We start from the raw sequence: 72,089 nt of genomic DNA on the forward strand, positions 1-72,089 counted from the left end.
TAATGTTACAAGTATCCATATTTTCCTATATTTTTACCGATCATATTACCCTAAATTTAGTTGACATTTTAGCCTTATTAAACCTTCTTTGACCATCTCAGTGTTTAACTTTATTTTAGTTTAGTTTTTACTTTAAATGTTCACTTATTAATTTATTATCAATATAAATGTTCACTTATTAATTTATTATCAAAATATTACAACTGAACGTATCACTTCACCGTAATTGTATTAGATTAATCTATAGTTTTAATGCACGTAACACATTAAGTATTTGGCAATCTTAACCTTATACTCACAAAGTCAAGTAGATTTACACACATCACAATTCAAGCCCATATGGCTAGGAGAGACATAAGGCCTGCACCAAGGAAAAGAGAAACATTGGAAGCAAGTAAAAGGATCTTATTATTTTGCATTCTAGGATTCTTAAAGTCTGTTGAAAGGAGGTTGACAAGCGCCATATAAATCAAGATCCCGGCTGCTGCAGCATCTAACACACCTTCCATGATAAGCGCTTTTGAACTGTTCTCGTCATATGTGTTGCTCATTAATATTCCAACAACAATCCCGCTTGGAGTGGTGAGCGCGAAACAAGCTCCCATCACCATTGTAGTCACTGACTTGATTTTTGCCTACAATATATGCATTTGCATCATATCATTTAGGTTTCATAATTATTATCATTGCTTGATAACATTTAGAATTAGGATTACCGAAGTTGTTCTAAAGAAATGTATTAAATAACAAATTGTGATTCAGATATTAAGTTATAAACTAAACATGTTATTTTTAAAGTTATTATTTTATTTTTATTATTGTTTATGGTTTTTATTAGAACATACTTATTGACCGTTACATGTTATTCGTTGTCTTTTGACCGAGCTGTTTTAGCCTAACTGGTTTTTGCTCCTATGTATACAAGAATTTGTGGATCCATTACTGGTTAAAATCTGTACGCACCTGAAAGATGTTTCCTCCAAGACCTAATCCTTCGAACATTTGATGGAAGGATAATGCTGCAATAAGCGGTTTTATTGTTTTGGGGCTTTTAGAAGCGCCCAACGACAATCCTATGATCACTGAGTGAATGACGATCCCCAGTTCCAGCACCTAAAAGTTAAAAACATAACGTGGTTATGAAACCTTTAGCAGTTGTGGTGGTTTTTCTTCTATTAATTGTCTAGTTGTTTGACATGTTGCAGATAGTCATTACTATAATTATGTTATTGATGTCTTTCTTACAAAATGTTTAATTGTTCGGTCTCAATCAATTGTCAGATACATAAGTAATACATATTATATTATTATATAATAATTAACACAAATTTTACTCCCTTACCATAAAACATACTCCGTATTTTTGAGTTTTGGCCCATTTATTTCATTGGTCTCTTGTAATATTTGGTGTTTTCAAGTTACTAGCGTCTTATTAATATCTGTTAGTGAAAGTTGCCATTAAAACAAAAATGAAATAGTTGTTAGTATATATACAATGATGTGATATGTTGTTATAAATATTAAGTATAAGTTAAATAATTAATTTCAGTGATTTAAAGATTAAGATGCTGTTATGTAATTTGATTTTTTGTTACTTGTTAATGCTATTCGTTGCCCAAAAGTTTCTAAGTAGTTAAGGGACAGATTATATACACAATAATTGGCAAAGGTAATCACACTCACAAAATTATACTATTCATAAAAATGAATTTTTTTACAAATGTTTTTGTTTTTAGCTAAACTTTAATTGTTATTCATATTTTGGTGCGATGGTAAGATGATTATAATGTGAAATAAGATTTAAAATGTTTAATCCCTATAGAATGCAACATTTAACCGTTCAATAATATTTTTTTACATATTTATTTACTTTCTCTAAAGTCTAAACTTTAATAAAGTTTTCATAGATTCCTCAAATTTGTATAAAGTAACTTTTTGTATCCTTCTTTCCTTGATCATTAAACGAAATGCTTGTATTGTACATAAAATTCCTAGTTAGATTACTAATAAAAAATTACAAGAAAATAGAATATCAATATATATAACATAAACTTTATGTGTTTAGTAATCAATAACATATAATAATAGAATTAATATAACTGCAATGGAATTATTATAACTACAAAACAGAATTAATTCTATTATTTAAATAATTAATGATTATTATAACTACGAAAAAAAGTTCAAATCATATCATGTCTCCTAACAACAATGAAGATATAATAGTAACCACCAAGTATTTATCAGTCAAGAGGAAAAAATCGAACATTAGACTTGAATAAGAGACATAAAAAATTATATAAGAGGGTGTGATTTTCAATCCACGTGACAACACCATCTTATTTTATGTAAGTAAGGTGCATGACTTTTTTTTTATGACAAAGGTTTGTCACATAAAATCTTTTCATTGTTAACCATTGAAGAGTTAATATAAATTAATAAAGTTCTAGAGTACTTGTGGGTAGGTGTTGTCGGTAATTTTGTGATTTATGAGTAAGTAATGGTAGAAATGAGGTGACATCACATGATTGACCGGCGCATTGATGATACTCATTAGTGCACTTCCCTTTAGGCTACGGGGTATACACCAGTGAGCAACATCCATTGGTCCTACGTGACAGCCACATGACAACTCACCATCACCGGCCTAACTGGAACACCCCCCCCCCCCCTTTTATATATTGGTCACGCGTAACCTGAGCCCACTGAGGGTGGTCACTCGTGTCAGTGAGGTTTCATGTGGGGCCCTTAGCATTTCTATTTATTAAAGACACAATTATATAAATATTATATGAATCTGAAAAAATAAAAATGAAGAATGGTGAAGAATGATTGAGAGTAGTGTATTTCCTTGGTTGAAGGGTGTTAAAGGGTGATGCTGAATAATAAGAGGAAAACTGACGTGACGAATAAGAGAAATGGTATTAAGGTTGTAGTCATCCTTTAGCCTAAGAAATAATGCAATCTCGAAAATTAGAATGAGGGGGAAGAAGGCCAACGCCTAACCAAGATTTGGTGGCAAAAAGGAAGATAAACACAGAGAGACCATGGATGGTTATAAATTAAGAGGAATGTTTGTGTACAAAATGATCTTAATATGAAAACGTAGGAAACAATACCAATCTACTGAAAATAAGAGCGTATAAAACAATATCGACTACAATATTAATCTACATAAACAACGTTTTATAATAACAAAGAAAAAACCCTAATAATAAACAAAATTAACAACAATATAATGGCAGCAAATACTTATAACGACCTAAGAAAAAAATCATAATAATAATAAAATGTAAATAAGCAAATACTTATAACGTCTCATAATCGAAAATAAGTAAATACGAACAAAAACTAACAGCAAACACTTATGAAAACTAACCTGAAGAAACGTGGATCTACTCACTGGTAGCAGATCTACTTTCCTCGGGTGTGATTATACTATTTCACCGATGGTTCTTCTGGATCAGTGTTCTTCCACCTACAAAATGAACAGTGCCGTTACTTACCCCTCAGAAAGGGACAGAGGGGTCCTCTTTGGGGTAACCCTCCGACGTGAGAATAAGTATATGTAGGAGAAGATAATAATGTGAGAGTCAGGGAATTTGGAGAGTATTGCTTAATAGCTGAATACTGTATGTTACTCTGTATGATTATGTGATTGTGTTTCTGTATGTAACTGACTGTGAGTGAATGTAATTCAATATGATTGAATGTGATATCACTGCCTGTAACTGTCAATGATTGAGTATGAATGTGTCCATCAAAGTGGAGTTGATGCTGTATTTATAGTGCTAGGGTTTCCACTGATTGGGCTCAGCCTCGTTGGCCTCCTCCAATCGCACTGTGCCACGTGTCCTCTGGGACACCTGGCGCTTTCTCGTTGGTTGTAATCACGTGGTAGCACATGTGTCATGCTGAGTTGTCGACCTTTCATTTGGCAGCTGTCAACATCAGCATATTCTTACTCCTTAAAAAGATACCTTCTAGAAGGTTGTCTGACGTGCACAATCAAGGTTGCCCTAATCCTGATTTGGATAAGGACGAGGTCGATTATGTGCATGTGTGATATGCGCCAATCCTGAGGATGCGCGAGGTCTTCTGTTTATTCTCACGCGCAGATGTTATATGCGCAGATGTGATATGCACGAGCATGTGATATGCGCCGCGCGCTGATGCGCCGCGGGCACATGTGATGCGCGAGCATATGTGTGCCTGGGCATATGATGCCTGAGCATGTGTGGTGCCTGGGCATATGATGCCTGAGCATGTTTTGTATGCGCCATGCGCATAGGTTTTGGCTTTGTGCCTTCATAATGTCTTTATCTTGTGGTTTGACCCGCCTTGCTCGTTGTTGAGGCGGGTACATACCTCTTCAAGCCCCCCCCAGTCTAATGTGTGTCTTATCTCGCGCTAGCGCGGTAAGATAGATATTAGACTTACTGATTTGGTCTTTTTAATGGGGTTTTGTCGTTTTCTTGGTTGTTTCCATCGTTGCGCGAAGTTCTATCCATTTGGTTGAAACGAAGGGTCCAAACACGTGGTTAGTTGGTGGTGACGTGCGCCGTAAACGTGTCAGACGTTTCGTGTGCTCGAGGTGCTATAGTTGCCTTTCATGTCCCCTCGCACAGCTGTCTGGAACACGTGTCGCGCTCGCATTGGTTTGCACCTGCGAGTGGGGGCGCGTCTCTGCTCCGTAGCAGTTCCGTTACGTTTTTATGTCCCCTCAAACAGTGTCAAGGACACGTGCCGCGGCCACGTTGGCTTACAGCTGCGAGTGGGGGCGCGTGAAATCCGATCAGTTGTCAAATTTCTCTCTCCTGGGCCTATAAAAGCAGGCCCTTAGGAAATTTTTTATCTTCATCTTCATTGTTGCTAATTTTCGAATTTCTGCATTTCATATTCTGATTTGAGTGTATTCATCGTTTCGAATCTTCGATTATCTGCTGCTGCAGTTTTATGTCTGATAGTTCAGACTCCTCTAACCCCTCAATCACCTCTATTGCCTCTCGAAGATGCCGTGTGAAATCTGTGGTGATGTCGACATTGAAGCAAAAGGGCAAGGGGAAGAGGGTTGTTGAAACCACATCGGAGGAAGTAGGGAGGACCAAGGCCACGAAAAGGTGGAATGAAATCCCCTGCAAATTGAGGCAGGCCGATCTCGACAGCCTCATCTCGTCACAGGGTTTTCTCCCTGTGTTTGGCTGCATGTTGCCTGTGGCCGGGCAAACGGCGGCGGACCCGCCTCCCAGCTATATTTCACTGTACACCCATTTTTTCACCCACTGCAACCTTCGTCTTCCGATGACAAGGTTTGTAGGCGCGGTGTTATGGTTTTTTGGGATACATATATCCCAAGTCCATCCGTTTGGACTTGTGCGCATGACTCATTTCGAGTTCATGTGCAAATCACAGCGCGAGGAGCCCACCCCTCGTCGCTTTCAATTTTTTTACAAGCCCAAGATCCAAGATTCTTGGATCTCCTTTATTCCTCGCAGTCAGAAGGTTAAGTGCAGCACCGTGTCATTCAAGAGCCTTCATGACTGGTCTGAGAGGTTCTTCTACATCAGGGCTGGTGTAATCCCCATCCGCATGACGATGCGCGCGATCGATTCTGCGCCCGCGGATGCGGATGTTATTAAGAACCCAACCGGCGCCTGGGTTAAGAAACTGACCGCCGAACCATCCCCCGCCAAGAAAATTCGCGAGGAGGCGCTGGTGGGGGTCGGTATGAGTAAGCTGTGGGCCGACCGCGCGGCGGAGCCTGTCATCCAAGTGGACGGCTTGCGTAAGTTATCGCATTGCTTTATTTCCGCGCTAATAAAATTTGCCTTTGCTGATATTATTTGTCTTGTTTTTGCGCAGTAACCAAGGAGTTTTTCCACGCCGCCTACGACGATCAAGTGGAGGGTGGCTCCGTCCCGCTGGGGGCTGGGGAGGTGTGCTTCCCAGATCGCTTCGATGACATGTTCATCCCTGTGGATCTGGAATTTGACTTTGATAGCGACGCGCCTGGTAAGCCTTCGCCCTTATGCTTATTCCTTTAGAATACCAAAGTTTATTAACAGTTGTGTTGCTTGTATTTGCAGATGCGCTCGAAAACTACGAGCTGGAGCTCGCGGAAGAGGAGGAGGAGGAAGAGGAGGCGCCCCTACTAAAGCGCAAAAGCTAAGGGGAAATCTGGCGCAGGGGGCAGTAAGAGACAAAAGAAAGATGACACCCCTGTCGCTCATCCCCATTCTCAAACGAAGGGACCTGAGGAAACCCAGGTGTTTACCACCAAGGTTTCTTTAGCTTCCCTGCCTGTGAAAGTGGGCAGACCTCCTGTCCACTTGAGGTATGGTGGCGTGACCTCCTCCCTTCGCGCGGCTGAAGAGAGTAGCAGTGTCGCGCCTGCGAAAGGTATACTCTGCTTACCCCTAATGGTTCAATGAGGGCGATTCTGATTGAATTATTTTAAATCTTTTCGCATTTGAATGTTTGCAGGACCGGCGACGGTAGCAGATCAGCCGCAGGCGCGACAATGTGCTGAGGCTGCGCCGGGGGCTGCTTCGAAGTCCCCTGTTCTACCCTCAGAAAAGGGTAGAATGAACTTTATGGCGATGTTCGCCGCGCGAACAGAATTGCGCGAAGGTATGTTTTGCGCCATTGTCTTCTGAATTTTTTGTTTTGATCAAATCATAAACCCTTTTTTGTTGTTGATTTGTTCATAGGAGTTGTAGCTGGCGTAGAAGCTGCTGGTGACACTCCTGGCGCCGTTGCCGGCGCCGCTGGTTCTGCTCCTGCTCCTGCTAATGCTGAGTCTCCCCTTATTGGGATTACAAAGGAGCAGGAAGCCGTGTTGCGCGCCGAACTGGCGGCGTCGAGACCTCCCTCGCCTCCTCCTACGCGCAGCCCTCTCCGCGAGGCTGGTTTGGAGCCCTCCAGGTCGCAGGAGATTTGGCCGATTGAAGAAGATGAGGGAGCTCAAGCTGAAGACTCCTTCGGAGTCCGTGCCAGCCCTGCGATGCCACAAGACTTCGCAGCGCATACTTCTGGTGGGGCTGGCGCTGACTTTTCTGCTTCATCCCCGCAGGTATGTTTTTAATTTGTTGCTCTGCTGCGCGTACTTCCATATAAGTATGTTTTTATGACTTAGAACATTTCTTGTGTTTTGCAGGAAGGTGACCACGTTTACCGCCCGAGATGGAATATTAACGAACACAGTTCCTTCCAATCCATGGGTGTATGCGAGGACTTCTGGGCTCATGCCGTGCCTCCTACTGAAAGGAGGTATCAGGAGGGGCGCACCCGCGCTGACTTGCTCAACGATCACATTTTCGCTGGGTCAGCTTTCTTTGCTGCCTCCCAAGAGCTTCATCGTGATTATATTAAAGTACGCGATGCTCTTGTGGCAGCCCAGCAAGAGGCTAAGGTGGCTGCCTGGAACCTTTCTGATGCTCGCGCACGAGCTGAGAAACTCCAGGCGGAGCTCAGCGAAAATCGAGCAAGTGCCAACACCGCCTTTATTAAGCGCGGGCATGAGCTCCAAGCTGCGCGGGAGAAGCAGCAGGTGGCGGAGGCCGAAGTTACCAAGTACGCGCGGAGAGTGCGTGTCTTGGAACAGCAGGCGGAGGCGCGTGACCAAGCTATCGTCCAGAGTATCACTGAGAAATCATCACTGGAGAGTGAGGTTGCGCGCCTGAAGAAGGAGTTGGCGGCCGCGCAGGCCGATAGAGATGAGGCCTTGGCGACGGCAGCGTCTAGCCAGGAAGCACTTGATGCTGCGCAGGCGGAGAAAGGAAAAATTTTGGCGGCAGCAGCGTCTGATAAAGAGGAGCTAAAAAAGACCAAGGAAACTGTTGAGTTATTAAACTCCCAGGTTCCTGCCCTCGAGACGTCTGTTGCTGGCCTCGCGCAGGATCGCCAATGGCTGGTGTCACAGGGCATGACTCGTTGCGCTTTGGCGATGAAATATTCTGCCGAGTTTCAGGCCCTTGTGATGGACTGCAATGCTGCCGCGCGCTTGGTGGGTCGAGCTGAAGGGTTTACGGATGGCTATGAATATGGCATGTTGAAGAAGAACCCATCCGAGTACCCTTACAAGAGCGACGCGGCCTGCGCGGACATGGCCGCGGTGGGGGAGAAGTATATGAATACTCCCATCCCCATACTTGTGCAGGTACCTTGACCTTAATGAGTTTTTCTTGATTAATTTTCCAAGTGTTTTGTACTCAATACTTTTCTAATGATTTGCAGATTGCTGCGCTTTCTGACCAGCCCGACCTCGGCGCGCTAAAGAAGTTACTCGATGAATGCGAGAGGGCTGGTGGCGATGATGGTGGCGCGGGGGATGTTGCCCCTGCCAGCGGCTCTGGCGCGGCGAAAGAATCTGCTCCTGACACCGTCGTGATAGAAGACTCCATTGAGGAGGAAGAACTTGACTATGGTCAGTTCGGAGATGAGGAGCGGGCCGCGCCAGATGCTGCGGGAGATGATGAGGGTGATGAAGTGGCTGACGTCGACGTGGAGACTTGAGAAGCCCTTCATCTTTCTAAATTTTTTTTTTTTGTTTTTTGTTATACTTGTAATTTGTAACTCATCACACTTGTAAATTTCAATGCTATGGAATGAAATTTTTTTTCCCTTTTTCACATCTTGCGCATTTCCATTCATCTCTTCATGTTTGCTTGTATAGATATAAGATATGCTTGCACGTTAAAATAAGAACAAGGTTGTAAGGAAATTATTTACTTAACCATAGTCCTATTTTGTAAGTGGTTTCGCAGTATCTTGTTTATGCTGACACGCGCGATGACTTTTCACTATTCCTTTTTTGCGCGTCGTTGTCGCGCGTTTTTTATATGGAATTATGAGTTTTAGCCATTACATGTCAGCATGTGTTACTCAGATATCCACTATGATTCCGCGCGCGACCTCGACCTGAGACCTTAACAACTATGATTTGGCATGTACTTTGCCTTAGTTGTGTTTAGGGATTTTTATGATCAGGCTGCGCGGGAAGTAAGATGGATGTTTGTGAGTGTTTTGTGCTAAGGCTCTTTGTTTTGGGCTAAGGCCCTGACGTTTTTAGAGTTAAGACTCGTTAACGTGTTTGAGCTAAGGCTCGTAGGTTTGGGCTAAGGCCCTGACGTTTTAGAGTTAAGACTCGTTAACGCGTTTGAGCTAAGGCTCGCGCATGTATGTTTTACTTCGTTTTATTTTGTTTTGAAGTCAATATAGTGTTGTCATATTGCTCCAAATTAATAAAGGAAGTGTGAAACATGTATGCAAAGGTAATAGAACAAATATTGAAAGATAGCGCGAATCATCATTCATGATGGCTTAAAAGCCTTGATTACATATTTGAATTTTTACATGAAGAATTTTCTAAGCTGTGCCGCGTTCCACGCGCGCGGTATCTTTTTTCCATTCAAATCTTTTAAAGTGTACGCGCCTTTCCCCAATTCTTCTGAGATTTGATAAGGTCCTTCCCAATTGGGGGACATTTTTCCTGGGGGTATTGCGCGGCTAGCTTCATTGTTTCGAAGGACAAAATCATTTTTCTTGGAGTGGCACTCTTTAACGCGCTGATTATAATATTTTTCCAGCTTTTTCTTGTATTTGGCTTCATTGATGATAGCCGCTTCTCTGCGCCCTTCAAGCAAGTTGAGGTCCAATCTTCTTTCGCGCTCGTTATCAGTCTTGCTCATCATGAGTACCCTATGGGATGGGCATCCAATTTCTGCTGGGATCATAGCCTCTGTCCCATAGGTTAGGCTGAACGGGGATTCGCCATTGCTAGTTTTGCTTAATGTCCTGTGCGCCCACAGGACATTAGGTAACTCTTCGACCCAAGAATGGGATTCTCCCTCCAACCTTTTCTTCAGCCCATTTAACAAACTTTGATTCGCGCGCTCCACTTGGCCATTCCCCTGAGGGTGGTAGACCGAAGTGAAGATTTGGTTGATGTGCAATTCTTTGAGCCAGCTAGATATCTTCCTGTCAGTGAATTGTTTGCGATTGTCGCTCACAATTTCCATAGGAAGGCCAAAACGGCAAATGATGTGGCTCCAGATAAATTGTTTCATCGCCTCAGCTGTGATTTTTGCTAGTGGCTTGGTCTCAACCCATTTTGTGAAATAGTCTACCGCCACTACCAAAAATTTCACTCGTCCTTGCGCTTGCGGCAGGGGCCCCACAATATCAATGGCCCATTTGTGGAAAGGCCATGCGGAGGTCACTGGAATCAAGTTGTTCTTTGGCCGCATGGTGTTTGGCGCGTAGCTCTGACATGCCTTGCATTTTTGGATTTCTTTTAGCGCATCCAAGTACATGCCTGACCAATAGTAGCCTGAGCTCATTGCCTTGGCAACCACCATGCGCGGGCCAGCGTGTATTCCGCAGATTCCTTCGTGAATCTCCCTAATCACATAGCTTGCTTCTTCAGCATCCAGGCATTTCATGAGCGGTCCAAGATAAGAGCGTCGATATAATGTACCATCAAGTAGGTCATAGTTCTGCGCCTTGTGTCTTATCTTTCTCGCCTGTGCGCGATCGTCCGGTAACTTCCCCTCCTTCAGGAATTCCATTATTGGAGTTATCCAGGATGAAGGGGTTGTATGAATTACAAGGACAGATTGCGTTTGCACTGACGGGTTGCTCATCACTTCCACCCTGACATCTTTGCCAAAGTGATCAAAATTAGTTGATGCCATCTTACTCAACGCGTCAGCGGTCTTGTTTTCGCTGCGCGAGATGTGTATGATTTTGAAGAAGTCAAACTGCTCAACGAGCTTTTTTGCCTGCTCTAGATATAGAGGCATGGTGTTCTCCTTGGCATCATAAAGGCCATTGACCTGTGCAGCTACCAAGTAAGAATCAACATGGACCTCTAGCCTTTTAACTCCAAACTTGCGCGCAATGCGCAGACCAGCCAGCAGGGCTTCATACTCAGCCTCATTGTTGGTACTCTTGAAGTCCAACCTAATAGCATAAGTATATTCATGATTATCAGGGTCCACCAGTTTGAGGCCTGCGCCGGACCCTTCGCTGTTGGAGGCTCCATCAGTGAATAGCCTCCAAACATCTTCTTCATCATTTGCTCGCGGAGGCTCTACCTCGCGCTGAGCTTCTTCAATCTTTCCCTCTGGGATTTCCGTGATGAAATCCGCTAAAACTTGACCCTTTATTGCTGGACGGGGCTTATAGGTGATCGTGTGTTCACCTAATTCCAGCGCCCACTTTGTCAGCCTTCCGGATAGCGCGGGGCGTCGCAAGACTTGCTGGATGTTGTAACCTGTCAGAACTTCAATAAGATGACCATTGAAGTATCTATGAAGCTTGCGCGACGCGTGTGTTAGTGACAAAACTAACTTTTCCATGATGGAATAGCGCGTCTCAGGGTCTGTCAGCACCCGACTCACATAGTATATTGGCGTTTAGATCCCCTTGCGATCCACCAATAATACTGCGCCGATGGCGCGGTCTCCAGCTGACAAGTACAATGTAAGGGTTTCGCCAGGAAGTGGAGCTGTGAGCGCGGGCAGCTTTATGAGACATTCTTTTATTTCATTGAAAGCTTGCTCAGCCTCAGGCGTCCACTTGAATTGGCTCTTCTTCAAGCAGTTCCTCAAAGTGTTAACAAATGGAGTAGATTTGCTGGCGTGGTTCGCTAGGAACCTGTTGATTGACACCAATCTACCATTCAGCTTCTGAACCTCTTTCATGGTGGATGGTGAAGGCATGTCAAGGATGGCTTCCACCTTTTCAGGGTTCACATTGAAACCATCCTTAGTGACCATTACACCAAGAAATTTCCCCTCTTCCGCGCCGAAAGTACATTTGCTCGGGTTGAGCTTCATGTTGACTTCCGTTAAGCGCTGAAGAGTTTCCTCGATGTCTTTGAGCATTTGTCTCTCCTCCCTGCTCTTGATCACCAAATCATCAACGTAGACTTCTAGATTTCTTCCGATTTGTTCACTGAAAACCGAATCCATAAGTCTCTGATAAGTGGCGCCCGCATTCTTTAAACCAAAGGGCATTTTTGTGTAACAAAAAACACCCTTGTCGGTTCTGAAGGCAGTCTTGTCTTCGTCTTGTGGTGCCATTTGAATCTGGTGATAGCCTTTGTAGGCATCCAGGAAACATTTGAGCTTGAATGGCGCCACGGAGTCCACCTTTGCGTCGATGTTTGGGAGGGGGTAACAGTCTTTCGGACATGCTTTGTTGAGGTCCTTGAAGTCAATACACATCCTCCATGACCCGTTGCTTTTCTTTACCATCACAGGATTGGCTACCCACGTCTGGTATCGGATCGGGCGGATGATGTTTGCGCGCAACAGGTCCTCAACTTGCTCATTCATGGCCTTCGCCTTTTCATCCCCCATGATTCTCTTTTTCTGAGCAATTGGCTCTACCGACTTGAACGTGTTAAGAGAATGTTGCGCCAAGTCTCGCGGGACCCCAGTCATATCGGAGTGTTGCCACGCGAAGACCGACGTGTATTTTGTGAGCAACCTTTTCATTCTCAATCTCGTTTCGTCTGAAATGGTAGCGCCAATTGTGACCGTTTGCTCTGGGAATTTTGGGTTTAAAATCCACTTCTCTGGCGCATTGTCCGCCATTGGAAGTTTCATTCTCCCTTCCCGCGGCGTACTTGTCACTGCGCACAAATGATCGCGGTAAACAAATGTTACGCCCGTTGGTGTAGGGAACCCTAATGCGCCGTGCGCTGGCGACGGTATAGCATTAAATTTTGCAATCGTTCCCCTACCCAGGATCATATTGTGGCATGACGTGGTGGGCAAGACCAAGAAGTTGACAACTTCGGCTCGCTTGTGCTCATCATCCCCCATAGTTAGTTCAAACTGAATTTGACCTAGGGGATGAATGATTTCATTTGAAACACCACAGATTGGTGCGTTCACCATCTCGAGCCGCGCTTGGTCTGCCGGGTCTAACTTTCTGAAACATTGCTCATACATAATGTCAGATTCGCTTCCAGTGTCCACCAGGACCTTTGACACTTCGTAATGAGCAATGTGTGTGGTGATGACGAGAGGGCTGCTGATTGAAGGGCCTCCCCTGATTCTTGGGAAGATAACTTGCTGCTCGCGCCAATCTCCGTGGATTTGCGCGCTTCTCTTTTTTGACGTCTGCCCTTGTCGTCCCCCCTCAGCCACACAGATTCTTTTGTATTTCTTGCTGGCAGAGGCTCCTTCCGGTTGCTCATCTTCTATTCTTGTGTTTTTCACCAAGTGAGCCAGCCTGCCTGATTTTACATCCTTCTCGATCGCATCCTTTAAATGATGGCATGCGTCGGTGTTGTGGCCCGGGGACCTGTGAAATTCACAATATTTGCCACTGTTTTGCGGTCCCTTGTAGTGTAGTTGCTTGGGGGGCTTGAATTGGACATTCTCAGTACTTAACACCTGTGAAGGTGTTTTAGTGAGGGGAGTCCATATTCTTGGCAGAGGTCTGCTAGGATCTCTGCCGCCCTCCCTCTTGTCACCCTCCCCGCGATTACGAACATCTTTTTGGGGCTGGGGTGAGCTTGGTTGCGTTTGCTTTTCTGCGGAAGAAAAACTTGTTGGTTGCAACCTGGACCATACAGAGTTCTGTTTGGCCCTCTTCTCTTTGCTGCGCGGTGATTCAGCCTGATGCGCTCTTTCTCTTGCCCTATCTTTGGCAATCTGTTTTTCATTTCCTCGCGAAGACTCGCGATGCTTCCATTAGTTTTTGCCCAAGTGGTGGGCATACCATCTCTGCTTACGAGAGCTCGGTGGAGTTGATCACTGCGCGCAGCCTTGTATAAAAGCCACGCGCAGGAGTTGCTCAGTTATACCCCCGATTGCCAAAGACTCCTGATTGAAACGAGTGATGTAGTCCTCAATCGTTTCATCATTCCTGCGTACGCAGTGCATGATGTCATCAGGATCGCGCGTGTGTCTGCGCTGCTGTACGAAGTGGGCTTGAACTTTTCCAATAGTTCCTCGAACCCATCAATTTGCCCAGTCGGCAAGCTCTCGAACCAGACCCGCGCCGCGCCCGTAAGGCAGCGGGCAAACATGTGACACCATGTTGGCATCGTCCAGCTCTCTAGGTTTCCCGTGTTATAGAAACCTTGCAAAAAGTCATCTGGATCTGTTGTACCATCATATTTGCCCAGACCACTTGGCATCTTGGTCTTGTGCTGGATGGGGGCCTTAGCGATGCGCTCAGTAAATTTTGAGTGCTTCACTAAGATGGCCGGCCTGTACGGCGTGGTTACGTCCACTTGCCCCCTCACTGGCGGGCTGTACGGCATGTGCAGATCCAGATCTGCTCTGGCTCCAGGCGCCATGTTCACAGGCGCGCGGAGTTGTGAGCCTCCTGCATGAGTATCTCGCGTCTTCCTCATGCTATGCACTTCTTCATCACTGAACTCAGTGTGTGCAGTGTGAACAGAATGTCCTTCTTCCGGCGCGCGCGGCCTTTTTGTAGTCTGCTTATCAAACGCTTGCCTTTGTGTTTGGTCGGCTAGCTTTTTCTGTTTGACCATTTCATTGTACTTTTCCATTAAACGCCGCTGCTCGTTTATGAGCCATTCATTCGGATCATTTGTTTCTTCTTCTGGACCCATTGGTCCTTTCAGTTTCGCGCCGGCAAGATTTTGTAACGTGAGATCGTCTGGAGGAGTTTCAGTCTGGCCGTGAGGGGTTGTGATGAAGGGACGGTTACTGGTGGTGCGCGTAGAATCACGCGGCACCCTCAGAAACTGTTGTCCCTCATTGACACCCTCACGTTCAATATCCTCCAGAGCTTGATCAGCGTTACGAACGCCAGAAACCATGGTGATTGATTTTTTTTTATGTAGATCTGATGAGATTTGATTGCCGTTTGTAACAGTGGATGGCGCCAATGAAGAAACGTGGATCTTCTCACTGGTAGCAGATCTACTTTCCTCGGGTGTGATTATACTATTTCACCGATGGTTCTTCTGGATCAGTGTTCTTCCACATACAAAATGAACAGCGCCGTTACTTACCCCTCAGAAAGGGACAGAGGGGTCCTCTTTGGGGTAACCCTCCGACGTGAGAATAAGTATATGTAGGAGAAGATAATAATGTGAGAGTCAGGGAATTTGGAGAGTATTGCTTAATAGCTGAATACTGTATGTTACTCTGTATGATTATGTGATTGTGTTTCTGTATGTAACTGACTGTGAGTGAATGTAATTCAATATGATTGAATGTGATATCACTGCCTGTAACTGTCAATGATTGAGTATGAATGTGTCCATCAAAGTGGAGTTGATGCTGTATTTATAGTGCTAGGGTTTCCACTGATTGGGCTCAGCCTCGTTGGCCTCCTCCAATCGCACTGTGCCACGTGTCCTCTGGGACACCTGGCGCTTTCTCGTTGGTTGTAATCACGTGGTAGCACATGTGTCATGCTGAGTTGTCGACCTTTCATTTGGCAGCTGTCAACATCAGCATATTCTTACTCCTTAAAAAGATACCTTCTAGAAGGTTGTCTGACGTGCACAATCAAGGTTGCCCTAATCCTGATTTGGATAAGGACGAGGTCGATTATGTGCATGTGTGATATGCGCCAATCCTGAGGATGCGCGAGGTCTTCTGTTTATTCTCACGCGCAGATGTTATATGCGCAGATGTGATATGCACGAGCATGTGATATGCGCCGCGCGCTGATGCGCCGCGCGCACATGTGATGCGCGAGCATATGTGTGCCTGGGCATATGATGCCTGAGCATGTGTGGTGCCTGGGCATATGATGCCTAAGCATGTTTTGTATGCGCCATGCGCATAGGTTTTGGCTTTGTGCCTTCATAATGTCTTTATCTTGTGGTTTGACCCGCCTTGCTCGTTGTTGAGGCGGGTACATACCTCTTCATAACCTAATAATAACAACAAATTGATTCTCACTGTTTTCATGTTAAGAGTGATTTGTATTTGATCCCAAAACTATAGATTAATATACACGAATACAACAGGAATTACTGATCGGGAAAAACAAGATGGATGAATACTTTTAAAGAACGTGTTTTCATTAAAGAATGACATATTATTAGAAATGAGTAATGAACGTTTGCTTGTCGTGAAAACATTATTTTACAAAACTACTTAATACATGGCTCCCACGTAGGTAGAGACGATAGTGTCTCTTCATGACAGATGCCCCAAACAAGAAAAAAATAATATCTCCAATGGATTGGCTTGTCCAAGGAGAAAAGAAAAGACTGAAATACTCATATTCATATTAGATGATTTTCTATTAAGATTTAAGAATACTATTAAACCAATTTTTGTAATAAATAATATATAGTCTAAGCTAAAACCATGATTTGAATAATAGTCTACATTGTAATAACTATTTAGTTAAAAATACTATTTAGACTCACGACCAAACTCCATGTTTATCATTGTAATAACTTGATTACGTTTAGTGATAGAAACCATCATCACATTGTCCAAATGGACAGGATGAACGCCGTTGTAATGATGCCTGAATAGAGAAGACGGGCGCCCCAATAGACAGGATGGACGATTTAGCAAACACTTCTGTCTCTACGAACTGCGGTCCTCCTTTAGTCCGCCCGCCCGACTTATTAACTTAACATATACTTTTTGGAGGTGCTCTTATCAAGAATTTATTATCATAATCTTTTTTTATTTACTATTTTTCTTGCTTACTTGTAATCTACACTATGAATCTACTAGTTTTTATCTCCTGTATTACGGGGTTGCTTTATATTGTTTATTTTAATATTTATTTATTTTTTGAATTTATATTTTTTTATTGTATGAAAGTTAATAATATACTTATGGTTTGATGATAAATTGTTTCACAAATAAATGAGATGTTATAACCCGGTTTAGAAGCTATATGGTTTTGATGAGACCCAAGACCCGTTTATTTTTTTTCTATAAAATTGGTTTTTTTAATTATAAATAATATTTATGAAAGTTAATAATATATTTATGGTTTGATGAGACCCAATACCCGTTTTTTACTATAAAATTGGTTTTTTTGTTTAAATAATATATATCTTTTTTAAAATAAATAGGATATTAATTTTTAGTATATCATATTTTATAGGATTTTTACATCAATAATTTGGTGAGAATAATTTTTTATTTAATGAGATGTTATAACACGTTTAAGAAATATATGGGTTTGGTAAGACTCATATCCATGAATTCAAGTCAAATGCACTATTTAAAAATCAAGCAAATCTAGTGACTCAAAAGGAGGGGAGGGGGGGGGGGGGCGACCACATCGCGACACGATACGTAGGATTTTTATGCTTTCCTTTATATATATTATAGATGATATATATATGCAGATAGTACGTGCTAATCAATACTCAAATCAATTTTCTATGCAAACCTACAAAAACCGCATACACACGTAAATATAATCAGCCTATTTCTTAGTTTTATTATGCCTGGTGACTGGTGAGCATATACAAAAAGTTATACTAATTTTTTTCTAAAAATTGTTTTGTCACTCCTATATAATATGTTGTCAAAATTCTTGAGATTGACATATCAATAATAAATAGCATTAAAAGATAAGACAATTTAATATAACACTCCATATGCTTTCTTTAATTTCTTTGCACTTTAAATGGAATATGTGTAAGGTCACGTCAAATAATATATATTTATAACCCCGACTAATCATTGTGACGTATTTGTAAAATTACCACAAGTAAAGAGATGACATTTAATTATGTAAACTCATTATTTCTATGTTTGATAAATACAAAAAAAATAGTATGCGAAACACTACGTCCACAATGAGGGTGTTAAAATATGTAAGGCTCTATTTTGACGAATTATAGATTAGTATTCACTGCACGAAAATAATTTTCACATCCAAACGTTAATAAAAATAAACTCGTTGCAACGACAAATTTAAATTTTATAAAACATAATATTTTAAAGGTTGTTAGAGGAAACTAAACAAAATTTGTAAAATGTGAAGCTTTGTCACAACTTTACCAACTTGTATGTTTATGCTTAAATGACTTATACATTAAAAGTAAAAGCCACTTCTACAATGTGCCCAAACAATTTTACACTTTAATATGACAAAATGAACAGTAACATGAACAGTACATGTATGTAGTATGTACCGACATGCTACATGGTCTAAACTCTAACATACATATATAATTATTAATTTTAATATTTTTAAGTTACATTAAACCGTAAAACTATGTTTATAGTAATGAAATAATAATAATAACAAAAACTTATATAGATGATTTATAAATAAATCTAAAAGACGTATTCTTGTATTGTACGATTAAAATTATGAAGTTGGTTGGTTGGTCTAATACCATATTACCATCAAATAATCTATTATCTGGCCTATGGCTTATTACTCATTGACAGGACCTCTCATCCTAATCAGTTTTGTACTTTTAGTGAGAAAATTACTATACAATGAAATTAAATAGTCCACATTTTGCATGTGGTTGTAAGCAAAGTGAGTTATGTTTTTTACACATAAAACTCCTCTTTTTCTCACGTACAACACATACTTGCTCGCTACTTACAAACTCTTCTTCGCACAATCACACCTACGACTATCATGTACATGGGGCGGAGCTTCATTAAGACCAGATGCCCAACAGGGCCGGGGCCTTGCTATTTTAGGCTTAGAAATGTGAGTTTATCCCATTACATTTTGGATAATACTATTATCTTAATTTGGTTGGGCCCCTCCTAATCCAAAAGCCTCAACTAAAAATATGTTTTTTGGAAAGTTTTTGCCCCTTAGTTTGAATGCTTAAGTCCAGCCACTGATCATGTATAATCTTCATCCAAGGCCAATCCCGTTGCTTGAAAAATAGAGTCTTTAGATTACTAATTATAAAGATCATGTGAATTAAAAAGGCATTAAAAGTTGGGTGTACTCTCCTTTCAAATGATTTTCTTTTACATATTTTCTTTCTGTAGTAGTATAAGAAAGAGAAACATGTTGGTATAGATATTTTCTTTTAACATCACTGTGTTACCTCATCAATAAATGAAAGTTTTTGTTCAATCATTTTATATTCATCAGTGTAGTATGACAAATTATAGAATAGTTTGTGTCACACAGGTCATAATAAATATGCACCAACAAGTATGGGCATGCTGCATGAGTGTTCGCTATCTACACAACTACTAGAATTAAATAAAATTCATAGCGCGATAAATTAGGACCGTTCATCAATCCAACAAGATTTAGTTGCACAAACGGAGTCTATAGCGTGAATAAAGCAATATTTTTTATCAAGTATTTAAAAGCCATATCTTTATACAATGAAAATGATCGGGTGGGTTAATGGTCCGTCAGTGATCCAAATAACCGTTCAAAAAAGAAAAAAAGTACGAGACCACTGATAAAACGATGAAATACTACTTAACATGTCATGTTGTGTTACTTTGAAGTTTCTAAACAAATAAAATCAAATAATTCACAAGGTTATATTAGATAAAAACTTTTTAGAAGTTTAATATTTTATATCCGTAATAAACTCCCTTAAATCATTTTTTCCCTTTTATTCTTACTCAAACTTTATTTTATTAATCCAACATACATCCGAACATAGTATCATATTAGACTATGTGTAGTGAGCTAACTTTCATATTCACATCAGCCAAGCATGTACACCATATACACCATTCCGGAGCAAGCTAGTGAGTAGCTCGACGGGTGTTAGAGATCGAGAAAGGCTCATGGGTTTTAATCCAATCACTTGGATCCAAGTAATATGGGTGTGTAATGAGACGTCAACCCACTACATACATATATTGAAGTGAAATTCAAAAGATTTACCTGGGAAACAACCCGATAACTACGAACTTCGGCATCATCGGTCTCCAACATCATGGACCCATCAACATGACCATGCATAATCCCCACCTCCATTTCTTGATCCTCACCATCTCCGACCACCTTCGTAACCGCCGCCCTAGCTTGATACGCAGCGGACGAAGTCTCAAACAACAGTGTGGCGATGGTGGCCGCCATTGCCACTAACCCGGTAAGGGGGAAATCCCACCATCCATATCCTTCTAAACAAGGTGAAGTTAACCTCTTAAATGCCTGTGGAAGTATATGAATAAAACCAGTAGCCAGAATCACACCGGCTGCGAATGTTTTCACCACAAAGAACCCGTCTTTGTCCGGGTGTAAGGCGGGGATAATCTTGCCCGCGAAGGGTAGGGAAACGCCGATGACGCCTGCGGTGAGGATGGAAGCAATGGCGATCAGTTTGTAGTGTAAAGCTTTGCTTTTGTCGCCAGGGATTTGTTGTGGTTCACATGTGCAATCTGCAAGAACATTGTGATTACTAGGGTTGAAAACAAGAATGTAGCACATGCTAGCTTTTGAAGTTCCATTTGATTTTGAAATAGATTTGCAATTGTTTTGTAGTGTTTTCTTGTTATATATGGTTGCTAAAGAATTTGTCATCTATTGAGGGAGAATAATAATTTAAGATAGCTTTTGGGACACTAAAAATAAGAAGTAAAACAATCACACAAGGTATTATTCAAATTTTGAATTATTTTGGACGGGTATTTAGGTATGGGACTGATGAAAAAGTTTCACGAGTTCAGGTTTTGATAAATATATAGTATTAGGTTAAATCCGACCTGATTACTCAAAGTCAAATGTCCGTTTACCCTAACAAAAACTAAAGAAAGTTAGCTTTTGATTTTTTTCATTTTTAACGTACATTTGTTTATTAATGCTTATGCTTCATTTTAGTAGATTGATTACGTTAAAAATACATTTTTCTTTTAGGATATATATATACATGTTTAAGTTCAAGAAAGAAATTAAATTATTGCAAGAAATGAAAGAAGTGACTTTAGCCAATAAGAATTTTTCTATTCTTTTTTCTTTTTTTGAAATGGAGGGGTAGGGAGGTAAAATCCAATATTTTTTATATGGAAAGTTTTACTTTTGTTGTTGTAATAATTTATTTGTTTAATTAAATTGTTTATATTCTCATATTATTTGAAATTTATATATCAGATTATATTATCCCTACATTTATGTTAATTCATAGTATCTTAACATCGATTGTTTTGCAATCGAATCCACGTTAGAATATTTCGATCTTCACTTATTATCAATTTGATTTCTTATAGAATATTTCAACGATCAATCATAAATTCAAGGCAATCGCATATATTTTTCCAAATAAGAAGAGATGATTGAGGAATAAATTATCGAAGAGTAATTGCGATCTTCAGTTATCCTCCACCCTCCTTAGTGATTCCGAATTGAATAATTCTATAACCAGGTTATGTTATCATTAATATTAATATCAGTTTTGAACTATCAGTAATTGTAATTGATACATTTTCTTATAACATAATATGATTCACTATTAATTTTATTGATCTGTTAACTTATTCCTTATTTGGCATGATATTACATCAATGTCACCCTTTATTAGTCGGCTTGTTTTTATTAAGAATCAAATCCAAAATTAATTATAAATGTTCTTCACCCACAAAGATTGTTTTCATTATAAAAACATAAAACAATTGGCTTTACCTTTCTACACAACATCAATATATAAACGCATTCTTATATTGGTAAACAAGAGGTGATGGATAACCAATCACCATCATTATGTGAAGGTTATTTTTTGTTCAATTCAATTTGTCGAATTGTTATTGATAATTTGTTTCAGTCAATCGTTTTTTTCTCATTCTTTGTTTTTGTTATAACTGGTAATGATTTGGTTTATATTTTGAGAGGTTGTTAGAAGTTTTGTGTAGGTTATTTTGTGATGTGTGAAAATGTATAATATAAATAAAGAACGAATCACAATTAAGCTTTAAATTTATAAAAACGAAAATCTTATAGAAACCACACAAAACCGGCAAGTGTACCGATCATAAATAGTATAGCATCAAGGAAGTCCGGATGTCGAACTCAAAGACACGTGAAAACGTTTATGATTAAGAAAACTCTAACCAAGACTTACCAAAATAATATTTATTTAATTTTTAAGATTTTATTTAACTACTTAACTTAATTAAAAGAAAACTGTTAACAAAACTCTTAAAGAAAACTTTGATTTAAATTCAACATGTAAAAACGTCTACCTAGGAATGAATCATGTTGAAAGAAATAACAAGACAACGGATTGAAAATATTCAAGACACCGATTATAAAAGATGACACAACTAAAACTTGTTTAAGAAAGTCAAATTACCTCTCAGTCTCTCTAACAAACTCTAACTTATTTTAGTTGATTTTAAAGAACAAACCGGACAAACAATTATTAACGTGTTCAAATGTCGACTCTCCTCTCGGTCTCCTCGACACACTATCCTAATGGAGACGAATACTACGCAACCAAGGATAGAGGAACAATTTAACTTAACCCAAATTAAACCAACTAATTGCACATAAACACTCAAACTTGACAAGACAAAAACCCGCTCTCGCGCGGTCTTAATTCTAACAAGTAAATGCAACGAGACAATATTACTTCTTATCACCTCTCGGTCTCACAGAAGGTGTATTCTAACTGATTTTAGATGATTATATTACCCACTTATCCCTACGGTTGCGCACCCCGCAAATAAACCCAAAACACCAAGTTAAGAGTCTAACAAGCAATCAATTAATCAAAACCGATTCAATTAACTAATGCAAGAAGATTATAAGTAATAACAAATAAAACACAGCCATCACACACAATCTAATTCATGGTTTAGTTAAACTTTACATCAATAATTTAAGTCTTGAACATTAACAATCCATTATACAAGTCAAAACTACTCAACAATCATCTATCCTAGGTAGAACAAACAAGTTTAGCCTAACATAGATTTTGGACAACCATGCATACTTAATAAAAACATCACAAACATCATCATAAACATTATAAAACTCATTCAAGATCCAAACTCAATCAATGACAAGACAAACTATCAAACAATTGCAAAACAATTCAAATCAAAAGACCAAATCAATAGAGTTAGGGTTCTTGAAAGATAAACAAAGTTTAGAGATGTATACTAAAGGTTTATGGCTGAGATTTGTGAATGTTTGATGACCCTAGCTGCTGCCCAAGATTCCTTCTTTCTTTCTCCAGCCGCCAAAGATCACAGCCGCCACAGCTTCCCTTCTTTTTTTCTTTTTCCAGCCGGCGACAGAAAGTTGCGATCGCAACTTAGGGTTTTGAGTTAAGGTTTGTGTATTTTCGGGATTAGCAGCTGGTTAATGACTGAATAATGATTATTTTAACTAAATATAATATTATATTAGGCCCCTAACTTGTGGGCTTGGACCGGGCCTTGATTAAACTTTGAAACTTTGACAATTAAGCCCCTAGAATCTTCCAATTACTAAACTCCACAACCTACAAGTAAACACTTATATTTGTAAAATCAAACATAAACAAACCATAAAACTTAATAATTATACTAAAAAGCAATTAAAACATGATAAAAATGATACGGAAAGTAAGTGTGTTTCACTACACATCATTTTGATATGTAGATGTTGTGGTGTAAGTTGTGTAGGTTATTGATAATTTTGTTTTTGATAATGTTGTTTTTGTTATAACTAGTAATTTTGTTGTTGAGTTATTGATATTGATAATTTTATAGCTAATTGTGGTGTAGGTTGTGTAGGTTATTGATAATTTTGTTTTTGTTATAACTGGTAATTTTGTTATTGATTGTTATTGATATTGATAATTATATAGCTAATTGTGGTGTAGGTTGTGTAGGTTATTGATAATTTTGTTTTTGTTATAACTGGTCATTTTGTTATTGATTGTTATTGATATAACTGGTAGTTCTTAAAGCAGATTATTATTGATAATTCTGTTTTTGTTATAACTGATAATGATTTGGTTTATATTTTGAGACGTTGTTTGCGTTTTTGTGTAGGTTAGTTCGATATGTAGACATTGTGGTTGTAGGTTGTGTAGGTTAAATTGTTAGACATTTTGTTGTGTTGTTGGTGTGTATTACGTATGTGTAGGTTCATTTGGATTTCATTTTGTTGTTTTCCTACATTTCGTTCATTAATGTGTAGGTAATTGATTATGTCCGTGTAGGTTCATCTAGATTTACACATGATGTGTTTCTTGATATGTTTTACATGTCTGTAGAGTGACATCAGCTTTTGGTTGGTTAATCTGATATGAAGTTGTTTTGCTTTAAAATGTGTAGGTTAATCTGATATGATGTAGGTTAATATGATAGGCATGTCGTTGTGTTGCTGATGTTGATTACGTATGTTGATTTCAGTTTCATGTGTTTTTAAGTGCATACGTGTACTTATCGAAGATATGTCATACTAGATATCCGTTTATTGTCATTTTAGTTTACCACTTCTTAGCTTAGAAATTGTAAGATATGCATGTATGCTTGCGAATGCTTATGTAAGCCTATGTACACATAAATATATTTAACTTCTTGTTAACCAGACTCCTATTTTTTTATCTTTATACCTTCTCATCAGCGTCTACCGATCTAACCAACACGACACAAAGTCCCCAAGCCGTTAACAACGCATATACGGAAATTAATGACGAATGTAAGTACAAAAAACGTAATATAATAAGAATCATGTTTTTTCACAACATTTTATACCTTTTGATCTTTCAATTATTTTTATCTTTATACCTTCTCATCAGCGTCTACCGATCTAACCAACACGACACAAAGTCCCCAAGCCGTTAACAACGCATATACGGAAATTAATGATGAACGTAAGTACGCAGCTTACATCACACTATATAAACCGTTTGATGTTATGCACTAACTTAACATCACACTGCATCATCAGACAACCAAAAAACACAATATAAACCGTTAACATCACACTAACTTAACCCACGCTACATTAAATATAAAACAGAAGATACTTAAGACCTCAACATATAAACCATGCGTACACAGATTCGCAACATCAACCTACAATGAAGACAAACTATGTTGACATTCAAAAGCACATAACAAGCATCGTACACAACTATTATCAATTACCAATATGTTGTCCATCTTCCCCATTGTCAGCTTCCACATCAACAGGATCTTCAGCAGAATTCGTAAACTTTGAAAACGATGTTTTCAACGCTATCCTCTGGCTACTTCTTTCTGCACTCAACAAAAACCGTAATCGTTTACTTCCTGAATTTTAACACATGTACCCACCTCATATCAAAGTCGGGTTACCTCTTTTCAATCCGAGTTTTCCCTTCATTTTGTTTTGACCTACACAATAGTTAACATACATGAACATCTATTAAATTTAATTAAATATTCAAATAATCAAATACAAAATACACCTCATTAAACAAACAATATTGTCGGTAAGCTCGATGTCAGATGAAACTGAACGATTGCTAACGCGACGGGTGTATGATCATACTAGACTGAGAATATATTAGACCTCTCCGACATGTATTCAAGTAAAGAATATACCCCGTTAGGTATAAATTGTTAAAAACACAAGACTAACAGCTGCAAGTTGATTATTAAATAATAGGTAAATAGATAAAGTACGCATATGTCCCCAAAATATTTAAAATAAGGAAAAAAGGGGAGTGATTACTCACCTTAGTAATGAAGCGAGAGATAAATGAATACGGTAGTAAACAAGAGTCACGCTCTGTAAGGCCCCGTTACCGGTAGCCCTACTTTGGTGTTGGATTTACTCATAAACACAGTTCTACAATATATCGTCGATAAAGACGATTACTGACTTATCCAACATTGGCCGACACACCCTATTCATCATGTCCATAAATGCTGCGGGAACATTCGTTAGACCGAATGACATCACGAGGAACTCGTAGTGTCCATACCGCGTCCGAAACGCTGTCTTAGGGATGTCTGCCTCTTTCACCTTCAGCTGATGATAGCCTGATCTGAGATCTATTCGTGAGAACCAACTTGAACCTTGCAGTTGGTCAAACAGATCATCAATCCTTGGCAAAGGATATCTATTCTTTACCGTAAGCTTGTTCAACTCGCGATAGTCTATGCACATTCTCATACTTCCATCCTTCTTCTTCATGAACAACACAAGTGCGCCCCACGGGGAAACACTTGGTCTAATGAAACCCTTGTCGAGGAGTTCTTGCAGTTGGGACATCAGTTCTTTCATCTCGGACGGTGCTAGACGGTAAGGCGCTTTCGCGATAGGTTGGGCTCCTGGTACTAAATCTATCTGAAATTCTATCTCTCGCTCCGGTGGCAACCCCGGAAGATCCTCAGGGAATACTTCTGGGTAGTCGCACACGATAGGAACATCTTTCATCTCTTTTGTCTCGGTCGTAGCGTTGACAACATACGTTAGGTAGGCACCGCACCCTCGCCTTAACAAGCCCTCGGCTTTTATCATCGAAATGATATTAAGCCCAGAACTTTTCTTATCGCCATAAACCGTCACCGCACTACCATCCAAGGATTTTAACCTTATTATCCTACTCTTACACACTATCTGAGCTTCATACTCAGACAACCAATCCATTCCCAAAACTACATCGAACCCTCCTAAGGTCATAATATACAAGGTAACAGGGAACTCATGTCCCTCTAACTCTATCTTACAATTCTTAACCATCCTCATTATTTTAACCGAAGCGTCACTAGCGGATTCTACTATAAACGTTTCAGACACTCGGCAACATTTAATTTTAGCTAATTTACTAAACGGTGTAGCTACGAAACTTCTATTCACACCCGAATCAAATAATACTGAGGCAGAAATACCGTTTACTAAAAACATACCCGTCACAACATCCGGAATCTGTTTAGCCTGCTCCTGGGTCAGCATGTAGGCTCTAGTCCTTGGCCTAGCTTGATCGGTATCCTTCTTTACACTACCTCCAGCCCCACCATCAGTACACTCCCTTACCATATGACCCGTCTTACCACACTTGTAGCATGTGGGTTTTACATCACACTCGTTAGCATAGTGCCCCACCTTCCCACACTTATAACAGGCATTTGTTCCCAGTCTACACTCTCCACCATGAGACTTTCCACACTTGTGACACATATCCAAACCAGTTCCCCACTTGCACTCTCCACCGTGCACCTTCCCACACGTCTTGCACGTCTTTCTCTCCCACACTTTCTGCTTCTTGTCCTTAGAGTTCCACAACTGGGTACCAGGTCGTTTAACAGGAGTGACCCACTTCTTGTCTTTCTTCTCTTCCCCCACCACAATATCGTCCGCAGCCAGATCCTCATAAACCATCCCTGCGAGTTTGACAACAGAGTCAAAAGTAGCAGGTTTATTCGCCCTGACCAGCATGCGAACCTTTTGTGGAAGTCCCCTCACATAACACTTGATTCTCTTAGACTCGGTGTTGACCATTTCGGGCACCAACCTAGACATTCGGTTAAAATCGGTGGTGTACTCACGATCTGTCATCGTCCCAGCTTTCAAGTTCAGGAACTTCATCTCCGCCCTCTCAACTTCGGCGTCAGCACAGAACTTCTTCATCACCAATTCTTTCAGATCCTCCCACCTCATAGCCTTGATTTCCTCTCGGCTCCTTCTTTGTTCAATCGATTCCCACCAATACATCGCCTCATCTTCAAACGATTGGGTGGCATTACCGACAGCTTGATCAGGACGACACTCGCTAATGCGGATAATTTTATCCATGGTGGTTATCCACTGAAGGGTAGCGATTGCGTCTCCCAAACCATTCAGTTTCGGCGGGTCACAGCCCTTGAAGGACTTATAGTTGCACCCACCTCGGCCTCTTTTCCTACTATCAGCCTTCACAGACTTAACCTCACTCGAGGCCTCTCTTTCTTCTTCATCATCTCTCCTACCACCTCCTCCCGCTCCTTCAGCGGTTCTTTCACGGCCTCCTGCAGACCCCTCCGGATTCATGTTTTTCACAGCCGCGGCTACCGCTTGGACAATAGCTGCTTGGATTAAGGGATCTAGCTGAACCCCTTCATTGTTGTTAAGGTTTCCTCCAGCTGCACTTCCTTCTTCTTCGGTGTTGGAAGCTGTTTCTACCGAAGGTCTTTGGACGCGACGAGGCCTGCCACGGCGTCCGGTACGGCCTCCTGCTCCAACAACTGCCCTAGATCCAGTCATTGTATTCTGGAAAGGAAAACACAAACGTCATCACTTAAGGAACTATTTAGTACAAGGATAGTAAGGTTAACAGGTAATAACATTGGCCAGCTGTGATTAGCTGATCACGTTACTTTCCGTGTCCTATACACTTCCTCTTATGAGTCTATTTGTGCTAGTTCTACTCTAAACAGTTAACCAATCGAACAATCAATTAATCCTATCCCTAACATTCTCATATTCTTTCTTTAGCAATTAAGCTAACATTTACACACATATTTAATCATACACTTTACCGTTACTGAGTTTGCTTGAGTGACACATGGCTATCTCGAACTGGCATCTTCTTTCTTTTCTTACTTTAATCCCATTCTCTGTTCGAGTCTAAGCATATAGGATGCTTAAATCTCTTGAACTTTGCTCTGATACCAACTTGTAAGGCCCCATTACTGGTAGCCCTACTTTGGTGTTGGATTTACTCATAAACACAGTTCTACAAATCAGAGTTAATTAAAACTTTACGCGGAATATAAAACTTCAACCATAATATCTTATATAACCTCCAAATCTTGTCTTATTAAACATTCATAGTCATTTAAAACAAAACATAGTCTTTAAAACATCACAACATTTCTCCGAGATGCCAGTATCTTCGATTCCATGCCATGTGTCTTCAATCACGCGAGCTGCCTCAACCTATTTGCCTGCGTGCATACTAAAAGTCAGCGACGCTGAGTGAGTTCTAGTTAATCACATCACTTACTTTACATACACATATACGTGTCCGAGGGTACGCATTACATACTTAACCTGTCCATCAATCATCATACGCAATCATAACTAACCTTACGTTATAAAGAGCATTCGCCCTACATACCTCGGATATTATTAGGGTCCGGTACCCTCCATCCTCGGATATTATTAGGGTCCGGTACCCTCCATCCTCGGATATTATTAGGGTCCGGTACCCTTTCTTCCATACCGCTATAACATACTTTCTATTTACATAATCGTAGGTTTCATACATACATCATTCATTCCTCATCTTACAACATACATATAACATCAACCATTTCCTGGCAATACATGCAATTCCGAAGATCGTTCATGTACCGACAAGAAAACATGCATACATTTCACATAATACACATATGGCATACACTTATCACTTAGGATAAGTGTATTAACTAATCACATCGAGTATTCACACAGCCCCGAAAACATAACAAGGAATGGGGCTAGAAACTCACCTGAGTCGGTTACGTTCACCGTTAATGGTTATTCCTTTCTTGAGCTGTGCACGACTAACTGTATAACAATTACATGTATCAATTAACTATTACTATCTGTAACCATATGGCATACACTTATCACTTAGGATAAGTGTATTAACTAATCACATCGAGTATTCACACAGCCCCGAAAACATAACAAGGAATGGGGCTAGAAAATCACCTGAAGTCGGTTACTTTCACCGTTAATGGTTATTCCTTTCTTGAGCTGTGCACGACTAACTGTATAACAATTACATGTATCAATTAACTATTACTATCTATAACGTCTTTCTAGTCTACTTATAACCCACAACGAACGGGGGTCCGGGGGTAGCGCCCCTGGCAGCGGGGTCTAGGGGCGGCAGCCCCTAGCAGGGTCCAAGGGGCAGAGCCCCTGGCTGGGGTCGAGCTGCCAGGCCAGCTTGGAAAATTTTTATTTCCATTAACTGTCGTAACACATTTTCCATTAGAGTTCGTATTATTATTAAATTTGCTAACTTAAAAAGTTCAAGGGATTCTTTGTAAGTAAATCATTCTTTCCAGGTTCAAGGACCATTATGTCATTATGTTAAACTTCTAATTCGTTACACTATTCTTAACGAATCGGACTGTCATACGAACTGGTTCTTGTAACGAATAGACCCCCTAACGAACTGGTTGTTTAAACAAATCAGTTCCTGTAGCGAATTGGATAATCTAATTCGTTATCTCCTTTAACGAACTGGCTAATACGAATCAAGGGTAATTCGTTACCCCTTTTCCCTAACGAATCAGAGGCGAACTAGAGCTAGTTCGTTGTGCTCTCAACTAACGAATCACCCTTCAATTCGCTAAGTTACCATAGCGAACTAGGGTTAGGTCAGGGAATGTCAGAACATTCCCTGACACCCCTAACCTCGTATTAACTCTTCCGGCGCCGCCATGGCCGGAAAACCGCGGATTCGCCGGAAAATCGAGTTTTGACTCGTTTTTCACCGTTTTTCGCCCCGTTCGATCCAGATCTGAGCTAGGGTGATCCCTAAGCTCATCTTAGGTTCGGTTTATACCCGATTCCCTCCGGATCTCGTGACTTAAATGGTTTAATGGTGTCGGCTCGTCGTTTCGTGACCATATCTAACGGGTTTAAGCTAAAACAACATCATACTATCATTACCTCGGGTCGGTGCTCGGTTTCCTTCTTGGTTTCGGCTAGAGAAAAATGAGAGAACTAGAGAGAGATCTTAAGTGTGTGTTTTGGTGGTGTATGGAATATGTGTAAATGAGGAATTAAATGGTTATTAAGGGTTTATATATTTATGGATCATGGGCTTAAGCCCATGGTCTTTCCTTCTTTCTTTCCTAACCCAAGCCCATAACCCATATTTATTTACCCAACACTAGCCCAACTCGTATTCTATTTATCTAAACCGATAACGACCCACCATAAAATAACGAAATTTATTTTATTATTATAACCAAAAGTAGGATGTTACACGCTCTTCGGGAAATTACCGACAAGATTTATTAATAAAGAATAGTTCCGGAAACGAGATAGGGATATCGGAAATCTTAATGATGAAGTATCCTATTATGGAAGTTAAATATTGCTTAAGCTTATTATCGATTTTTAATTCTTTTATTTATCAATTTTATAATAAATAACATATCCTTAATAACGTTATAATTATAAAGGAAATACCAAAATAAATAAATATTTATAACTTTTAATAGATTATATAAAGAGATTTGTTTTAAATTATTATTTTAAACTAGAATACGCTTAATGCATATGTATATATATATTATATATATATATATATATATATATATATATATATATATATTTACTATTAATAACGATTTCTTTTAATTTAGTATTATAAATAATCAATAATAGATAATAAATTACAATATTTGTATAAACTATAATCTTTTTATAAGTACCTAATTTTGTATATTTTAATATGTCAATTAACAAGATTTTATTAAATATATTTTAGATTCAAACTCTTTTTAAATATTAAAACATTTATTAATTTTAATAACAATACTTATATATATATATATAGGTATTGGATCATTTCAGAAGTTTTTTTACAGCGAGAAGTGAAGGTGTAACTCCATTAATCCCTAATTTCACTCCATTTCTTATGTGTAGGTGCATATGTATGTGTGTAGGTGCATATGTATATGTGTAGGTACGTATGTTTGTATATGTGTATGTATGTTTGTATGTGTGTAGGTACATGCACTTGTCATTGTGAACACATTTTCCATGTCTAAAGAAACACTGGTATAGTTAAAAGAATATAAAATCATGATAAAACAAAAGGTATAAGCTTACATGTCTGTTGTACCCTTTCTTCTACCTTTCCATGGACCAAAATAGCCGAGTAGGGGCCTGGTGTGTTATTTTTGGGTTCACCAGCCAGCCCATCTTCGTCTTTCAGAAATTGTAACTGTTGGTTGGGTCTCCTTGATTCAACCCTAATCAATCAAACCCACCCTCGAGAGCTGCTTCTTCTTCTTCTTCAGGTATGAATGAAACTTACTTTTAAATCCTCTCTCATTTCTTTCTATGTTACGCTAAACAAATTGTGGCTGTTAATCAATTCATGTTTAATTTATATGTTATGTTTCAAAAGAAAGAATTCACCTTTACCCGCAAATCAATAAGTCGGAACCCATATCTTGTAATTCTTTTTTGATTTTGAGTTTTTGGTGGCCAACTGTTCGACGAAATGCCCAAGTGAAAAATCGAAAATGAATTTGGATTTTTTTGTTGTACACTGTAAACATAGAGAGAGTAGCATGCCTGCCCAAGATAATGATGCCAACATATATTTTTTACTTTTTTTCGTATGCCAGATTAAATGCCTAAGTGAAAAATTGCATATGAATTTAAATTTGGAAGGTAGCATGCATAATGTGTAAGATAGTGAGAACAATGATGAAGCAAGATATTCACTCGTTTGTTCTTGTATCACGCCCATACGCTGACCCAATACGGGCTTCACTAGTCAAGGCTAGGTAGGTAGGCTGGCTGGCTTGTACATGACATTTCTATTTTTTGGCAGTGTAGGACATGGTTTGTTTCAAACAACAAACTACTTTACTTTAAACTAAGTTCAAAATTATTAGAATTGTGGGATGGTTAGATCTTAATCTTTAACTTAGATCTGGCAATTTTGACCCACCATTCTAAAACTGGATTGATATGGGTCGTTTTAAAAGAATTTGGGTTGATACGGGTGAGTGTTTCTTGTAGAACGAGTAAGACTGAGTTGATTGAGAAAACCCCTTTCTAGTTTAACAGGTCAAGTAGGTTGTTTTTTTTCAAAACGGGTCAGAATGGGTTGATATAGGACCCTCAACCCGGTGCCGGTAAGCGCATAATTTGGCATCGGGCGCACAAAAGTGTAATTCATAGTCGGTTGTCGGTACACACGCAACATGTCATCGAATGTGTAACGTGCATGTAACCCGTCTGTAACCCGGCGGCATTGGACGTGTAACTGGTGCCGGTACGTGCGTAACCTAGCGGTGGTACCCGCATAACATGACATGAGACGCGTAATTGGTGCCGGACTACCGGTTTAGGTTATGGGTCTTGACATTCATATTTTTAGCGCAAGATCAAGGACTGGAAATTGGTTCGGTTAAAGTTTAACTTGATCTTGAACTGAAAGGTTGATATTCATATTTTAATTTTTTTATAAACAGGCATGGTGAACCCTCCACCAGTGAAGTCTCAAAGAATCACAAACTTTCTAAAACCGTATCTCTTGAAGATGCATTTTACAAACAAGTATTTAAGTGCACAGGTGGTTCACGCACCAACTGCAACCGTTGCAACTGCTGCAACCTCACAGGAGAAGGGTCTACGGGAAGCTTGGACCAAAAGTCAACAAAGCTTGAGAGATGTTTCTGCTGCTGCTAAGATTGGGAAGATATTAGGTGAGCGGTTGCTTGTTAAAGACATTCTAGCCGTGTCAGTCGTTTACAAAAAGAACCAAAGATATCATGGTAAGGTGCAGGCTGTTATTGATTCTGTAAGGGAAGCAGGTGTTAAGTTGCTGTAAGTTTTATGCAAGTGTTTTGTTAGAATAAAATATGCAAATGAACCCGTGTGTTTGTGGGTGCATAACGACATTGTACTGTATGATGTTAAATGCGTTCATGGTGGTGTTCAATGATTCGGGTTGAGTTGTTGTCGGGTGAATTATGTTACATGACATTTTTATATGCGCAGAGATTGTTATTTTAACGTGCTTTCATGCAAACAGGTTGATTTGGGTGGTGTTTAATTGTTAACGAGCAAAATTTAAAAGAGTAGCTAAAAGTATATTGGTTCAACAGGTCACACCGTCAGATGCACAAATAAACCAGTTCGGGAACCGGTTTGTAACTTGGAACCGGTATTGAAATCCGTTTGGAACCGACCCTGTTCTAGGGTTAAAATTGGTTTTAACTTTTTGTTGATACTTACATTTCAGAACCGTATTTTAATAAAAACTCGTTAGAGATAGATAAACTGCAAAATCTATTTCAGTATGCCACTGGCGAACCTTCGGATGGTGAGTAGTTCAGGTTATATGTTTTGCTCTAAATATAACGTCTTAAGACATTTATGTTACCACCAATGTACACTTTTCAATTTTAAATAGATTTTAAGTATACAAAGTATCGAAGAATATGTAGTTTGGATACATGAAACAGGACAAGGGTATAGGAGATATAGTTTTCAACTTTTCATGGCTGTTTATATACTAACAAGATTATAAAATACATATCGAAAAAGACAACCAGCTTAATATTAAGAAATAAAGAATAATTTTTAATAAATAAAAACCAAACAGCCGAACAAAGAAAAGTCCGTTCACAACAAAGAAAGATACAACTTCTTCCTAGCAAAGAAATGGACATACGTTATCAACATTTTTTTAATCTATTCAGACTTATAAATTTAATCTATTTTTTTTGTAACATTTTTCTAATTGCTGTTAATAAATGTAAAGTGGGTGTGGTTAATAAATAAGAATTGGGCTGAAGTTTGAAGAGAAGTGTTGTAGGCCGGCTGCTAACAAAGTTACTGGGCTAATACAAGCTATGGGCTTCGGGAACTAAAAAGAGTCTAAATTGCATATAGAAGAGATTGGGGTCTATGATTGAGACTTGAGAGTTGTCATTTTTATCCAGAACTCGAATACTAAACCCAACCCGAATTTACTCAAACCCGATTAAGATGGCACACGAACAGCCCGAGCACGATTATGATCAAACCCGTAACCTAAGGTAGTATTTGGTTCGATAACTGGGTTAAAAAAAAAGTTTAATCGGGTTACCTTGTATTAACCTGAATTTACATAAAAAAAAATAATATCAATTATACATATACATAAATTATCAATTGAAAATTCTAGTTTTCCTCCCATATATTTTGTTTTTGTTGTTTGTATGTATATATATGAATTTTTTTGTTAGAACAAGATGATTTGATGTCTTTTTAGTTTATACAAGTGCTTGATACGCTTTGGCTTGGTGCTTATCTTATTTAATGATTTTTAGTTAATATATGTTTTTACTGCATGAGAGTATATATTTAAGATTTTGAGTTTATCTAATGAATACAATGCTGAGTTAAATTGTAAAGTATGCGTTCCAATTTGTACTTAGAAACCGGTATACCAATTAACCTGATACATATAAACCCAAAACCGATTAACCTAAATCTTATTTGGGTTGGTAAACAGATATAATTTATATAACACAAAACCCCAAAAGCCCGAAACCAAATTAAAAACTCGTTCAACATCCCTAGATTTGTGTGCACATGATGAAACCAAATTAAAGACATGCTAATGCAAAAATATAGAGACAAATTTACTACGATTGACATTATATCATGATATGTCACTGATGACACCGTAACAAAAAATTGACATTCTTAAGACACTTTTTTAAATATAAAGCTATCAGACATGGTCTTCATTGATCAATTGGTTTTACTATCACACCAGCTTCACTACTCGTCTCATCCCCTATAAATATGATTTTCACTTCCTATCGATCACTCCACTCTAACATTTTTTATTTTTTGGTATAAAAATAATAGTATTGTTTTCTAAAACAATATAAGCAAAAATAATATTTTAGTAAGATTAATATTATTATTCAAAAAAAATTATTATTAATAATAATTAAAAAAATAAACACTTCAATTTGAAAATTACAAACGTAAAATGTAAAATGCAAAATAATAATAATAATAATAATAATAATAATAATAATAATAATAATATCAACTTATCATCATCAGATTATTTTGAGTGTGTGCATATGTTTCACTAAAGTTACCCAATACAAACGTAGTTAAAGACGCTTATGAGACTGAAAAATACTTTATTATGAAAACAACTTGATCTTCAATGAAATTTATATTGGGAAGTTCATAATAAAAATTTAAACAACAGTATTATTTAGATTTGCAAAAGAAATAAAAAAATGAACAAACACATATAGATAGGGAAAAATCAAATTAAGTGATAGATGGAATATTATTAAAAACATCAATTAAGGTAATTGCCGTGGCCTCAAGCAGGAGGTTCGTGGGATTGTAACTGCAATACTTGTTTAATGAAGAACTATGAATATTAATAAGCCTATCACTAAAAAGCTAACCGGCACCGTCAAGCTAGTATGGAAGGGCCCCTTTCCACTCCCCGCTCACCACTATCATCATCGTCCTCCTTTTCATCCTCAGTCATAACCTTCTTCAACATGGAACTCAGCGGTGAATTATCCACGCTGAGTTTCGCGCTCAATCTGCCCTCGTGGAAGCCCTTGGCGGTAAATCGCGCTCAATTTTAACCGTATTTCATATAATGTAAACTAAACAAAAATATAAACACGGTGATATATAAATTTAAACACATGGGCTGCATATTTCCCACATTCGGTTTTTGAAAGCTTGAAATCAAGAAATTACATTATCCTCTTTTACTTTATCAAGAGTTTCTCTTTTGAATTCACAAATTAAAGCATTGTTCAAATACTCATCACCCAATCGATTGCGCAAATCCGTCTTGATAAGCTTCTGAAGAAACACAGATATGATCCCCTTAACGGGTCCTATATCCAATGAGTCCACAGGGTAGGATATAAACAACAACCAACAACGATATGAGCTCAATATCCCAAAGTCCAGTGACGGAAACCTACAAACAGACACCGTGAGCTCGTTACGGGAAGGACAAGAGGGGGGGTCTTCCCGTAACCACCCTCCGGCGTGAGAATAAGTACAGTTCTGATAGGGAGAAAGTACTTAAGTATTTAGAGTAGATAGTTAGGAGTGAATGAATACCTCATGTAGATTGTGAAGGTATTTATAGCCGAAAAATGTGGGAATGTGATTGGTCCAGCTGTCCCATTCTAGAAAATGCTTTCGTAACTGCCTGGGCACGTGCCCTCATATAATAGGTTGAGCTATATGTCCCATGTGCATGCTTATAACAACCTAGACACGTGTCTCTCTATGATAGGACAAGATAACCATGGCATGTGCACCTGTTATAACAACCTGGCCAGCTGTCCTCCATTCATTGGTTGATGGGTCACGTATTGTCCAAGAAAGGATCTTGGTGAATCTTCTAGAAGGTATTTAGTTAGTTACAGCTGTCCTATGACATTGCCTTCTGATCATCCTAGTGGGTGAGGATACTACCCTGCGGATGACTTCTGAGGGTGTCTGGATGCTTCCGCATATAGTCTCTAGAACGTATCGTTGTTCTTCCTTTATCAAGTCATGCGGGTGATCAGTTTGTCCCGCGGGTGGCATATGAGGAGAATCTCTCTGACCCGCGGATGGTACTTAAGGGTATTTGGGTCTTTTTGGTACCCTACCTCTATAAGTCCCCCCCAATCCGTTGTTTCTTCCAGTAAATTTTTATGCGGGTGAAATTTTGGACTTAAGATATATTTGGGGTTTTTTTGAATTTTGAAGTTTTGGTAGAAATATCTTCTGTTGTGGTATGGATAACCATGAAAAGTACAATTTGACAACTTGCAAGCACGTGAATAGGTGATGAGACGTTTATGTCGGCTGTCACTGTAGCCGACTATGCACTTTTTTCGCTTTTTCGAATTTCCTGCGTGATGTGGCATCTTCTGAGTGGACGACGTCTTTCTCTTTCCACTGTTCGTATCCCATCGTATTACTGCGATGGGTATAAATAGTGGAGGTTATTCCTTTGTTGAAGTTTTATCATCTTTGATTTCTCGTTTTTCTCTTCATCTTTTCATCTAAACTTCTGATTGAACCTTTGATTTCGTTCAAAATTGCTCGTTGTTTCTCGTTCACTGTCGGACCAATGGCTGGTGATAGAAAGTCGTTGTCGCCGGATATTGAAACTGTGGTAATTAACCGGGACAGATCTGGGTATGAAAAGCTAATTCATACTTATGGTATTTCACTGGAGTGGGGACCAGAGTTCCCTGCTGCCGGGTCTATTGCTAGCAGACCACCTGCTGGTAAGATGGCAGTTTATGCCAACTTCTTTTCTCATGGGAATCTTCGATTTCTGATAACCAAGTTCCTCATGAAGGTACTTAGTGCCTATGGGATCCATCTGTCCCAGTTACATCCGCTCGGGCTTACGCGAATTCGACATTTCGAATTCTTGTGTAAGGCGAATGGGATGTTGCCTCGTGTTGATCAATTCCCGGTCTTTTACCGGGTGATCAACTGTGGCGGATGGTTCAAATGCATTCCGATATCCGGGAGGTTATCCGGACTGAATCAACCGACGGTGCTCACGAATGGCGAACTAGATTCTTCTGGATTTCAGAAGACGTCATCCCGGTTGCATGGTTCGTCGTCCGGCCAATGAGGCACTGCCGGATGTTGTTACAGCGTCTCATGAGGGCAGGAATGGTTCCGCGTGCTGATGTCGAATCCGTATCCGATGCGGGCCATGCCAGAGGAAGCCCTAGTGTGGGCGGGTATGAGCCGCTTGTGGCCGTATCCTGACTTGGAGCCATTCTTCATGAATGTGAATGAGATTAAGCCTTATACTTCTTTGTTGACTTTTGTTCTTTGTAAAACTTTTGTTTGAAATTTTATTATGTATTTTACAGGTGAAGGGACTATGCGGAATGCCCTTTTTGACGATAAGGATTGTCCTTGGAAACGCATCCGCGAGGCGAAGGAGGAACCCGTCTTGGAAAGGACACGAGAACAATTTCTCTTTCCTTCCAAGGTGCGCGCCGAACCGATAATCTCGGAAGAGATCTTCCAAACAGCTGCGTACATCCTTAATCCTCATCCGCTTAATGCCCTTACATCCGATGGGGTGGCCGTTATTCTGTCCTCGAGTGATGAATCGTCATCCCAAGAAGAATATGGTTATGATGTTGCTTCAGAAATTTCATCTGTCTCGCATGCGTTGGCAGAGTTGGAGCGAAAGAGGAAACTTCAGTTCTCCAAAGCAAGTGATGCGAGCGTAAGCCACGCCGATGCTGAGGGAGGACCAGCGAAGAAGAAACGTCGGACTCATCGTCCGAAAAAACAAAGGATCGGCCTTGCTGATCGTATTAAGGGGATGTCTGGTAAGTCAATGTTGAAACTTTGTCTTTCCAGTATACTTTTAAGTATGTTTGAACGTTAATTTCTTGTGCACAAAGTCAACTGGGGCTACCGGCGGGGGTGTGTCGTCGGAGAAACCACCGTCTCCACCACTAGAAAAGAGAAAGAAGCTCCACGCCCTCAGCAAGAGATTGAAAAGTCTACATCTCCTATGCCACAGTTGTTTGTGGCTGGGGATATTTCCGGTTCTAAGGGGAAGGAACCAGTTGTAGATGTGGAGGCGTCCATGACACAAGAATCTCTACGCCAATCTCCTCTACCTCCTCCCCAATATTCACTACGATTTTCAATTTCCTCATCAGCATTTCCATCGGGTGGGGGAGAGGGTTCTCATTTTCAACATTCACCGTCGAATGTTGAAGGATCAGTGGTGCATGATGCGCCACATCACTTTTCCCCTTCCTCCACGGTGCGCCCCCAAACATCGAGTTTTAATTACTATGGGGTACCCAATCCAGGGGAGGATGACCACTTTCATATTCCTCGTTGGAATATGGTGAAAGGGTCTCGTTTCACATATCCGAACACTTGTGATAAATTCGTTAGTCAATGTGTTACTCCTGCGTAATAGACCTTTCAGCATGGCTGCCCCCACCATGATCTTTATATGGATGTTACTTCTTCCCTAGCCAACACAATGGCCTGTGGACAATAAATTTTGCATGAATGGCGGTCCATGGGGGAGAGATTGGGTGAGATGACTCGAGCGACTGATGAGACTAAGAAAGAAGCCAATAAGCAACACTTGGCAGCCAACACTGCCAAGTGGAAATTATCCGATGCCGAAATCACTCTAAAGGCTTAGAGGGATAGGCACGCCATTGCATCTCGTCAGTGGAGAGAGTCCTGCAATAAGCAAAATACCGTCCTTCAAGCTGCACGAGATGAAGCTCAGAGAAAGAAGGAGTATTTGGCTAAGGCACTCGATGCAAACTCAGCCTTAAAGGCCCAAGTGACCCGCCAAGGTTCTATTATCCAAGACCTAGAGGCGGAATCGAAGTTGCAGAAGGAGCGGGCAGAGATCATGGAGAAGAGAACTACAGATATGCAAGTTGCCTATGACTCCCAGTTTCAAGTGCATGATGACGCGGATGCCCGTGCAGCCAAGCACTTGGAAGACAATCAGAGAATGGCTGACGGATTCCATGAGCTTCAGGAGAGAACAGAGCGAGCTGAAAAGGAACGGCGTTGGTTCTTGGAGAAAGGCCTAGCCTCGGTATGTCATTCCATTTTCCTTTATTATTTTTCTTAATTTTAAGCATACCATCATTGTTTATAAATCTCTTTTTCTTGGCAGGTTATCAAGCATATTAAAAAAGGACCTGAGCTAACAGATAGCCTTGCCTTCCTACTTACCACTTCCTCCCAATCCGGCCGCCTAACTGGATTTAATGAAGGATTGGAGTATGCTCAAGCTGCTCGTCCTATTGAAGAACACCCGCTTCCCGGACTCGATGTTGCCCAGGAGTGTGAGATGCGCCTAAATGAATATGACAACTTATCATTTCCTTTGCAAGACATACTTCCTGAATTTGCAGCGGCGGAGACGACGTGCAATGCCTGAAGGAATAATTGGAGGATGAGTCTGAAGATACTCCGCCTACGCCTCCTTCTTCGTCAAAGCCTAATTCACCAGCCGCCAAGGCCACCGAAACAGAAAATACATCTGCTCCAGATCCATAGAATAGGCTTTAACGCGTAATTTTATTTTGACTTTTGTAATCACCATATTGATATGAATAAAATAAATCTTTATCCTTTATAATTATTGAAATTTCCAACTTAAGATATTTTGTATGAACATCTTTAATGTTGCAAGTGGGTATGGGAGAAGCGACGTGTTAGAAAACGTTGAAGGGATAGTTGAAGCGACGTGTGTGTCATCCCTCTGCTGTCCTTTTTGCTTTTTCGTTTTTCCCGCCTGACGTGTCACCCTCTGACTGGGCCACACTTTCTCTCTCCACTGGTATCCCATCCATCGCATTGATTGTGATGTGTATAAATAGGGCGACCCTTCGCCCAATTTCATTCTTATCCTTTCTAAATCCTTTTTTCTCTGTGAACTTTCTCTCGTATTTTCATATCTAAGTTCGCCAACGACCTACTAGTATTTGTTTTTTCTTGAAGCAATGGCTGGAGAAAAGAAGAGCGCCTCCTCTATTGGCGGCATTGTTTTTAGTTGGAAGAGGAGGGACTTTGAAGATATCGTCAACGTGTTCGGCTAGCACTGGCGTGGGAGCCGGAGTATTCCGCTGCCGGATCTATTGCTTCCCAGCCTCCAGCGAAGAAAATGGCCATGTATGCAGAGGACTTTACCACCGGGAATCTTAGATTTCCGTTGACGAAGTTCGTCGGAAACGTCCTGACGGCGTATGGACTTGTCGCAGGTCCATCCGTTTGGGCTTATGAGGATTCGATATTTCGAATTCTGTTGTCACGCCCACAATATGGACCCCACGGTTAGTAGATTCTCCGTGTTCTACAAAATATCCAGTCGTGGTGGATGGTATAGTTGGGCACCACCGGAAAGGGTCCATCGATACCGAATGGTACCGTAGTCTTCATGAGTGGAAGTCCAAATTCTTTTGGATTTGGGAGAATGTTGTCCCTTTTAAGATGCCGGAAGTCCTCCGATAACATGTCGGAGGTTCACGCTACCACCCAGTTTGACCTTCCATGGTTCAAGACTTTGACTCAAACGCCCACTCCTATGCGTGCAATACATGAAGGGGCGTTTGTCCGCGCCAGCAAGAGTCATTTATGGCCTTTTCCAGACTTATAGCCATATATGAAATTATTGATAAAAGTAAGTTTTACTTTCATTCTATTGAAAATCCGTTCAGATACTAATTGTTTGTTTGTGCAGGTGAAGGGTCCATCCTAAACACACTTTTGGATCATGTGGGGGGACCCGCAACAATTTCATGTTCTCCACCGTCTTAAGCCCGGAACCTGTGGTATCCGAGGCGACGTTTGCAAGAGGTGAGGAGATGTTACCCAAAGGTGAGGGAATTTTAAAACCTCATCCACTCACTACACTCACTTCTAGCGGGGTGATAGTGCTTCTTTCTTCTAGTGAGGAGTCATCGCCCCGTTAAGAAGAGTTATCTATTAATGCTACTAACGCTGAGAATATCACGCGTGCAACTGTAGGTCTGACTCGCAAGCGGAAGCAGAACCCGTCCACTAGCAAGGATGCAGATGCGGGAAAAGAACCTGAAGTTGCGATTGATGAAGATGAACATCAAGTTGTGGATGCAGATTTCCCCAAGCCTACTGGAAAGGGCAAATAGAAACCGTCCAAACCTGATGTTCCGAAAAAACGCAAGGTAGTAAAATTGGGGGACCGCATCCAGCAGCTTGCACCAACATTTGTTAAACCATGTAACTTTCTTGATGATATCGCACTTTGATTATTTTTCTTAGTAATACATCGTTTTGAAGGAGTGGAATGTTTTACAGGTTCCACGGGGGAACATGTCAAGGACTCGTCTAATCACCAAGAGACGAACCCACCCACTTCTCCACTCACAACAGGCCAAGATCCCATTACTATAGAGGATACTCCTCCTAGTAAGGGTGTTCATGACGATGCTTCCAAACAGCCGCTTATCTCTTCGCCTCCTGATACTCCTCCTCACATAGCGTATCAAGAGGGGCCGTTTGCTGTTGCCAACAAGCCTAAAGCATCTACCTCCCAGCATCATGAGGATCCATCGGTATACCATCTGCAATGGTCAGTGCGTCGTGATTCCATGTTCGCTGAAACTGACACATGCCACGCGTATCTACGGTAAGGAATCCCTCCTGCCGAGAGGGAGCGGCAACGCGTACGTCCTCGTTATGAGTTTGTGAACTCCTATCCGTACACTCTAGCTAATGCCATCTCCTCAAGTCAAGAAATATATCGAGACTGTCTAGATATGAATGATGCCTGGGAGGATTTGGAAGCCAAAGCAGCCAAGGCTGAAGAAGCCAACAAGGAGGCTGAAGATCGTCGCCTGGCTACTAGCACTGCTGAACGAAAGTTGTTGGATGCCAACACGACATTGGATGCAGAGAAGGCTCGCCGGTTTGTTGCTGAGGAAACTACAACTGTCCTCCAGCAACAAGTGAATGATCGCAATGATCTCATTTTTTCCTACTTGGAAGAAATAAAAACTTTGAAGGCTGAAGCATCCGCTAAGGATGAACGTCTTGCCACTCTTGCCTCCAAAAATAGGGAATAAGCCTTGGAGTGTGCTGGGCACAAGATGGAACTTGTCCGAACCAAGGCGGACAAAAGATGGCTGATGGCGGAAGGATTTCCCAAAGTAACTCTTTTTACCCTTTGATTTCCTTTACAAAAGATATTTGTATTTAGAATGTTTGTTCATATTTTATGTTACTAGGTTGTTGCACACATCCGGAAGGATGATGAGCATGGGAACTGTCTTGCGGAGCTGCTGGTCGCCTCTTCTCAAGCTGGATGTCAAACAGGTTTTCAAGAGGGTCTTCAGTTCGCTGGAGCAAAAAGACCTCTTGAGGAATTTTCCTTGCACGACCAAGATACCACCTCAACCTTTGCTGAGAAGACCAAGGCTTTTGATAATTCAAAGTTCCTCATTGAAGACCAAATAATCGACCTTGCAGAGAAGGAGAATGGTATTGACTAGTTGAAGACATTCCTTGCAACTGGTCATGAAGATAACGAGGAAGATCAAGAAGATGCGGATGGGGAAAATGAATATCCGTCATTGTAATTATATCATTCTTGTAATCGTCGTCTTCTTATCTTTTTTGTAATCATTGTATGACTTTGTAATCCTGTTTGACTTATATATAAGAAGTTTTTCCTTTACACTTTGTCTTATATATATATATAATATAAGTGTTTAATTGTAGGATCTTCTTAGTTGTGAATAAAAGATTACATGTATTTTTATTAACGTCATGCGGATCCTTTCTGGTACGCGGACTAGGAAACGTTTGTTGCTCAGTAGTTGTAAACAAATTTAGGCAAAGCTTTTTAATAAGGAAGGCACGCAGGCCAGAATATATTACAAATAATGACATTAACTGTCTTTTTACTAGTATACTGAGGCGCGCATGCCAAAATAAAAAAGTAACTAATATAAGTTTGACTCAAATGTAACACTTTTTTAATTGTTCAACATTCCAAGTCCTGGGAATTGCGGTCCCATCTAACTTTTCCAACTTGTAAGCGCCCTTGGATAATACTTCTTTAAATTTGTAGGGGCCTTCCCAAGTTGAGGCCAACTTGCCCGGAGGCTCTTGACCAGACGCTTCATTGTTGCAGAAGACAAAGTCTCCCGCATCAAAAGTACATTTCTGAACCCGAGATTCATAGTATATTTGTAGTTGGCATTTATAGTTATGCTCACGGATTAGTACTAACTCTCTCCTTTCTTCAAGGAGATTCAACTCTTTATCATTGTCATCATTCATCAATATTCGTGCGGATGGAACCCCGATTTCAGCCGGGATTATGGTTTCAGTACCTTAGGTTAAACTGAACGGTGTTTCAGAATTGCTTGAATTCTTTTGAGTGCGATAAGCCCATAGTACATGGGGTAGTTCATCGACCCAGCCTGTTCGCTTAATTCCCAGTCTTGCCTTTATCCCTTCTTTGATTGTTCTGTTGGTCCTCTCTGCCCGACCATTGGCTTGCGGGTGAGCTACAGAAGTGAAGACTTGAGTAACTTGAAGTTCTTTTAACCACGTTTCCAGTCCACTATCTGCGAATTGGGTCCCATTATCACTAACCAGTTTTTGTGGTAGGCCGAAACGGCAGATAATGAATTCCCACAAAAATTTCTTAACGCTCGACGAAGTGATGGATGCAACCGGTTTAGCTTTGACCCGTTTGGTAAAATAGTCGATGGCCACGATCAAAAACTCGACCTGTCCTGGGGCTTCAGGGAATGGACCCATGATATCAACCACCCATTTTTGGAATGGCCAGGCAGATGTTACTGGTACCAACTCATTCTTCGGACGCAGCGTATTAGGAGCATGACGTTGACAAGAATCACACTTCCTGATTTCTTGTACAAAATCCATGTGCATCCCCGGCCAATGGTATCCGGTGTTCATAAGTTTCGCTACGACCATTCTCGGGTCCGCGTGGAGACCACAAATACCTTCGTGAACTTCCCTTATCAAATAATTCGCATCCTCGGCGTCCACACATCTCATAAGTGGGCCGCGGAAGGATCTTCTGTAACGGACACCATCTTGCATTTGATATTTCAAGGCCTTGTGTCTTATCTTTTGATCCACGGTTTTCTCGTCTGGTAGGACTCCTGATGACAAATATGCCATTATTGGCATCATCCAGGATTCTACGCTGGTTTGAATTACTAAAACTTGGTTTTGCGGAACGGATGGTCGATCAAGAAATTCAATACGAATGTCCTTAGCGAAGTGCTCAAAGTTTGTTGAAGCCAGCTTGCTAAGGGAATCCGCCGACTTGTTTTCACTTCTCTTGATATGAATGACTTTGCACGAAGAAAACTGATGGATCAAGTCCTTTGCTTGTGACAAGTACTAAGCCATTACATCGTTTTTTGCTTCATAAGTTCTATTGATCTAACCTGCGATCAGCATAGAATCCACGCTAGCTTCTAGGTGCTTTATCCCAAGCTTTTTAGCTATTCTCAGGCCCGCCAAAAAGGCTTCATAACCCGCCTCATTGTTGGTACTCTTGAAGTCTAACTTGATGGCGTAAGTAAATTCATGTCCTTACGGATTAACCAGCCTGAGGCCCGCGCCTGATCCTTTATTACTTGAAGCTCCGTCAGTGAACAATGACCAAACTTGTCCTTGTTCAGGAGGCACCAGGGGTTGTTGTTCAATTAAGCATTCTTCTTCTTTGTGTTGCGGAACTTCTGTAACGAAGTCTGCGAATACTTACCCTTTGATTGCTGGGCTGGGTTTGTACTCAATTGCATGTTCTCCCAGTTTGATGGCCCATTTCACCAATCGCCTAGAAAATTATGGCTTGCTTAATACATTTTTTATCTTATACCCTGTTAGCACATTAATGGATGGCCTTGAAAAATATGCGGAGGCACCTGACAGCATAGACCAGTGCTAGAACCAGTTTTTCAAGCATTGAATACCTGGTTTCCAGCCCGGTCAACGTCCTACTGACATAGTAAATTAGTGTATGAACATTCTTTCTGTCTGTAAGTAGCACGACTCCAATGGCGATGTCAGACCTGATAAGTACAATGTCAGAGGCTCTCCCGCATGTGGTTCTATTAGGGTAGGCAATTCCATCAAACACTTTTTGACCTCCAGAAATGCTTGTTCAGCTTCTGCGTTCCACTTGAAGTGCGCTTTCTTGATGCAGTTTCTCAGAGTTGAGACAAACGGGTAAGATTTAGCTGCATGATTGGCTAAGAATCTGTTCAATGCAACCAACTTTCCATTAAGTGTTTGTACTTCCTTGAGGGTGGAAGGTGAAGGCATGCGGGCTACAGACTGAACCTTGTCTGGATTGGCTTTAAAACCCGCACCTGTTACTATTACACCCAAATATTTTCCTTCCTCCATTCCGAAGGAACACTTGCTGGGGTTCAACTTCATGTTGATCTGCCTGAGTGTCTCAAATGTTTCCTTAATATCTCGAAGCATCTGATCTTCCTCAACACTCTTTATAACCAAGTCATCCATATACACCTCTAAATTTCGCCCAACCTGACCTTTAAAAGCCTCATCCATTAAACACTGGTATGTAGCGCCCGCATTTTTCAACCCAAAGGGCATCATCTTGTAACAAAATGTGAATTGATCTGTGCGAAATGCTGTCTTGTCTTCATCACCCGCTGCCATGTGAATCTGGTGATAACCTTTGTAGGCATCGAGGAAACACTTAAATTTGAACGGGGCTACCGCGTCAACTTTAAGATTGATTTCGGGCAAACGATAACAGTCTTTTGGACATGCCTTGTTCAAATCCTTGAAGTCTATACACATTCGCCATGTCCCGTTGCTTTTGGGAACGATAACCGGATTGACGACCCAAGTCTGGTACTGGATTGGGCGGATGATTCCAGCATGTAAAAGATCTTGAACTTGTTCGTTCATAGCTTTAATCTGTTCTGGACCCATCTTTCACTTCTTTTGAACAATCGGTGTGAATGTTGGATTCACCCCCAGTTTGTGCTCCGCAATTCTCTGTGGGACACCAGTCATGTCCGCGGGTTGCCAAGCGAAGATGTCTAGTTTGTTAATAGTTGTTTAAAAAATGTCCTTTCTATCTCTGAGATAGCAGGCCCAATCGTTATTGTTTGGTCCATAAACTTCTTATTCAACACCCACTTTTCTGGCTCAGTCCTCTGAACTTGCTTTGGGACTTACTGGGTTTTGAACTTTCTGTCGCGAAACAGTGACGTTTGACATGGATGATTTCCACACCAGTGCGGGTCGGAACTCCTTCCGCACTGTGAGCTGTAGAGGGATGAGCATTAAAGTCACTGATTGCCTCACGTCCAAAAATGATATCATGCTTTGACATAACCGGTAAAACCAAAAACTCAACATCTTCAGTTCTTGACTGAATTCCATCACTAAGAGTGACTGGAAAAGATATCACCCATCGCGGGTGCATCACTTCACAGCCAAAACCGGATACAAGAGCATGAATCGGTTTCAGTCTCACCTTGTCGTCTTCGTCGAGTTTTTTCAGAACATGGCTCATACATTATGTCTGAGGTGCTTCCAGTGTTAAAGAAGACGTAATGTGAACGATAATGACCAATGAGAGCGGTGATTATCAATGGATTTTTGTTGCAAGGGCCTCCTTGGACCCGTGGAAAAATTTCATGTTCGTCCTTCCATTCCTCTTCAAAAAAATTCTCTCCTCTTCCCTCCAACTTTGTGTCTGCCTTGTATCAGGTGAACATTCAGGTCTTTGACTTGCTTCTTGGACGGGCCCAAGTTATCTCGTGCAGGAGCTTTACCAGTCCCTAGGTTTTCATTTTTTACCAAGTGTCCAAGCTTTCTCGATTTTACTACCTCCTCGATCTAATTTTTTAAGGCTACGCATTCATTCGTATTATGCCCTATGTCATCATGAAATGAACATTGTTTTTTAGGATAAAGGAATGATCTCCTCGTGAGTGGTTGAGGTTTCCTGAAATTCACGTTCTTAGTGGTAAGAATTTCTGGGGGAGTCTTCGACAGTGGAGTCCAATTATTAGAGACTCGCGCTGAAGAGTTTTGCTTGTTCTTATTTCCTATCAAAGATCTAGCATCAAATGGCTTTGACGCTTCCCTGGAAGGCTGTAACCTTGACCACATTGTTCCTTTTGTCTGTCTATTTGGCCGTGGAGTTTGAAATTCTACTTTTGGGATTTTTTTTTGGTCCTCTGAACCCAAAGTTTTCTCAGTCCTTGCGAACAACTTTGATGCGGACATTATTACATCCCAAGACGTGGGCATTCCATCCCTGCCAGTTAAAGTATGAATCAATTTTTTACTCTTTACATTTTTGCGAAAGGCTCCCCGCAACATATCTTCACTTATTCCACCAATATTGAGACTCTCGTTGTTAAACCGAGTTATGAAGTCTTCAATAGACTCATTATTTCGTCTAACCACGTCCAATATCTCGGACGGATCACGAGTGTGTTTTTTCTACTGATTGAAGTGTTGGGAGAATTTAGCAACGAAGTCGTCCCAATTTTTGATTTGTCCGCCCGACAACTTCTCAAACCATTCACGTGCCGCCTCAGTGAATATCAAAGCGAACATGTGACACCAGTAAAGAAGAGTCGAACCGCTGACTCCTCCCACTATCACAAAATTTAATAGATAATCGCTAGGATCAGTCATCCCGTTATATTTTCCCACAGACGTAAGAATTTTTGCATTGACCGCGAACGGGGCTGTTGCAATGCGTGCGATGAATTTTTACTTTTCGGAAAAAGCTGTCGGATGGTATGGCTTAGTGAAGTCTTCCACAGCATCACTATGGTATCCAGCCTGGTGAACTATCGCCCGTGGATGACTAGTTCCTTCTTGCACATGAAGCCTGCTATCAACACTGTAATAACTGAACTCGCCTTTCCTTCATTGCCAATATATAGCCAGTAAACAAATAATAATTTAAAATAATTAATAATATGTAATATGTTATACTATAAATAAATAATCTATTTTGAATCTTTTAACGATAATTAGCGGTGAAATATATATTTAACCATTATGATACGTTATTATACTTTTGCTTATATATATATAACATACATATATAAATATATATTGAAGATAATAAGTTTGAAAAAAAATGTTCGACGACGTGACAACGTGAATTAAAAGTGTCGGCAAACTAAAATAGTATTTATTTGATTTTAGTATTAATTATAAATAACCAATTAATAAATAAAACCATTAAAACAATTAACACCAAAAATAACAAAAAGGTTGGCCTGGCCATGAACACGCACACCAAGCCACCAACTAGGCTAAGATGTTAGTTGAGTAATATCTGAAAACAATTAATTAAATACAATAATTGATTTAACCCAAATGATTTATAAACCCTTATTCCTGCAACCGTTCTGAAAGGAAGACGTAATTGGACGAAGAACAGATGACCTGAACAGGTCTTAAAACACGACTGACGAGCTGTTGTAGTTGCAATAAACTATGGGGTTATTGGTTGCGAGGTCAGGAAGAAGGTGTATGCTTGTTTAATTGAGATATTATGAACTGAAACCGTATAATACTAGTTTTGATAATGACGGTTTCCCTAATAACTCAATACGTATCCAATAGATCTTGTTTTCCAAATTCTTTGTGTCTGTGTGATCGTTTTGGCATGAAGAATTATATACCCAAATCAATTCTCGTTATAATACGAAGATTAAGGTTGAAGAAATTAATATGGGTCACGACATTGGATCAAATCCGGGTTACGGGTTGAGGGTTAATGGTTTGAATGTATATAAATTTCCAAATTTTGCAGTTTGGTCTCTCAACTATGAATATGGGTACAAAGGGGGTATAAATTGTATATATTTGATAGTTGTTACAATAATTAAATAAATATCTTAAACAATAATATTTAAATAATAATAATAACTCGATAATGCGGTATTTAATTGATTAAAATTACCTGAAAACGTAAACGGGTCGGGTATTGGTATATGATATAAATTATGAAAACTCGAGTTGTTACAGTTTTACTAGTCTAGATCCGACGTCTGTTGGCCCGCAAACACTGGAGAACATAGCTGGTTGATGTACATAAAATTATACATCTTTTCGGCATCAAATAATCTTTAAAAACTGCAATTTCTATCAAATAACATAGCATAAAGACTACTTATCATAATAAAATGCAATTTCAGGTGAAACCAAGCCCCAAACGAAGAAACAAGCGAAAAGACAAAGAAAAACTTAAGAAAACACAAGAAAAACAAAGAAACACGCCCCCATGCTTCTGGAACCAGAAAAGACAAAAATCGACAAGAAAAGACAAAAACTGGGAACAAAAGCACAGGGCCGTGCCTCTCAACCACGGGGCCGTGGACGTCCACCAGAAAAGACAAAATGAATTTAGCACATGTCATTATAAAACACGGGGGCGTGCCTACGTAGACACGGGGCCGTGCCTTTCTCTCCAGATTGCCTATAAATAGTGGCTCATGTTGCACTCATTTGGTGTGCCTTGAAAAGAGTTCTATCTGGTTTTCTCTTATAAAAACACACACTAACACTCACATAGAAGATTTAGTGAAGAGTTTGAAGGCTTAGAGGTTATCATCATCAATCATCATCATCAACCATCATCATCATCATTAAGAAGGAAGATTCATCTACTTTTGGTTAGATTGTTCTAGTTTAATCATGTGTTTATTATCATCATCCATCTTAATGTTAATCACCATGCTCATTATGAGCTAAACTCTTTTTGCCATCTAAAATCTATGAAGAAACTTTGTTTTACTTGACAATTATACAAAAAACGTGGTGTAGTCTAGTAAAGTACATGGTTATATTACAATTATCTTTTGATGAGAAATGTTTCACCATCTTAAATCACTAATTCAATGTTTGTGGTTGTCAATTTCATTGGCAATCGTTCATGATCGATTCATGTTCTTGAATGATAGAAATACTTTGATACATTATCGAAACGTGGATCCTTATATTGTACTTAGAAATGATGAGATATAAGTTACGATGTATTTTTCTAAGTCTTGATAATCCAAAAATGGCTTTGCTTAGGATATCATGCTAGTTAAAGAAATCATATGTTAACGGAATGTGTAATTATAACCTACATAAATCAACCAAGGGGAGGTTGTGTGACTAAACTACAACCACCCAAAGTTGTTAGAATTGGTATTTGAGAAATCCGAGTCAATCCTAATCTTTCTACTTTACGAAACTACTTGCCAACTTAAATTGACATCATTGAGATGGCATGACATTAGGAAAGAGTGGACTTTAAAATGTGCGCGTTACCTCCTTAGTGCCAAAGATGCTCACTTAAGGTTTAAGGAGCTATCTATCATATATTGCTACGGCAAGTTTACCGCATGTTTAAATATAAATTATCAATGCTAAAATGGAGTGGATTCTTGATCTTAGATGGTAACCTTCACATAATTGAATTACTCGTTTAGAATCTCTAGTCCTGGTCATCTATATATTATATGAAAGTATTTATATTTTATAAAAAGTTCAAAAATCAACCCCCAAATGATTAAAACCACCGATTAAAGTAAAACGGCGATTTACCATTAGAAACATTTGTGTCCACGGATCGATACTTGGTTCTTACCAATACTATTCTACATATACGATTGGTACACTTGCCTATTTTGTGTGTTTTTAGTCTTTGTAGAAATCACTTTTATAAATTTAAACACGATCTTGTGCGAAAGCTTTAAAAGCAAATCATTCCCTCTTTTATATTTCACTACTACGCACGCACCGCATCAAGTTTTTGGCGCCGTTGCCGGGGTCACGGTACGTTTCTAAGAACGATCCAAGTTTTAATTTAATCATTGTCTATAATTGTATAAATTTTTAACTTCTATTTTATTTTATCTTTATTTTTTTTACTAAATACTAAAATATATAATTTTATGGCTAGCCTACTTTTTACCTCTATTTACCTACCTTTACTCTAGCTTAATTAATTTAGACCTTAGTTTAGTTTAAAATAGCTTAGCCTAACTCATAGTTTAACAATTAGACTAACCTTTAGTACTAACTTTAACTAACTTTTACTTTAGTGTTTCATTTTGATTTAGTCCCATGTATGTCCTCTACTTTTGAACCTGAGCTTGTTTCCCCAATTTCTGAACCGGAACGACTCTTTCGTCGACGAACTCGTAAACGGATTACAGAAACCGCCGAAGCAATCAAAGACGAATCAGTAGACGCCACCAAATCAGGAGAAAATCAAACTGAAGAAATGATGGCGGCCCAGAACAATGAGCCGAACATGAGCCAGTATGTCAAGCCAACTCTCGAAGGCTACGACAATGGAGTGGCTTCACCCGAAATCACCAAAAATTTCGAAATCAAATCAAGCACCATTCATATAGTGGAAAATTCAGTTTAATTTCATGGTCTCCTAGACGAAGACCCTCTTTCTCACATATCTCGATTCTTACGAATCTGCGGAACCTTTAAAATTCAAAACTATTTAGACGATCAAATCAAACTCAAACTCTTTCCTTTCTCTCTAAGGGGCCAAGCCCTAGAATGGATAGAATCTCTTCCTCTGGTTCCATCACCACTTGGGACCTGATGGTTGAACAGTTTCTCCTCAAATATTTTCCGCCCGATAAAACTGCCAAATATCGAGCCAGCATTACCGGATTTCGGACCGATGATGATGAATCGCTACACGCAGCATGGGAGATATATAAAAGTCTTTTGAGAAGATGCCCACACCATGGACTGAGTGTATGGTTACATGTACAAACTTTCTTTGACGCACAATCCAGTCAAAACAAACAGGCCATCGACCAAATCGCCGGTGGAGACCTGGGATCCAAATCACCTAATGAAGCATTTGAAGTCCTGGAGAAAGCCGTAAAGAAGAGTTTCGCTTACAACCCACCAAGATCTACACCTACCCATAAAGGAATACACCACGTCGATTCTAACACTCTTTTCACAGCACTGCTTGAAGCCCTTTCTAAAAAATTCGAACAACTTCAAGCCGAGCTATCAAAAACCAGACTCACCTGTGAAACTTATGGAGGAAATCATAAAGAAAGTGACTTCAAACATGTCATTATGGCTATGGAAGAATTCAATTTCATCGCTCGATAGAACAACGCTTTCAGCAATAACTACAATCCAGGATGGAGAAACCACCCAAATTTCAGCTGGAAAGACGGAGGTAACAGTCAACCTCTACCAGGATTCGAAAAAAGACCGATGAATCAATCCTTCCAGCCTAACCTCAATTCCAAGATCAAAGTTCTAGTAGCCATCAAAACCCGAGCTACTCAAAGATCGAAGAAATGTTAATCCAGCTCATGACCAAAACAAATGAAGCAGAGAAGAAAGCCGACTCAAGAGCTGTAGATATCAGCGGAGTGTTATTAAAACATGAAGCCGATCTCAAAAGTCAACAAGCATCACTACAGAATCTAGAAACTCAAATCGGAAAAATTTCCCGACAATTATCCGAGAGACCACCCGACACTCTTCCAAGTAACACAATCACCAATCCGAATGCGACAGCTAACGTTGTTACACTCAGAAGCGGTACGACCACTGTTGTCTCACCAACTTCAGGACCAGTGACCGAAAAGGATCCTGCTAATGAAACGCAGGAAAGACTGACCCCGACATGCACCGTACAACCCAAGGAGCCAGTCAGAACTTATGTTCCACCTATTCCATACCCTGGAAGACTGAAGCTGGAAAGATTGGAAGCTCAATACGGGAAGTTTTTATAACTCTTTAAACAACTCCATATCAACATCCCTTTTGTCGAAGCCATCGCTCAAATGCCAAAATATGCCAAGTTTCTCAAAGAAGTGCTGACAAACAAAAGTAAGCTGGAGGAGCTCTAGCATGTCACTCTGTGTGAAGAATGTTCAGCAGTCCTCCAAAGCAAGCTTCCAACGAAAATGACCGATCCAGGGAGCTTTACTATCCCTTGTCTTATAGGAAATTTGTCTGTTAGCAATGCCCTAGCCGACCTAGCAGCTAGTATTAATTTAATGTCTTATGCTATTTTTGCAAAACTAGGGATAGGAGAACCAAAGCCCACCCGCATGAGCATTCAATTAGCTGACTGATCTGTTAAATATCCTCGGGGCATTGTTGAAAACATGCTTGTCAAAATTGACAAATTTGTTTTTCCAGTAGATTTTGTGATTTTAGATATGGAGGAGGAAAAAAGTGTACCTCTGATTTGGTCTAAATTATACATATTATTATATAAATATTTCTTACACTTTTAATTGGGTTTAAATTGGTTTTCATTGAATATTATTTAAAAGTGATTCGTATTTGAATGTTAAAGTTTCATGTGACAACAAGCTAAAAAATAGTATTTTTACTAAAATTAATACCAATGCACGAATACTCAAATAGATTTTTTAAGTCACCATATATATTAATCAGTTGAGAATTTACATGCGTGAATTAATTCTTGTTTTGTAGTTGAAAGTAACATGGCCACAAGAATTATTAAAGGAACCGAAGCACTAGAAAATTAAATAAAAGTGGGCTGAGCATTCTTGGGTTGGGCCAAGTAAAATACTCCATACAAGATAATGAGTGTTTGGTGATAAAAAGAAGTCGACACAGAAGAGTTTTTTTTTGGTCGGCTAATTTGGAAAAGAACCCTACAGCCCTACGACGAACAAAAAGAGAAGGGTTTCGCAAGAAGAATATTATATAAGAGTAAAGAAGTTTTTGGTTTGAGCCGAGATCATTCGGGTTCAACATCTACTCAACCAAGCATCATCAATATTCGGTTTGAATTTATTATTTTAGTTATGAGCTTGGTTGTTGAACTTAATTATGTTGGTTTCTTTGATTTTATGATGCTAGGCTAAACTTTTTAGACTGCCTAGGCTTGTGATAAACCTTTGTTGAAGTTTGATTTTATTTGGATTTTGCTTTTCGTTATGGGTTTATGAATTAGTAAAAAGTTTAATATTTTTTATTCGATGCATATGGGTGTTTGGTTTTATTTGATTAGTTTTATTGTTTCACAGTTTCCTTGGTGATTGTCTGTCATATAATAGGATTATGTTAGGTCATTTACTATGTGTTCTTGACTAGTTTGTGATTGATTTATAATAAGATCATAGAAACAATATTATTAATTAAATAAATAAAAGTGCGCTGCTAATCTAAAAAGTTGTAAGATGATAGATTGTTTGATAGGTCGTTGTTGATTAAGATTGCTAGACTTAGTTCTTTGTAAGGAGTCCGTCTAGGTTTGATTTTTTCAACTTTGTCTATTGAGTCGAATGAATTTATTAAACTACCTTTGATTTCCGCGCTGTAAGGTAGGTTGTCGTTTAAAGGTACTCGTTCATAATTAATTAGATAACTGTAAGGAAGTCTAATATTAAAATTGGTGTTTTTAAGAACTTAATAGAAATCCATAGGTGTCTTCTTGAAGGGTCAGGGATCCTGTTCGGGTTTTCTTTTAAGTGATTATTTTATGATCCCAATTCTATAACAAACATTTTCCTAATAATTCTGAAACTTTGGGGATTCTAGCCTAGGTGGTTTTTCATCGTCATCTGATTTAATCAGTTAAAATTGTCATTTGTTTATTTTACTTGTTTTTTTTATTAATTACTTTAAATTTAGTTTTTAAGTAAAACCCCCTATAATAATAATAATAATAATAATAATAATAATAATAATAATAATAATAATAATAATAAATAGTCGTGTCAGCTTGTCGAGTCTAATTAGTTAATGAACGTAATTTAAAGAGTCTCGTGGGTTCGATATCCGGACTTACTTAGCTGTACTAGAGTCAACCGGTTCACTTGCCGGTTAGTTGTTTAGTCGAGTCTAAGAGTCTAGAATTTATTACTTAGTGTCTAAATTAGCGTAATTTAGTTAATAATAATTAAACTACTTTTAGCACATCAAGTTTTTGGCGTCGTTGCCGGGGAATCTTGGTGATCGCGTTATTAGCTTTACTTGGACTTATTTGCTACATACGTGCTATTTGTTTTATTTTCGTTTGAGTCGTAGGAGTCTAAGTAGTTTTTCTTTTTATTTTTATTTTTTTTATATAGTTTTTTTTTAGTCGTAGGAGTTAGATTAATATAGTTTAGTTTAATATATATATTTTTTATTATTTTACTACTATTTGGTGCTCGTGATCCTTTTCTGTTTAAGTTTATCTTTGCAGTGATCTTCATGGATTGTTACTACGGGACCAGAGTTGAAGAAAATCCTCATAAAGATCAAAGAGGTTTAAGCATATGGGAGTCGGAAATACAGGTGATTATGGACCACCTAGATAAAAACAACTATCAGCCTAAATTCTGTGTGGTGTATGATAAGATTGGGAATATTATCGGTTGTAAAGACTCATCTGGCGCAATGATGGATCACATACCACATCCAGAAGAGATTTTATATGATGTTTTACGTGTCACCCATAGCATTAATCCAAAAGCACCACTTTCAGATATAATGGATGATTTCTGGCGAGGCTAAAAGTATCAAATACAATTTTACGAGTCGACGATCGAGTTTGAGGATGTTGGGTTGCAGAATAAGACAAAGGAGCGTATTCCCTCTTGGGAAGACAAGTTTAGGGATGAATTTGGTGAAAATTTGGCGGGTTTAGCCGATATAGATGAGAGAGATTTTAACCCTGAAAGAGATATTGAGGAGCTTGAAGTTTTGTTATTCGGGAAGTCAGTTATGAAACAAAATGTCAAGGAGGAATCACAAGAGATATCTGAAGAATTGAAGAGTAAAGAATTGCATCTCATTGTGAAAGAACATCCACATCTGCACGGTAAAGCGGATATGTTTTTAGAAATAGTTGTTCGTGTATCGCCACGTAAATCAAGAGCCCCAAGAAGGAAGATATTCGGGCTCGGGAATCAAAGTGTGCCGAATTGGTCGTATTTTCATAATTTTGATAATGGGTGGATCGAGCTAAATGCGTATTTTTGGGCCTACATGTGTTTGGAAATTAGTTTCTTCCCAACTGATTTTAAGAGGAGAGTGTTGAGGAACACCGATGGGAAGAGGATCAAGGAGAAGCCTCCTGATTGAGGTTTCGGGACTAAGTCTGGCTGAAGACTTTTTGTAAACTTAGCGCTTCCCGGGAGGCAACCCGGTACTATCTCTTTCTTCTCTTTTATTTTTTATTTTGGTTTTACTTCTTTGCTCTGCCGGGTGCTTTTTCTCTTACTTGCAGGTTGTTCCAAGGTTGCTTATGAGATAGTTGATGAGCTGTGGGTTTAAACAAGTGTGGGGATGCCACTTTCTTCAGGATTGCTGCTTTTGTTCGTGAAAGATGACGTTATTTGAAGATGGGTTGTTGATCGCCTTGGATTTGGAGGGCACGGAACACGACTCACGAGGCTTATCGTCAATTTACCAGGGGAGTCTGTTCCAATTCATTAGTATATTTTATTTTTTTGCTTTATTTTATTTGTAATTTCCTTTTTCTCACATTGAGGATAATGTAAAATTTAAGTGTTGGGATAGGAAATTGACGTTTTCGGCAAAAAATAAAAATAAAAAGTTTTGAAAAATAAAAGAAGTTGAAAAAGAAAAATTGAAAAATGTCCCAAAATTTAAATTTAATTTTTGCAAAAAAATGGAAGATGATAGTAGAATCGGAAATTGGTCTTTCAAACTACTAATAATATGAGATAAATTAAAGAAAACACATTTAACTTGGGATGTGTCGGTAGGCTCAGCCTTGAAAATGAAAGGGCAATTTGATAAAATGGGTCGGAAATCTCTTGTGGGTAAAGCGTTTTGTCCGTAGAAAATAAGTAATGAAAAGTCAGTCATAACCAAGCCTCAATTATTGGTATGAAAAAGTGGAAATATTATAAAGTTTGAAAAGTTTAAAATTTTGAATACGTTATCATATGATGCTTGGGTAGGTTTAACGTTAGAGTATGTCGTGTACCCTGTTATATAAATCTTAAACTGCTAGTTTTAGTGTTTTACACATCATTGGCGTATGGTTTTATAACCTTAAATCTTGTATTGATGGGATGCCTCGGGTCCGGAGACTATGGGTCTGTATGCAATCTATTCATCTGGGTATTCACAATTCCAAATGGGTTGTGAATATTTAAAATAAAGCTAAAAAAAGAAAGAGCAAACCCGCAGTTTTCTGCCATATAAGTCTTTAAACATGATCACAAAAAGTACAAAAGTACAAATGCATTACAGACTTGTTCATCCACGCTGTTAGCCATGTTGGGTCCTCTTGCTCGCGTCTCATTACCATTAAGAAACGGACCACAAGGGACACGCCACATGTAAGCCCTACAGATGAAATTTTGCATACTCACCTATGGTGATGGTTCGGTGTATTGCTTGATAACGGGGGTATGTCATGTTGTGGGGAACACTAGCTATTAATTAATTGTATATTAATCATATCTAATGGCTGCTTGGTAGACTTTGATGCTTAAGCTTAGGTGGATAAACAATACCCTTGATCGTCTTAACTATTCATAAAAAAATAGAGCAAGAAAAGTTTTAAATCTGCTAATTTTGAGGTTTAAGTCAAGTTGCGGTGGTCTGGTCCGGTAAAAGCTGAAAATAAGCGGGTCTTAATTGTGTAAACCACTCAGTAATATTATTGTCGGATCTTATTTGTCCTGGTAAAGACTAAGGCATGGGTTTAAGTGGACAAACAATATCGGTGATCGCGGTTTTTGCGTTCTTCTAAAATTTTAAGATAATCTATATGTTTTTAAGATTAGTTTTCCGATTATGATTCCATTGCAAATAGTTTTTTTTTCGAGGGCGAAAAAGGGTTAAGTGTGGGGATATTCTGATTTTAGGAAGACCCTTTTAGCCACCGCAAAGGCTATTATTTATGTTTGCACCAGCAAGCTCACTCTCAGGGTCAATGACGAGGCAATCACTTTTGACTTAGGAAAATCTATGCAATATCCGCAACATCACGACGACACACTATATTGTGTTGACATCATAGATTCCATCGTAAGTTGCTATATGCGAGATTCCTCCATTAATACACCACTAGAAACACAAGTCTTAGACAAAATACTCAACATACCCATGTTAGAAAATGAAAACATCAAAGATGATTATCAGGAAGCATCAAAAGTAATATGTGAAATCACTGAATCCAATGAAAAAATCGAAACCATCAATTGAAGAACCACTAGCCTTAGAGTCAAAAGAACTACCAAAACATCTCGAATATGCCTTTCTGGAAAAAGATTCTCAACTTCCAGTAATTATCTCATCTCATCTTTCTAAAGAAGAGAAAGACGAACTTCTTAAGGTTCTCAAAAACCATAAGAAGGCCATCGCGTGGAATATCATGGATATCAAGGGCATCAGTCCCTCCTTTTGTACTCACAAAATTCTCATGGAGGAAGAATACAAACCCGTGGTCCAACATCAAAGATGTCTCAATCCCAACATGCAAGATGTGGTGAAGTAGGAAGTAATCAAACTACTTGATGCCGGATTAATCTACCCGATCTCAGATTCACCTTGGGTAAGTCCCGTTCAAGTAGTACCCAAGAAGGGAGGAATGACAGTCGTAATGAACGAGAAGGACAAGCTGATACCAATGAGAACCATCACAGGCTGGCGAGTTTGCATTGACTACCGGAAGCTTAATGACGCCACAAGAAAAGATCATTTTCCACTTTCTTTCATCGATCAAATGCTTGAGCGATTATCTGGAAAAATGTTCTACTGTTTTCTTGACGGATTTCCGGATATTTCCAAATTCCCATCGCTCCTAAGGATCAGGAGAAAACCACATTTACATGCCCATACAGAACCTTCGCCTACCGAAGAATGCCATTTGGATTATGTAATGCTCCAGTCACCTTCCAATATTGCATGGTGGCCATCTTTCATGAAATGATCGAAAACTCTATGGAAGTCTTCATGGACGACTTCTCAGTCTTTGGAGATTCCTTCGATCATTGTCTGAAAAACCTAGACAAAATGTTAGCTAGGTGTGAAGAAGAGAATCTAGTACTCAACTGGGAAAAATGCCACTTTATGGTAAATGAAGGCATTGTTCTCGGTCACAAGATTTCTCAAGAAAGACTAGAAGTTGATAGAGCCAAAATAGAAACCATATCCAAACTACCACCACCAACTTCAGTCAGAGCCATTAGAAGTTTTCTAGGTCACGCAGGATTCTATCGTCGCTTCATAAAAAACTTCTCAAAATTGCTAGGCCTATGACCAAACTCCTGGAGAAAGACGCACCATTCGTCTTCTCTAAAAAATGTGTTGAATCATTCAACATATTAAAAGACAAACTTGTCAACGCACCAATCATGACTACACCCGATTGGACCCTTCCATTCGATATCATGTGCGATGCAAGTGACTTTGTAGTTGGAGCCATATTCGGACAACGCAAAGAAAAACACTTTCACCCAATTTACTATGCCAGTAAAACTCTTAACGATGCACAAGAAAATTACACCACAACAGAAAAAGAGTTGTTAGCAATAGTTTTTGCTTTTGAAAAGTTTAGATCCTACCTAGTTCTTTCCAAAACTATAGTTTACACCGACCATGCCGCAAAACGTTACCTCTTCAACAAACAAGATGCCAAACCCAAACTTATCTGATGGATCCTACTACTCCAAGAATTCGACATAGAAGTCAAAGACAAAAGGGGAGCAGAGAATGTCGCCGCAGACCACCTCTCACGTTTAGAATGCCCAACTTCAGAAAAACTTCACAAGAAAATTATCAACGATAATTTCCCACATCAAAATTATCATGCGGTCATAGAGGAGAAAGACGAAATTCCTTGGTATGCCGACTTCACAAACTACCTAGCTTGTAGAATCCTAAGAAAATGACTTACTCATCAGCAGCGGAAGAAATTCTTCTCCGACCTTAAGTTTTACTTCTGGGAAGATCCATACTTGTTTAGGATAGGCGCTAATCAAGTTATTCGTAGGTGTGTAACAGGCAAGGAAGCCTTAGATATTCTCAAACACTGCCATGGAGGACCAACTGGTGGGCATCACGGTACCGCCACTACGGTCAGAAAAGTTTTTGATGCAGGATTCTTCTGGCCCAACATATACAAGGATACACATACTTTGATCCAAGCATGCGATGCTTGTCAAAGATCCGGGAACATCTCATCCAAAAATGAGATGGCTAAAAAAGGCATTCAAATTTGTGAAATCTTTGATGTATGGGGAATAGATTTCATGGGCTCATTTCCTAACTAGTTTGGAAATAAATACATCCTTGTAGCAGTCGATGACGTATCTAAATGCGTAGAGGCACAAGCTCTTTCCACTAACGATCCTCGAGTAGTTATAAAATTCTTGAAAAATTTATTTTCACGATTCGGCACTCCAAAAGCCCTAATCAGGGACAGAGGTACCTACTTCTGTAACGCTCTGATGGACAAAGTCTTAGCACGATATGGGGTTCACCACCAACTGGAAACACCATATCACCCTCAGACTAGTGGGCAAGTGGAGGTCTCAAATCAAGGAATTAAAAGGATTTTAGAAAAAACTATAGGAATGAATCGCAAGAATTAGGCAGAAAAGTTAGATGACGCTTTATGATCCCTTAGGACGGCTTACAAAACCCCCATAGGAACCACACCCTTCAAACTCGTTTACGGGAAAGCATGTCATCTACAAGTAGAATTAAAACACAAAACCTATTGGGCTCTAAGAGCAGTAAACTTTGATCTAACGTCCGCCGGCATAAACCGGGAAGATCAAATTCATGAGCTCGAGGAACTATGAATATTGGCCTATGAAAATTCCTGGTCTTACAAGGAAAAGACTAAAAGCCTACACGATGCCCATTTAAAAAGAAACAAGAAATTTCAAGTAGGCGACCGTGTACTGTTATACAACGCTCGTTTACGTCTTTTCCCATGAAAATTGAAATCTCGATGGACAGGTCTATACATAGTTGAATCAGTTTTTGACTATGGGACGGTTGAGATCTCAAATTCAAATGGCCAAAAGTTCAAAATAATGGACACCGATTAAAACCATATATTGATGGACCATTTGAAGAAGTTCTGGAGGTATTGACCCTCCAACTCTCTGAATAGGAAACCAAGGAAACAAGGTCTCGCCAAGACCTTCACAAAACTAAGCCTTGTAAATACTTGACAAAAAAAAACTAAAAAGATAAAAACACGGGGGCGTGCTTCCAAAAGCACGGTCCCGTGCCAAAAATCGCGGACCGGAATCTTCGCTGCAAAAATCTCAGTCAGACTGGTTTGTAACAGAATTGTCAGAACAAAGACACGAGCCTTGCTTCCAGTAGCACGGGGTCGTGCTAAGGTTACTGGTTGGCTATAAAAGGCACATTGTGTCATTTCATTCATTGCACCAACCAAAACAAAACCAATAGTCTCTGAAAATTCAACATGCCAACTGAGATGAGTGAAGCAATCCCCATTTCCTGACACCCGAGAAACGATGCCGCCATGTTTCCAAAACCGAGCTTCTCTTGAAACTTCAAGAACTCGTCAAGGAGCTCACCGAAATGAATCTCCTTGCTGAGATGCGCCTCGTTCAACTCACCGAATCAGTGGAAAATATGAAAATGGAACTCCGAGACATCAATGAACAACTCTAGTTTCAAGTTCTCGGTTTCACGTACTTTTCACCACCAGGGCCATTCGGAGGAGGAGAGCCTTTCAGGGAAATCTAGGAAACTAAATTTTCTACTTGTATGTGTAAAAAAGTGCATTACGCACAATGTGTTAGGATTTCGGGCTTATCCCGAATATTTTCTTATTTTTAGGAAAACCGAGCTTATCCCGTATTTGTTTTACGACCTTTTTAATGAAAAGTAATTTTTAGGATGACTAAAATTCTAAAATAACATATTAAACATCATTCTAAAAATTCCAGCTCTGTTTCCATATCTTAAATCACTAATTCAAAGTTGGTGGTTGTCAATTCCATTGGCAATCGTTCATGATCGATTCATGTTCTTGAAAGATAGAAATACTTTGATACATTATCGAAACATGGATCCTTATATTGTACTTAGAAATGATGAGATATAAGTTACGATGTATTTTTCTAAGTCTTGGTAATCCAAAAATGGCTTTGCTTAGGATATTATGCTAGTTAAAGAAATCATATGTTAACGAAATGTGTAATTATAACCTACATAAATCAACCAAGGGGAGGTTGTGTGACTAATCCATAACCACCCGAAGTTGTTAGAATTGGTATTTGAGAAATCGGAGTCAATCCTAATCTTTCTACTTTACGAAACTACTTCCCAACTTAAATTGACATCATTGAGGTGGCATGACATTAGGAAAGGGTGGACTTTAAAATGCGCACGTTACCTCCTTAGTGCCAAAGATGCTCACTTAAGGTTTAAGGAGCTATCTATCATATATTGCTACGGCAAGTTTACCACATGTTTAAATATAAATTATCAATGCTAAAATGGAGTGGATTCTTAATCTTAGATGGTAACCTTCACATAATTGAATTACTTATTTAGAATCTCTTGTCTTTGTCACCTATATATTATATATAAGTATTTATATTTTATAAAAGGTTCAAAAATCAACCCCAAAATGATTAAAACCTCCGATTAAAGTAAAACGACGATTTACCATTAGAAACATTTGTGTCCACGGATCGATACTTGGTTCTTACCAATACTATTCTACATATACGATAGGTACACTTGCCTATTTTGTGTGTGTTTAGTCTTTGTAGAAATCACTTTTATAAATTTAAAACACGATCTTGTGCGAAAGCTTTAAAAGCAAATCATTCCATCTTTTATATTTCACTACTACGCACGCACCGCATCATTGGTAATTTTGCTTGTAAACACATTGGGTTCCCAATATTTAGTCGGATTGGCGTTCCTCATGACTTTCATTAATAATCTCCCACTACTATTGTGCATCGTTAAGTAGTTACGCTTCATCCGTATATCACAACCCGAATCAGTTGCTTGACCCAAGCTAATTACATTACACTGCAGACCCATAATATAATAGATATCAGTCATCAGTTTCTGTTCTCCACTTTTACCTTCAAAAATAATCGAACCCTTTTATTTGACCAGTATACACGAACTATCCCTTAACCTCACTCGTCTGATTATTTGTTCGTTTAATTCCGCAAAATAGTCATGGTTTCCCGTCATATGATAACTTGCATCATTATCTAAGTGCCACATATCGGTCTCGCCCGAATTGGTATTGTACTTTGTCGGAACTAATTTATCTTAATTAAGGTATACCGAACACCTTCCATCATAAAGAACACAGCGTCTAAACCCTTTGTTTCGTTTTCCTCCGCTCGGTTCAGATTTGCTTCTTCATCTTTCTTAAATCTGTCGGGGCACCTTGAGACAAAGTGCCCGAATTCATCGCACATGTAACATTAATGTGGGATAAATCTCGTTCTGTACATTTTCCTTTATTATCATCATGTTTCTTGTTATCATCTCGATTTCGTCCCTGTCCTCTTGAAGCATACCCTGCTAAACGAATCAGATTTAGTGAACATTAACTGACTATGACTGCTCTCGGTTTGAAGATTGCCTTCTTTTATCCTCTTTTCATAGGCTTTTAATAGGCCCACCACATCATCGAACCCAACCATCTTTAAGTCTAAAACTTGCTCAAGTGATGCCACGATATGAATAAAACGTCTTGAAAGACTCGTAAGGAACTTTTTTCTATCTTTTCTTACGAGAATGTCTCTCCGAGCGTGGCGGCTTTTGATGAGTAACTCGATAAAATGGTTGCATACTCATCAATCGTCCCTGTTTCTTTCATCTTCAACAAGTCGAACTCTGATGTTAGGGTTTGGAGCTTTGCCTCCTTCACCCGCTCAGCACCTAGATATCGGGTCTTTAATGCTTCCCACATCTCTTTCGTCTTGCGCAGATTACCAACTTGTAAAAACTATGCTTCAGAGATCGAATGAAAAATCAAGGCGATTGCTATATTGTATTTTTTCACATCGTTGTTTCCTTGGTCAACAGTATCCCACACACCATGAACGTTCATCAGTACCCACATGTGCATAGCCCAAACTGTGTAGTTCGTTGTTGTTAGTTTCGGGCTACGAAACGAAACAGTGTTTGTTTCTTTGGCCGGTTAATCTCACATCGATTTTCGTCAAACCTTAACCGAAAAAACAAATTGTATTGTTTGAACCAAGAAAAGAATAATAAAGCCAACCTTTATTATAATAATTATTATTTCCCTTGGCCGGCTCGGGCTACCTTTAGCCAATGGGGGCCGCGTACGGGGTACCCGGCGTTACTTAGTTGGCCGTTCAAAAAAAAATATTCCCTTGAACTTATTGTCGGCACATGAATTGTAAACAAATCTCCTATTATCCAACCTTTTTATTGTTTTGACTTTTATTACCACACGACCAATCAAAGGATTCCTTCTCTTTATATTCAGTATTCAATTCACAAATTTCCTATTCTTTCAATAATCGAACTATGTCGCGGCGAGATGAATGATATAATCAATCATGACTTTGATTGATCAATAAACACGAAGAGCACAAGGCTCTGATACCAATTCTAGTAATCAGAGGTGCGTAATGAACAAGAACAAATAAACAATATTTGGCTAACACCCAAACTTTATTGATCAAGAAATCTAACTTAAAAACATGATACAACATGTTCCATACCCTAAACATGGTCTTTATAGCTAACCTAACATGTTATACTATAACCTGGATTCTAACTAATCAATTCCATAATAATCATCTTCCTAACATGTATCAAACAGGAAACTAGATAATCATCCATAAATTGATTAATATTATTTAATCATTAAACTTGCACACCAAGTTAATATCCTAGCTGCCCCCACGCACCAAGCAACGGGCCGACTCGGGAATTCCCAACAATGGCAACATTACCAAGGCGTTAGAATGTGTTGTCTTAGAATATTTAGGCTTATGATTGCCCCGTAAGGCTATCCTATGTGAAGGGGGGCGATATTGCCCATCCATAGTCCCATATCACTGTTACATAGAAAACGGGGCTTCGAAGCCCCTCTTCATAACCCCACACGGTGATGTATCGTCCAATTATTGCCCCATTATACATATATATGTATGTGTGTGTATGTGAGAGATAGAGAGAGAAAGATGCACTCCCCCCCCCCCCCCCCGGTTGCTAAATCGCCCCTCATTGGTGTCCCTCCCCAATGTTGCCCCCAAATCACCCCCCCCCCCCCCACCCAACGTCCATCGTGGAAGGTATAACGGTTTCAATGTCATTAGACATGGTAGATTCGATTAATGCCGGATTGTTTCAATGTAATTAGACTTGGTAGATTCGATTAATGTTGGATGTGTGGTCTCAAAATATTTGGGCCCATGAGCTTCAATACAGTTTTCACATATGTGCTTACTGCTTAGAATATTTGTATGTGTAAACAACTTATTTAGTATTTACATATTAATCTATAATATTAAAATTATAGTTTTTAAGTTGTTTTTACTTTTTAAGCCAAACTGTTTTTTAACATTTTAAATTTCGTAATAAAGTATTAAGTTAAAAATATATTTTTATTTCACTTTGATTTTCGTTTTGTTTTTTTTAAGTGACACGTGTGTGATCACTGATGTGATGAAGTACGAATTAAAGAAAACAAAAGGGTTAGGAGAAAACAAATGGACCATCATAATGTTATAATGTTCTGAAGAAATAACCAAAGATGGGCTACAGTAATAACATTTTAAAGTAGACTATGGGTTGACTAGTAGTCTAACGTGGGTTGTGCATCAAACGCATGATATCTAGTGTACGAAAAAACTGGTTCGGAATCGGTTAACCGGAAACCGAACAGAACCGAACCGTCAGTTCGTATAGCGGTTTGGGTATTTTACAATTAAACCGGTTTTTTTTGTCTTAAACCAGTTAAACCGGTTTAAAAATGACCCAAACCAGTCCGAATCAGTTTGGCTACTTCTATGCTTAAGCCGATTTCTAAACCGAACCGGTTTGACTCAAACCGGTTTTGAATATGTAAAAACCAAACCACACCTGTTTGTAAAAAACTAATTTTGTACACCTCCAATGATATCCTAGAAGAAGAGATTTTAGAGACGCCTACTCAGATATCCAAACCCTTCAATAACAAGAAACCTCCAGTGAATCTTTTTGCGATTATCAACGATGATAATCATCTCATCTTCTTTATGTCACCTCATATATGCAAAACATCAACACTCGTTCATAGGGGTCAAGAAACGAATGAAGTTTCTTGACCACCCTCTGACGCTTAAGTCAGTATTGAATTTAGAGTCTAGTGATATTGTGATAGACCACCGGGAAGGCGAGACCAAAAGGTTGGCAACACCATGAAAACGTTAAAAAAAGTCAAACTAAGACTAGTTTTCTAAGAGCCGTTTTTTAGATTTTTTTTTCACCTACTATTTTTAGTTTATGGTTTATAAATTATTATAGCTATGATCCATGTAAACTTTAAATAAATTTGTCACTCTCTCTATTTTTTTAGGAATGTGAAATATACGACGACATTTAAATTTTGGATACATATTGTCATTATCAGGCGCTCACACCTTTCTAAACACTATTACAAAAACATATTGTAAGAATCAAATCATCTCAAGTCGCTCTTCAATCTAGACAGAGACGGATATGTGGAGTGGAATCATACAAACACGAAAGATTTAAGATGTACAATCGAAATTGAGTGACTAAATTGAACCGTATAATTGCATTAAGATGTATTACGGAAGAAGTCACATGAATCTATTAAGTCCCTTTCCACACAAGGTGCTAGTAGCAAATACCAATTTCGCAACAGATTTAGATGGTACCTATAAGTATCATTACTAATTATTTTACTACGCATTTTTCTAAATAATCATGTTTAGGACGATTTTACACTTTGGTCACCCAAATTTGTGTAGTTTTTACACTTTGGTTGTATATCTATTTAATTAAATAACACTAAGTAAAACATTTATTTTTTTTTGTCAATGGCAATTTAATCCAATTTACAACAACAAGCTCCCCGAAACCTGACATAATAAAACATTATTATGGTTTTCAAGATTTCATATATTACAAGTTTAATATCATGTACATAACACAATAGTCTAGATGCAACACATCTTGCGTCTCATCAGTTTGTAAGTTATGAGAGGGATTAAAGCTCAACTAAACTTCTTCTTTAACATTTCCAACCTAAGTCTCCATTTTCTTTTTTAACCGCCTACGTCTGCTAGACCAAGTCCTCCGTCTTAGATACCCAGACAACATAGTTCCTGTACAAAGTTTTGTATTGTTTAAGGTTTGTTTTCGTGACCTTTCTCTTCTCTACCTCTTGGTATGCAACTCTCTACCTACAATAAATTGATTCGTCTTCTGCATGAACATGAAATTTTCTTAATTATAAAAATTGCATAAATCTAAGTGGATATAGAACATCAAATAAAAGCTATTGTGTTACCAAAGGGTGGAGTTGATCGCTTTTAGCCGGAGTGATTTTCTGGTTGGCTTGGGTGTTTCTAATCGGGGGAATTTTTACAATGGCTTCCAGAAGACCATAGAATTTTATTTCATTCTTAAAACAATTTTGAAAACTCTAAAACAAAAGTAACCTAATTAAAATCAAGATTACATCATCGACCATGCAATTACATATCTTGAAACATTGATTTTATTTAAAAAAACATAAAATTTTCTTGGATTGTATTGACCTTGATGCTAATGGTTCTGTGGGTATGACAAATCAGGCAAGCATCACTTCCATTATCACAGTCTAAGCAGAATTAAAGACCGCATGGTAGCAACACTACCTTTGCCATCTGATTTTTGCAACGATAACACATCCCATCAAATTGTAAGCGGCAAGAGGGGCTGAAACTCAATTCAACTTATTCTTTAAAGATTCCTTTCTCTCAACCGCCTCCAACTAAGACACTTTCCACATATTCAACTGATTCCTCTTCTGCATGAACATGAAAATTCCTTAATTATAAAATTTTCATAAATCTAAAAAGGATATAGAACTACAAAAAAAGCTATTGTGTTACCAAATGGTAGAGCGGTGGAGTTGATCGCTTTCGGCCGGAGTGAGCTCCTTTTTTGGCTTGGGTGTTTTTGATCGGGGGCATTTTTACAGTGGCTTTGATGAGTTGCTAGTAGAATAAAATGGACAATCAATGAAGAGGTGGTGATTACTAATCGAAAAAGAGATGTGTCCCTTGTCATTTTTTGAACTTCTATGGATTAAAATCAATTCCAGCTGGGTTTTTATAACCTGTAAGATGACATACATTTATTACTCACATTACGTGAAGATTATCATCCAAGCATAAATGCTTTCTTAAAATCGTATATATTTTCAACCAAACAAAGAATGTTCGAAAACGTAAAAGAAATAAATGGTTTTTTTGTAATTAATAATGAATCCTCCTGTAAACCAGGTTTTATTCAAATTAACAAGTTTTATTTCTTTATTTTATTTAATACATAATTTGATAGTACTGAAATAATTTGTAATGTTATTTAATAAAATTAATTCTTTTTCTGATTTAGTATAAATTTATATAACTAAGTTATAAATATTAATTAATACATAGATATTAAAGAAAAATAAAATGTATATAAAATTAAAGTTAGAAAAAAAAATATATAATTTTTATAAATAGGAAAAAAAATATTACAAAAGAGGACGGGGTACGGTTTGCTTGTGTTTCTCTCACACCTCTCAACCAAAGATTGGTTTTATGGAAACGTATATGTGTTTTTCGTTAAAACTACCGGGGTTTTAAACAAAATGTTGCTTTATTCATAAAAATAAATAATAGTAATAGTAATTTACCATTGGGCCTTAGTCAAAGCAAATTGGGCCGCGTGTATGGATATTGAGCTCAAAATGCATACCCTATTCATATCCTACGGAAAGAGTCGGTTCCGGTTTCGGATATAGAATACCCGGGTATTAAGAAAACCGACTCCGGGTATTTTTTTCAGGTTAGGTTCCGAGTACGGGTTTTTTTTTCACCTCTAGACTCATGATACGTTTGAAGCAACCGGGGCCGGCCTTGGGCCATGGCAAGGTGGTCGACCGCCATAGGTCCGACACCCGATAGGCCCGAATTTTTTTTATTTTTTTTAAATTATTGTTTTTTTATTAATACAATATGTGTATTTAATGTTTAAACTCAACTACATAACCAATAATTTGGTCTAGTGGCAAATGGTATTACTCCCAACCAAAAGGTTGTGGGTTTAATCTCATTTGATACATGTTTAATCATATTTTTAAACAAAAGTTTTTTATACAACCCAAATTATAACCAAGTAAACTCGTATAAAAATTAAATTGTTTAAACCTAACAAAAAAAAATTTTACTTGAGGCCCAAAAACTTTTTTGCCTTCGGCTCAAATTTTTTTTTGCTTTCTCGGAGCCGGGCGTGGAAGCAACTAAAGGCCCATTTTGCCAAAAATAAAAAGAAATAAAAGTATAATATCCAGGTGGCAGATAATGATTGGTTTAAGTGATGTGGCACCCTACATATAAAGCCAGAAAGTAAACAACCGTTTTGTTGACAAATCGACATTCGAAAATATCGAGACCTGTAATCGAATTTTCTTCTGATCTCTGCAATAGTGTAGGAAGGTTAGTTAATGTTTTGTATCGATTGTTTTATTCATGAATCGTTGAATTCTGGTGAGTTTTTTGGTAGTTGGTAGAACCCACCCTAATTTAGATCTGAAAGATAGATGAGACCTAATCGCTTATTTTTTATGTTAATAATTAAATCTTGATTTGGAGTTTGTAGAACCCTAACTTAGATCTGTTTATCAATGTAAGCTTATGGTATTCATTCCTTTGATGGTTACTTCAATCTGTCTTATTGTGTGCGTACGATAACTAATTTTGATTTAATTCTTAAAACGGTAAAACTTTGAGGATTAAAACATTGTCAAATAAAGCTGGTTTCGTTGAAAATTCTGCGTGGAATCGCTAACTATGGTTTAATGAAAAGTCAAACTAAAACATCTTGTTTTAGTGGTTGATCTTTTTTTTAAATCATGAGTTTGTATTAACATTTTAAGTAACAAAGATAGATTATGAATATAATAAATATATACATATTCGAAGAAAAGGTTAAACAGACAGTTTTAAGTTCCAAAATTTTATTTTTTCGCGTCAAACACTTATCTATAAATTGATCTTCCTATCAATGCTTTTTGTTCAACCAAACCACTTCATTTTGCACTTGAGACTCAAACATCAAGACTAGTTCTTCTGGAGTTTAGTTGAATCTACCTTTTGCATTTGTATAGAGAGCTAATTGCCTTATAAGTTATTCAGTTACCGAATTGGGTTTCCGGTTCCCAAAATCTGAATCCGGTTCAAGCTGAATATTAAATATTGGTTATTTAAGTTTATCATTTAGCCCAATCCAACTACACTTTTTGCCCAATCTTTTTCAGCCCAACCGAAACCAATAACATTTGTTGGTTATTCCTTTTTTTTTTTTTTTTTGGTTTGGCTTTGAACTACCTGAACTCAGTTTACTTTCAACTGAAAAAACCTTCGACCAAACAAACAGAAAACTGAACCGGAATGAATACCTTGTTCATCAATGCTTAATACTCTATGTATAACTTCTATAAATGAATAATTTTCTCCAGTACCAAATTGTTCTGTTATGATTATCGATCTTTAGTTTTCTTCGCTAAACAATTTTTTTTCTGGTCCTTTTGTCGACAAATGACTGTAAATTAAATCCTTGGTTCGATAAAAAGATCACAAGTTAGTGGTAGATTATATTGTCATGTAAATGTTAGTTTTATAGTATGAAAACTCTTCCTGACCTCATTGCCTATGCTGTGATACGCTGGCAAATCTATATCTATCACTAAATTTAAAACCACA

General features: G+C 38.9%; 1 protein-coding gene and 2 pseudogenes across 3 annotated transcripts in view; 2 read left to right on the forward strand and 1 right to left on the reverse strand.

The window, feature by feature from the left end:
- Positions 1 to 322: 322 nt before the first annotated feature.
- Positions 323 to 20,485, reverse strand: LOC143591723 (zinc transporter 3-like; annotated as a pseudogene). Its single transcript, XR_013145753.1, has 3 exons — positions 19,816 to 20,485; positions 964 to 1,113; positions 323 to 635 (listed from the first exon to the last, which is right to left on the reverse strand). The product of XR_013145753.1 is annotated as a zinc transporter 3-like (transcript).
- Positions 20,486 to 31,796: 11,311 nt separating this feature from the next.
- On the forward strand, positions 31,797 to 33,908 carry LOC143591724 (uncharacterized). The gene is made up of 2 exons (XM_077071845.1): positions 31,797 to 31,859; positions 33,048 to 33,908. Exon 2 carries the CDS (start codon positions 33,050 to 33,052, stop codon positions 33,404 to 33,406), a length of 357 nt encoding a protein of 118 aa, XP_076927960.1. The 5' UTR covers positions 31,797 to 31,859; positions 33,048 to 33,049; the 3' UTR covers positions 33,407 to 33,908.
- A 36,876-nt stretch (positions 33,909 to 70,784) lies between these two features.
- The window catches only part of LOC143591725 (protein transport protein Sec61 subunit beta pseudogene), a 1,902-nt pseudogene continuing 597 nt past the window's right edge, over positions 70,785 to 72,089 (forward strand). Inside the window, exon 1 of the transcript XR_013145754.1 lies at positions 70,785 to 70,823. The product of XR_013145754.1 is annotated as a protein transport protein Sec61 subunit beta pseudogene (transcript). The remainder of the gene's footprint in view (positions 70,824 to 72,089) is intronic.

Source organism: Bidens hawaiensis, unplaced genomic scaffold (genome assembly GCF_021521415.1).
Source record: "Bidens hawaiensis isolate Kalapana, Puna unplaced genomic scaffold, B.hawaiensis_p1.1 tig00040007_1, whole genome shotgun sequence".
In the NCBI taxonomy this organism is placed as follows: domain Eukaryota; kingdom Viridiplantae; phylum Streptophyta; class Magnoliopsida; order Asterales; family Asteraceae; genus Bidens; species Bidens hawaiensis.

What these genes read in the sequence shown, in the direction of transcription:
- LOC143591724 (XM_077071845.1), top strand. Translation starts at nt 33,050, where the DNA reads ATGGTGAACCCTCCACCAGTGAAGTCTCAAAGAATCACAAACTTTCTA.